Genomic DNA, 72089 nt, shown 5'->3' on the forward strand with positions numbered 1-72089 from the left:
CGACTGCAGCTCTCTAGTAGTGGGCAACTTGGCTACTGAAGAGTATACTGTTACAAGAAAAAAGTTGTCTGATAAGACAACAACAAAGACAAGAAAATCAAAGTCTGTTAAAAGCGTTGCGGGATTCTCAATCGAGGAATCAGAAAAGAGAAAAGAGAAAAGAAGGCTCTATATGAAAAATTATAGAGCCAAGCAATCAAAGGGGGCTAGAGAAGCTCGTTTGCGACAAATGCGTCAGCATGCAGCCGAAGTCAGAGTCTCAGAATCTGATCAAACTAGAGAAGCTCGTTTGCAGCAAGTGCGTCAGCACACAACTAAAACTCGAGCCTCAGAATCTAAACAAGCCAAAGAGACTCGTTTGCAGCAAATGCGTCAACATGCAGCCAAAGTCAGAGCCTCAGAATCTAAACAAGCCAAAGAGACTCGTTTGCAGCGAATGCGTCAACATGCAGCCAAAGTCAGAGCCTCAGAATCTGATCAAACTAGAGAAGCTCGTTTGCAGCAAGTGCGTCAGCACACAACTGAAACTCGAGCCTCAGAATCTAAACAAGCCAAAGCGACTCGTTTGCAGCAAATGCGTCAACATGCAGCCGAAGTCAGAGCCTCAGAATCTGATCAAACTAGAGAAGCTCGTTTGCAGCAAGTGCGTCAGCGCACAACTGAAATCCGAGCCTCAGAATCTGACCAAACTAGAGATGCTCGTTTGCAGCAAATGCAGCACCGAAATGCTGAGTCAAGGAGATTAAGTAGAGCAAGTCTGACGGGCTTTAAGCAATCTATTAATACATTTTGTGATAAGACTTGTGAAATTTGCACTAAACGGTGCTATCAACATCAAATTTCTAAGTGGACTGTAGATACCAAAGTGGCTCGATACCTGCCTGACGAACTAAAACAAAAGAATTGCTTGACAGTTTGTAATCGTTGTAAGGTCCATTTGACTTCAAAGAAAAATTTTGCACCATCTAAAGCTTATTGGAATAATCTGGACCCAGGCTCTATTCCAGAAGTGATTGCTGAGTTATCACAAGCCGAGCAGAGGCTTATTTCACGCATTATACCATTTGTTAAAATTATAAAACTTAGTGGTGTATTTGGTCAATATAGTTTTCGAGGTCAAGCAGTACTGTTCGCTCAGGATGTTTTCGAAGTTACTGAAACTCTTCCAAAGATGTTACCAAGATCTACAAGTGATGCTGGAATAGTTGTCATTACTGAGCATCTTGAAAATATTAACATAACACGACAGTTTTCAGTATCGAGAAATAAAGTATATGATGCCCTCAATTGGTTAATCGCAAATAATCCACTTTATAAAGACGTCACTATTGATCATAACGTTGTGATGAATGACGATGATATCGTAAGAGCAGAAGAAACACCGCCAGAAGTTGCTGTGGAGACTAGAGAAGAACCTCCTGAGGGAGCTAGTGCTTACATAAGCATCAACGAGTCTGCGAGAATTGTACGCGCTTCATGGCATCAAGGAAACGATACCATATTCACATCAGGATATGCAGGTGTACAATGCTGTGCAATGGCATTGTCAAACATCTTAAGGGCTAGTGTTCTTATACCACAATGCTGGTCGACAAACACCCTTAATCTGAACATGTTAACAGGTGATCGAATCTACAGTGAAGTAAGATCTCGAACGGAGTTACGTTTATCTGCATATCCTATTGAAGCTGATGGCTACTTACTTGTGCGAAATTTCAGTGTGATCAAAGACGATTTGATGGTATTTGACAAAAAATTTCAGATTACTTTCTTGGATGAACCAAACATATATGGAAGCTTGTGTGATAAGTATAATAGCGCAGACTTTGGCCGCACCCTTCATCAAGGTCTGGAATACCTGTTTGAGGGACATAGTGCTGGCATACTGATAACAGGTGGGCAATCGTTCGGAGTGATGCACTCCGATGGTAAATATTACTTCACCAACTCACACGCTTGTGGCCCAAAGGGATCTAGAGCGAATGACAATATGGGAAAAGCTTGCATCATCGAATGCGACAATTTAAAAGAGTTGGTAAGGATCTGTAAACGTGCAACAGGTAGCAGAAATGTCCAATACACTCTTGATTATATTGACGTTGAGGTCTTTGATATAGATGATGGTCCTGAGGAATCAGAAACACAACAGAGTATTGCGAAGTTACCGTCAGCATCTGAAACGATCACTTGCCAACCGGATATAACTGATCTAACAATTCCTCTGCAGACATCAGTAATGGCATCGATCGATGTAATGCAACCCAATGTAGAAGATGAACTACACGTTTCACAAAATCTCAACGAGATCACCCGTAAAACAAAAGACAATATCGTCAATGTGGGACATGAACTAAAAGCAGAAGAATTTGCTTGGTTTTTCTTGTTTCCTTATGGAAAGAATGGTTTCAAAGAGCAAAGGCCCGTAAATATTACTGCGTTAGACTACTTTCAATTTAGAATTTTGGGAAGTGATACAAGATTTCAACGCAACGATTATCTATTTTATGCTTTATCCTTCTTTGAATTTTATCGTATCACAAGCACTATATCAGCATGTGCTAAGAAAATTGTTAACAAAGAAGGAGCAGTCGAAGATGTCCATCTGTATGTGAAAAATGTAAGAGGTTCTGCAGCTTATTGGAGGTCAGCTTTAAACGAACTCTTAGCTCAAATTAGATGTCTAGGAGCTCCAACATATTTTGTAACATTTAGCTCAAATGATCTTAATTGGTTAGATCAACGAAAAGCTTTGTTGATAGCTGATGGTAGACCTGATGTTGATCCTAATACGCTTGATATTTATGAGACTCAAAGACTTATCGAAAAGTACCCAGTAATTTTGAGTCGACATTTCATGATTAGAGTAAATGCTCTAATGAAATTTATCAAAAACAATGATGATGTATTTGGTGGCAAAGTAAAAGACCATTGGTGGCGTATCGAATTCCAGAATCGGGGCAGTCCTCACCTTCATATGGTGATCTGGATTGAAAATCATCCAGAGTTTGATTCAGAAGAAGGGAAACTTCTTCTCGATCGTAACTGTTGCTGTAGAATGCCTACAGAAGAAGAAGATCTAGAGCTCCATGATCTAGTTCTGAAATGTCAAATTCATCGGCATACACATACTTGTACAAAAAATAATACTTCCGTAAGATGCCAATTTAACTTTCCACGTCAAGTATGTAACGAAACACGGATTGTGTCTCATTCATCTGAGGATTTTCTTCGTAACGGAGGAAGAATTTGTTTACTTAAGCGTCGAAAGGAAGATGCGTGGGTAAATAACTACCATCCAGATTTATTAAGATTGTGGACCGGCAATATGGATATTCAGCCGTGTGGGTCAAATGAAGCGATAGCGTACTACATAGCAAAGTACCTATCGAAAGCAGAACCTGAAGGTGTAGATTCTGGAATTGCGCAAGCAATACAGCAAATTCGACGTGAAGAGACAGATATTTCCCGTAAACTGTTCAAGATATGTATGAAGATTCTTCATGAACGACAAGTATCGGCTGCAGAATGTGCGTATCGGCTTTGTCATATTCCATTACGAGACAGCTCGCGAAGCTGCATTTTTCTCAACACGAGAAAGCCAGAACAGCGTTACAGGGTGTTGCAATTCGACAAAAGCGGACATGCAACTGGCTATTATAGCAATATCTTTGAAAGATATGAAGAACGTCCGCTACAACATCCTGACTATGATTTTCCGAACATGAGCCTTACAGAATTTGCAATGTTGTTTGAACCATTCTATCCGAAAAAAGTAAGTGAGACTGAAGAAAGTATTGATCATGATGCGTATGAGGAACATCCAAACACACGTCGCCAATTTATCACGTTGTTGGATAAGAGCAAAATGGTTGTGAGGAATGTTCCCGCAGTTGTGAGGGTACCATACTTTATAGCGGCATCAGATCCAGAAAACTTTTTCTACAGTTTACTTATTCAATACATGCCTTACCGTTCGGAAACTGAACTACTGGAAGGTTTTAATAATTCCAAAGAGGCCTTCTTAAACCGAGAGGATCGTTTGAAGGAAATGAGTAGTCATATGCGCCAATTTCGAGAACGAGATCAACAGCTTGAAAACGCATTCAATCAAATACGTGCGTTTGAAATTTTAGAGCAGCCAGAGATTATCGACCCTGAAGCTGAGGAAGAAGAATTACCAGAGATAGAAATGAGCAATGAACAATTCCAGAGAGCACAGCAGGCTATGAATATTGATCAAAAACAATTGTTCGTCGCCATTACAGAGAGTATCAAAAATCAGCTTAACGGTGACACTAGGCGAGAGAAAATTTTTGTAACTGGTGGAGCAGGCACCGGAAAAACTTTTCTTTTTAATCTTTTGAAAAACCAAGTTAACCGATGTTATGGAAAATCGGTTGTAAAAATTGGTGCTCTCACTGGAGTTGCAGCACGGTTGGTCGGTGGAACTACACTACATCGTCTGCTAAAACTACCAGTACAAAAAGATGGAGTTATTGTAAGCATGCCGCTTCTAACTGGTAATTACTTGAGAGGGATGCGCCTATTATGGCAAAATGTTGAGTTCTTGTTCATAGATGAAATTTCTATGGTACCTTATGAGATGCTGTGCATGATCGACTCTCGTTTGCGTCAACTAAAAAGCCGGGACGCTTGTTTTGGAGGCATAAATGTTTTACTCTTTGGTGATCTAATGCAGTTACCACCTGTCCGAGGACATCAAGTATTCCAACAACCAGAGCACATGAAACCTGCTACACATTTATGGCGGCTATTCCGCCTGGTTAAACTCAAACAAAATATGCGCCAACAAGGAGACACAACGTTTATAGATGTGCTTAACGCCCTAAGAGTTGGAGAATTAACATCTAAGCATATGGAAGTTCTTTTAAGTAAAGTGTCAACAGATGCTACTGATGAATTTTCGATCGAGAGAGCTTTGAGAATATATCCAACAAATGACCAAGTTGCTAGACACAACGAAAAAGTTCTCCAGAGTTTTGAGGATAAAGGGACTACGATTTATACAATTAATGCACAAGACCAACTCATCGATGCTACACGAAATTTAGGTAATACAAGTTTAGACTCTGTTATACCTAATGATATCAATAAAACAGGAGGTCTTCCTAAAGTATTGAAAATATTTGTAGGAGCTAAAGTGATGTTAAGGTCGAACATTGATGTGTCAAAGGGTTTAGTGAATGGCAACATGGGCTTCATTACCGAAATTATATGGCCTAATTTTCGCAGGGGACCAAGTATACGCGGAAGACATCCCGTCAGTCCGTATTGATTTCGGTTCAGATGGTGTCCACGTAATTAAGCCAATATCAATACAATTTCCAGCAAAGTACAGCTATGGAACTGCTGAGAGACGAATGTTACCGCTAATCCTGAGTTGGGCATCGACCGTTCATAAGATGCAAGGCTGTACAGTTGATCATACAGTCATTTATCTGGGCTCTCGGCTGTTTGCTGCGGACAAGCATACGTAGCACTCAGCCGATGCAGATCTTTGGACGGATTCGAATTGAGGACCTTGATTGCTCCAAGTTGACGGGTAAAACCCTATGTAACAGCGAAGCATTAGATGAAATGGAACGACTAAGAAATAATTCATAAAAATTGATTCAGAAATCCAGAACCTAAATAATTGCAGATGCCGTAACAAAAGATGAATATAATATACTATGGAATCGAGAATTTACCCGTAGTAATTTTTCCAAACCTACCCAATGGTTTGTAAGTTGACAGAGTCGTGTATAGTGAATTTATAGAAAAAAAAAATTTTTTAAGTCCACAAAGCAATACGTTTGAATTAAGACAATACGTATTGGCGACTAGACTTGAAAAAATTTTTTTCCAAGTCCACAAAGCAATACATTTGAATTATGACAATACGTATTGCGGCTAGAACTTAGAAAAAAAAAATTTTTTTTCCCCTCTCAAGTCCACAAAGCAATACGTTTGAATTAAGACAATACGTATTGCGGCTAGAACTTAGAAAATAAGAAAAGATATAGTTTATTTATGCTACGTATGAGATAAATAGTCAATATTCTGACAGTCGTGCTGTTGCGATATGAGCGTGAGGTTTGGGACATTCATATGAAGACGAGTGTGGTAGATGTCGCACTTGAGAGAAAATATGGAATACAATCGAGTTCATAACGATGAGTCATGCCATATATTGGCCATAGATTACATACGGTGATGTTTCGTCCGAAACGTACATACTGTAGATAGCTAAAGCTACTATTTATTAATAAATATAGTTTAAAAAAACTAAAAAAACACGCTTTTAAAGAATATTTTGAACTAAAAAGTTAAAATAAATATAGTTTAAAAACTAAAGAACACGCTTTATAATAATATCGAACAGTGAGGAAAATAAAAAGTGGAAAATAATTTTAAAAATAAACTCAAAAAGTAGTATATAAAAATACTAGCAGAACTGAGAAAAGCGTGGGGCGCCTTGTGCCATAATTTTCATATATCGAGCGCCCCACGCTTTTCTCTCAGTTCTGCTAGTATTTTTTATATACTACTTTTTTGAGTTTATTTTTAAAATTATTTTCCACTTTTTATTTTCCACTTTTTAGTTCGATATTATTTATAAAAGCGTGTTCTTTAGTTTTTTTAAACTATATTTATTTACCCTAACCTATTACCCTAGCCGCATTACTCTCCAGGCTGAAAAAGTATGTAATACCGCCAAAGTTAATGTACCGATCAGCCTGGAGTCCCCCTCCGGTCTCGGCCGGACCCCTATCGAGACAGAAGTCTGAAAAGCGGGGTTAAATGAAAAAAAATAAGAAAAAAATGATGTGGTGTCGTGGGACACCAGATAGGAACGAAGTTCCTTCGGCTAATGTAGAATCGACACAAATTGCAAAAAAAATCGTGCTCAATTTTATGTAGGTTTTCTTGATTTTTCTCTTAAATTTTGCTGATTAGTTTTTATTTAAGTACAAGAAAGTATTTAGGAAATTCAGTATTTTAGGAAATAATAAATTACTTAAAATAAAAAAACATCGTAATTCAAATTATCAACTAAAATAACAAAATATGTCTCTTTATTTTTGTTTGACAACATAAAATCACATAGAAATAGAAAAATAGAAATAAAAATAATTACAAAAAAAGTTTATTATTATTATTAATATTATTATTATAAGTAATTCTTATTAATCAGTCTCGTCATCAAATTCTATTGCTGAAACTATTGGCTTGTGGTAACTAAAATATGATACATATGTTTGTGATTCTATTTTATGCAAATACCTCGAAAAAACAGCATCAATAGTAGTACCGTATTTTGTTGTCGATTCTTTTGGATTGTTATTTATATGTAATTTAAATTTTTCTAAAAGAAATGTTCTTAGTGGTTCTGATTTTTCATCTGCAAAATTGATATTGAAGTCTCCAGATAAAACCATCGGAAGCTGATGGAAGTTTCCACCAAGTATTTTAGAAACCTCATCAGTATATTCTATCAGCGCTCGATGGATGAAATGTTTCACATCTTCTATTTTTGTATTTGGTAAAATGTAGACTATTACCATGACAATTTCAACTCCGTTGTTCGTTTTACATACAGCTGAACAAATGTCTCCAACTCCTGTACGTAAAACATTCACATCGCCGGTATTTTTTAAGATTATGTCCATATTTGGTGTTAAAATATTAGTAGTGTCATTGCTATTTTGATAGATAGCAACTCCACCTGTACGTACGTAATCTCGTTTGAAATGGGCAATGCAATTGAAATTAGGAATATCAAACAGTTGGTCATTGCTCATTCACGTTTCGGAAAGAAGTAAGAAATTACTTTTTTGAATTACAGAATCCGACAAATCCAATCTATGGCTTTGTAGACTTTGACAATTCAATGTGGTTATGGAAATGCCATTTTAAGTTTGAAGAAAATCCAAAATCGTTTGGGCTTTAGTGTGTAAAGGATTTAACGACAATCTCTGAAATTCTTGCAGCAAACTTTTCGTTGATAATGCTTGCACTCGATTATGGTGGAATCTGAAGTTAGTTGGATTGTTATCGGGTGTTACAATAGACAAACCTTCGATGTTTGTTACATGAGATAGCGCAACATAAACAAGCTCTTGTGGATGTCCCTTATTGTATTCGTAAACAATTTCATCGAATGTTCCACCTTGTGATTTGTGGATGGTCATCGCAGCAGCTGAAACTAAAGGAAAGTGCTTCCGTTTCGCTTTGGTTTTTGGTGGTATTACAGACCTAAAAATGATTTATAATAAAAATAGAATTATCGAAATATATATATATATATATATATATATATATATATATATATATATATATATATATATATATATATATATATATATATATATTTAAATGTTTGGAATTGAAGGGAGAATTTTTTAACTTAAAATTAAAAAAAATAACTTAAAATTAAAAAAAAAAAATATTCAATAAACTTTTTAAATATTTTCATTAGATATTTTTGCTTGATATTGTACCTTTCTTGCTTATTCATTTTTTTTTTTTAGCTTTTTGGCGTTCTCTATACTCCTTTTGATACTCTGCTTTGGTTTTTGGTGGTTTTGCAGAACTAAAAATGATAAGTGAAAAAAAAATAGAATTATATATATTTAAATGTTTGAAATTGAAGGGAGAATTTTTTTTAATTATTTAAAAAAATAATCAATAAACTTTTTAAATATTTTCATTAGTTTAGAGGATATCTTTGCTTTATATTTTACCTTTCTTGCTTATTTTCATTTTTTTTAGCTTTTTCGCGTTCCCTATACGCTTTTTGATACTCTGCTTTGGTTTTTGGTGGTTTTGCAGTACTGAAAATGATTAAATATAAATAGAATTATTACCCGAGTAAAAATGAAATTATTATTTTTTACGGAAAAATAATAAATTTCGTTCGACCGCCGCACCACCGCCGCACCATACCGCCGCACCACCGCTGCACTACCGCCGTTTGGCGGACTATTACGCCACACGCTAAAAATTTACTCCCCCTAGCATCGCCGCACCACCGCTGCACCACCGCCGCACCAATGCTAAGTCTTACCTACAATTTCACAAAAAATGGTATCATAATTAATTTATCACGCAATAATTAATTAATAAATAATGCGACTAGAAATATTAATGTAAGATCTATTGATCAAACTCCTTTTAATCAAATGCCTAATATTAAAAAAAAAAAATTTTTTTAAATCAGGCCAAAGCACCGCGAAATTATTAATTTTTTTAGTCGTATTGTTGATGTAGATTTTTAATTTCGTCCTCGGGTTGCACAGAAGTGGTACGCCTATCGAAATACTCTGAAAAAATTTTAAAAATTGAACTGTGATGGGATTCGAACCTGGATAGTCTGCATGGAAGTCTCGAACATTGCCAACTGCGCTGCAAGCCATAGTTAACTAAAAAAATTTTGTTAAGCTATTTGAATGATCAACAAATATTTTATTTCAATGTATATACCATCAAACAGCGGTATGGTGCGGCGGTGGTGCAGCGCTGGTGCGGCGGTTGAACGAAATTTATTATTTTTTCGTAAAAATTAATAATTTTCTTTTTACCCGGGCGCGTCACAGCTGTGGTGCGGCGGTGGTGCAGCGGTGGTGCGGCGAATAGAAATTTATTTACTTGTCACGGCGGTGGTGCGGCGGTGATGCGGCACTTGTAAAATAATCAAAATTGTCACGGCTGTAGTGCAGCGGTGTTGCGGCGGAATTCTGTTTTTACTCGGGTAATAACATGTATATATATATATATTTAGGACAGAATTAACTTTTAAAAAGAAATATTCATACACACGCACACTCACACACACACACATATATATATATATATATATATATATATATATAAATATATATATATATATATATATTTATATATATATATATATATATATATATATATATATATATATATATATATATATATATATATATATATATATATATATATATATATATATATATATATATATATATATTAGCCGTCCCCGCCCGCTTCGCTGGGCGAATTTTCAAAGGAAATAAATTAAATTTTATTCATCATTTTTATTTTTTTTATTCATATTTTTTTTTTTTGCTTTTTTTGTTAATTTTTATTTTTTTTCTGAAATTTAAAATATTTTTCAAAGAAGAGTTAAATTCACTTAAAATAAAATTTATTGATATAATAAATTATTATTATTATTATTATTATAATTATTATTATAATAAAAATAAATGTTGATGAACAACAAAACAAAGAATAAATGGAGAAATTAGTCAATAGAAATGGTCCGATTCATGGAGAAATGAGTATTAATCTTCCTCCATCTCACATTCGAAGACTCGTCGCTCGTAAGTTCATATAAATGTCCTAATATAAACCATACCATCTTGAGTTCGTTCATGCATATAACGATAGCCTGCCGTAAATGAAGACGGTAGTACTACCAATTTTCCAATTTCATTTATATTTTCGTCATTCCTTAGAGCATCTTGCAAATGAATATAATTTTCAGCGCGTAATTTGGATTGATTATTTCGTATAAACGCTAAGCGCTCTGATTCAATTTTCGCATACATGTCGACTAAAAATTGACTAAATACTGATCTAAAATAATGCAAATGATTGTGGTTATTATGCCGAACCATAATTCTAAAAGCGTAAAATGACATAGCTGATACAGTTTTATTTTGAATTGGCTGTCTAGAAACAGGATTGACTTGTGGAATATCTATTGAATATCCGTCATCTCCGTAACAAAAAATTAAAGGATATTGTAAACAATCATAAGAACGGTGTATTTCATTTATACGTTGAAGAGTATTGTTACGAAGATTAAGGACGATGTCTATTTTATTAAATTCTTGCCCAACCATTAATACGGCAACTTCATTTGAAGTGGGTGCATTATATCTTCGCGTATGTTGATCAACAGGTTTTTTATCTGATCGTATAATAATTCTTAAATCAACACAATCACGTAGGACACATTCAATAGCCGATTTAAAATTTTGTACATAGATATTATTCTGATGAAGCATCAATTGGAGTTTTGTTATTAAATCGTTGTCAATATTATCGATATTGTTACATCTAGTTTGAGCTTGACGATTCAAGTCTTCTATGAAATAAACTTATAAAAACTTTTCTTGATTTACTTCAACAGGATAAATACTACCAATAGTATGATAAACTTGTCCTTGAACTTTAAACGTAGGCATGTATGTATCATTAAAAATTTTAGAAGCTCTAAATGATGTCATTTGAAAAGCAGCATTATATTTCCGTATATTTTCAAGAAAATGTTTGGAGTTGGTGTGTAATTCTTTTATTAAATTGTTAAGTGGTTGAGGAGGTTGTAAAATTGGAGGTAGAGATACTTTTCCACCTGAACAACAAATTAAAGAACATTCATCTTTCCACCGTTACGCAGAACAATATGAGCAAATTAGTGACATCTTTCCAATATGGAAAGTAGAATCACTCTCATAACTAATTCTTATGTCATAATTAAATGCACTATTTTTTTTTGCCTTCCCCATGAAGATTGATTGTATGGTCTAGAATCATTACTATTATTGTTATTGTTGTTTCTGATATTACTTGCATTATTATTATGTTATTAAATGCTCAGGGGGGTTGTCCCCGAAGTCCGACTCTCCGAGGGCCCAGCCTGAGCTCCATCCATTACTGCTGGACCACTCCGCACAACAAGGCGGTTAGCGGCCACAGAAGGCCAAAGTCATTTTCCTAAGTAGACGGAGGGAACCTAATATTACAGCCTTCTGCATCCTGACAGCCAAGAACTCAGATTTTGACGTGCAAGCTGGAACTTTGGCAAGTGAGGATACAAAAGACTGTTTCATCCCTCCAAGGATGCCAACGATTAGGACGACTAGTTTGACACGGTAACCTGGGTAAAGTTTGCCAATTTCAAATAGGAGATCCTGATATATTTTTCTTTTGTGCTCTTCTTTGGCTGAGATGTTGTGTTCAGCCGGGGCCGAGAACTCAATGACATAAATGTCACGAGTGGCCTTGTCGAAGAGCACAATATCAGGTTTGTTGTGATCGATCCGCCGGATTGTTGCAAATGGCATGTTCCAGTAAATTTTGCAACTGTCATTCTCAACAACCTGGGGAATATCTCCTGGTAGATAAGGCAGCACTGGTGTCATATCAATACCGTAGTAATGACGAAGATAGTAGTACAGTACTCTCAGGGCAGCGTTGTGACGCTGGATATATGCACCTCTCGCCAGCACAGGACATGCCGACAAAAGGTGCATGAGCGTCTCCGGGTGTTGTTTACACATCCTACATGACGTGTCCAGAAGCTGCACCTGGAGCACCTTGCTACGGTATTCTAGAGTGTTAATGACACCATCTTGGCAGGCAAATATGAACCCTTCAGTCTCGGATATCAGGCCAGCTGACTTTAAGAAGGAAAAGGTCAGCTGGGTGGACAAGCCATGATCACGCACGTGTTTGAAGTATACACTGTGCATGGACTTGTCCATCAGTTCGCCTAGGAGTTGTTTTTTCTCGGCGTTCCTGATGACGCTCTTAAATTCTTCCTTTCGGAGTTCCATAAGAGCGTTTATCTCTCCAAGACCAAGGGTTATTACTGCATATATAGCTGCCTTATACAAGAACGACCCCTTATGCGCATTTTCATGTTTATGTACGATTTGCATAAGGAAGTCATCCTTGTCTGCAGTGAAATTGACAACCTCGAATGTTAAGCCCAGGACCAAACGATCATGCAGCCGCTCCAAACTCTGCAGACCTCTCCCACCGATGGACCGGGAGAGGTATAATCTGGCGACTGATGAATTGGGGTGCATGCTCCGATTCATATTGATAACCTTACGGGTTTTGATGTCGAGATCTCGTAAATCCTTTCGGGCCCATTTCAGGACACCGAAAGAGTATAGTAAGACTGGGACAGCGAGCATGTTAGTGGCGGAGACTTTATTTTTGCCGGAAAGTTCGGAGGACCAAATTTTCCGGAGTCTCCTAACATACTCACTACGGAGAGTTGCTCGGACTTCTGAGACCGCATGCATGCGGTGCTCTTCCATTCCTAGGTATCTATACAACTCTCCGGCGCCTAATTGTCTTAAGATGCTCCCATCTACTAACTCGACATCATCACCTGTATCAGAGCACTTACCCCTCGCCAGATGTATGACCGCACACTTGTCCAACCCAAAAGATATTCCGACATCTCGTGTGTACTCTGCTACGATGTTCAGGGCTGCCTGTAGATGATATTCATTAGCACTATATAGCTTCAGATCATCCATGTAAAGCAGATGGGTGATCGAGTATTTTCGATCACCCGGAGGCCCCACAGAGTACCCATGGGTTTTACGGAGAGCAACAGATATAGGCAGCAGTGAGATGCAAAACAGCAGAGGGCTCAAGGAATCGCCTTGGAAGACCCCTCGTTTGTACTCTACAACTCCGGTTACGTGCAATGCGTTTCCATTTCCTATATGGAAACGCGTTCGCCAGAGCTGCATTGTACGCCGAATGCATTCCACCGTTTCGGGATTGACCCCCAGGCACTTGAGGAGGTATAAAATCAACTCATGAGTTGAGTCAAATGCCTTGCGATAGTCAATCCAGGCCATTGACAGGTTGCGTTGATAGTAGATCGCATCTTGTATGACACATCGATCAACTATCAGGTTCTCTTTGCAACCTGACAGGCCTCTTTTGTTGCCACGCTGTTCATATATCTGTTGCCATATAGGTCCTATCTCCTGCAGGATACGGTTATTCAAAATTTTTGTAAAAATTTTATAAACCGCATTCAGGCAGGTGATAGGCCTGTAATTCTTTGGGTCAGACAAGTCACCTTTTTTGGGTATCAGTACGGTTCGCCCTTCTACGAGCCAGTCTGGAATCGGTTCGTCAGCTCTAATGTAGGATGTAAATATACGGGCCAAATGGAGGTGGGTAGAAGTAAACTTCTTCCACTAGAAGACATTAATGCCATCTGGTCCCGGGGCAGCCCAATTTCTGCTGCCATCTAGAGCTAAACAAACTTCATTTACACTGACTGCAGTGCTCTCTTCATCAGCATTCTGTCGACGGTGTTTCCGACAAAATGCTTTGAAGTCATGCAGAGCTGGAGTGTTGGCGTTTACGTTTGGTTGATCTCCATACAACTCAGTCCAAAAGGCTTCCACCCGCTCAGGTGCTGGATAATTCCCGGTAACAACAGTCTTTGGTGTCAGAAAGCGTGAAGGGCTAGATCGAAACAACGATTATTATTATTAAAACAACGATCAACGGGAAAGAGTAAACAAATATTATTATTATTATTATTATTATTATTATTATTATTATTATTATTATTATTATTATTATTATTATTATTATTATTATTATTATTATTATCATTATTATTATTATTATTATTATTATTATTATCAATATCATTATTATCTTCATTATTAATATCATCGTTGTCATTGATATTATTTTCTCTAATTTCTTCATTATTTATATCGTTGTCGTTGACAATATTTTCGTCAATTGCTTCATCGACAAATTGTTGTGAACGTACTATTTTTTGTCTCTTCGTTCTACGTGTCGATCGGCCAATTTGAGCTTTTCTTTTTTTCGCCATAATTTTACTATTTTTACACAATTTATAAATATTTAATATTCGATTTATAAATACACTTATTATCACAAATGATAAATTAATATATATCTTATTAAAAGATAAATAAATATTATAACTAAAAATATAATGAATATACGTATCTTCTTTATGAACTGATTATAAACTTCTTCTTCATTCAACTAACCTTAAAATTATATAATGTTATTTTTGTTTTTAAAAATAGACGATCGATTAAATAACAGACTAACATAACCAAAGAAAACAAATGATAAAACAAAAGACTATCTATTAAATGACAGATTGATATAACCTATGAAAGATGAATAACCATGATAACGTCGTAAACTTAATCAGGGACTCATTTATTATTATTCATCCAAATGACGGATACTTTTATAGAAGAAATAACAGGTATAAAAATAATTAAATAGATAACGATAGACACATTACGTAAATTTACATTTATCGATTCAGTTTTCGTGGTTATGTAGAAGAAATATATGGTTTTCAAACTTATGGAGGAAGAAATTACTACGTTTTTATTTTAACGGGAATGCGTTCATATAATTATCTGTTTGCAGTTGAAAATGCTCCACTTCGTCATTGTTTAAGAATAAACAAAAATCAAGTAATGTCTAAGCAAAGTTCTACCGTCATTTAAATTATTTTTTTCTTCTCAATTTAATCGCATCCATTTTGAATTTATATAAAAAAAAATTGATCATTAATATAGATTGTGACGATCTCAAATGCTGCGGATTTTGTTTGTCACTTCCCAACTATCAATGATCAATTTCTATCCGACTCAAAATTTAGAATATTTTTCGATCAAATCACTTTCTCGAACGAATTCATAGTTGAAGAGTTACCAATTCTTGCAATCCATAAGATGATTATTGAAGATGAAGATGAAGATTAAATATTATGTGTTAATATATTAATAAACTTTTTTATAAATTAATTACGGTATTAATTATTTATCAATGACAAACAAAATTTATTTAATTATTTGTATGTATATATATTTTGCGGCTGTGGACCGACATGTGCTTTATTGTACCGTATCTACCCTGTGTCCCATTACTCGGCGGAACACAGTGACATGAGAAAACCACAGAGAAAACTCACGCCAGTACAATCGGTGATAGGCAAATTTTCATTAATCACTAAAATTCTGCATTGTAGTGATCAATGAGCCTTTAACTTATACCTAACAACAATGATGTTCATGCAGGCCAATCGTATTCTTAAGAAGATCACCCATCAAAGTACTAACCACTCTAAAAGCTGCATAGATTGGGTGATCAACCGAATCATACGCCAGCTGCATAGCTATCACTGCCGCACTTATATTAAATAATCTTATTACAATTACAATAATAAACATTAATATTTTTTTAAAAATAGAGAAGGTAGCTTGAAAATGAACCGAAATTTAGAGCTAAATGTACGTCAATGTAGATCAATAATATTATTTTCTGAACATTTTCTAACTTCCTTCTTTATTTTTTTAATCGTTTTTCTTCCTTTATTTTTTCAATCTTCTCCTTTTTTCCCTTGTTCCTTCGTTCTTCTCCTTATCTACTTCTTCACCTACTCTTCCTTCTATGACTTTTTCGTCTTCTATCTCAGTTGATTCCGTCGCGATGTTTTTTTCATCTGATGGGGTTGTATTAAAATTAAATTTATTTATTATGTTTTATATAAGTATCTCAATCAAGAAATAGAAAATTACTTTTTAATTTCCACTCCTGCTGTTGTTTAGCCTGTTTAACCAAACGCAACATTCGTTCTTTTCTCTCAAAGTAAGTTCGTATTTCTTGAAAGTGTAATAAAGCGTTGTAAATTCCGTCAATTAACGATTTCTAGATAAATATAAATAATTTTTATTACATTTATAATTAACTCTTAAACTTTATCATCACTTTATTTTATTTTTTATGGACATTTACCTCTCTAATCTCTGCAAAGGAAAATTCACTTATATTATCGTACTCTTCAAAGCAACCAATCCCTTCATGGAATCTTCTGTCACTTAAAGTGATTCGGACTGTTGTGAAACATCCAATATAAGACTTTTTTGATTCTTTTGATAGTTAATGTCGAATTATTAATAAAAATTTGTAATTTACAATTTAATTATATATCAATATATTTTACAAATCATTACTTACCTAAAGTTTAAGCTTTTATCTCATGAGACCAGTTTTTAGAACCAAACACATAGTCAGCACACGAACATAAACTTTCCATACTTTCTCTGTCTGACATTTTTATTTCACTTCTCAACCGCTTATGAACTGACGTTTTATTATAAGATTAATTAGGTTATACAAAAACAAATGAAATTAATTAAATAAAAAAAAAAAAAATTGACTTCAACCTTCTCTATTTGAACAGTAAAAAAATAATCATTTGGAGTCTGTCGAAGTTACAGTTTGGAAACATAAATTTAACATTCTCACACCCACCCCCGCAATCCCTATTGGAAATAGAATTTCGTAAAATCCTATTTGAGATGATTTCTGCATGACAAATAAAAGATTACTACCAAATTTAGAGTCTATAGAGGTTACAGTTTGGAAATAGAAATTTCACATTTTAACACCCACTACCGCAATCTTTTTCGGCGGTGGGTTGTTGTAAAATCCGCTCTTAAATCATTTCTGCATCACATATAGACGACTCTAGCTAAATTTGGAGTCTGTAGGAGCTACGGCTTAAAAAATAAAAATTTTCATTGTTAAACCACCCCCGCAACCCCCTGTGGGGTGAACTACCGTAAAATTCGTTCATAGACTATTTCTACATCTCTTACAGAAGATTCCTACCAAATTTGGAATTTATAGGAGCTATAGTTTAAAAACGGGAATTGTTCATTGTTAACGCCCCCGCAATCCCCTTTTGGGGATGAATTTCTTAAAATCCGTTTTTAGTTGACCTCTACATAACGAAAGTAATATTCCTAACAAGTTTCACATTTCTAAGTCCTATAGTTCCCGAGATTTCGTGATGAGTAACTATAGAAATTGGAATACTTCGATTATCATCGAAATTTTTAACGTTTTAGCAGACTTTTTTAAAATTTTCTTACATATAAACCTTCTCCTGACAATTCTGAAGACAACAAAAAAAAATTAACCCAATCGGTCCAGCCGTTCTCAAGTGATACTCGATCATAGATACGGCATTTTATTTTTATCAAAAAATGAGAGTGGGTGTGCAGGGGTGCGTGGGAGTTGGTGGGTGGATGCGTGGAAGTTTGTAAGTAGATTCGTAGCTGAATGTAAAAGAACATAATCCGTTTAGTAAACTCCGTTGAAATCCATGAAATCAAAAGTATCAAGAGAAAACGCTTGTCTTTTGTTTTTATTAGCGGGATAAATGTTCATAAAAGTAAAACAGCAATAAAAAAATGAAGGAACGTTAGAATTCGAAAAATAAATAGCCATAAACCATCTAGGAAAAATTTCGCATCGAATGGTGGTAGTTTCATGTCGATACGATCAGTGGTTTAGGCGTGATTGAGCCTCAAACGAAGACCATTTTCATTATATATATATATATATATATATATATATAAATACATACATATATATATATATATATATATATATATATATATATATATATATATATATAATCTCTATGAAGTTTCGTAGTTTTTTTCTCAATTTTTCCGTATGACCCTCAAAACAGCAAGAAAGATAACCGAGAAAACCTTACTTAACCAATGTAAAATATTTTATATTTATAAATATATATTTATTAATAAAGAATTAACTAACACTTACGTATTTAATTCTTTTGCACTGAAAAATTTCCCACTATTATCACTGTCAATTGCATTCAAGTCACTTGTTGGTTCACTTGCCATTGTTACTATATTTATTATTGTTTTGACGATTTGAAATTATATGAAAATAAACGTGGCTACTCACGAGTAAAATGTATCTATAATGTGAGTAATCGCCACGTGCTTGTCCATGAATTCATGAGTATATACTATGCATTGGCGGGGTGGAGTGGTAATAGAAAGAGAAGGGATGAGAGAACGGAAAGAAAGAGGGAGAAAGAGAAAGGTATTATACACTACTCGCTTGTGTATGCGACTGTCGCGCCTGCGCACGTCTCATTTAACGGTTTTATTCCACGCACTTTTTTCCACGGATTTTTTCTTACGGTTTTACTATCACATTTTTTTCAGTTCGGTCGCGCAGCAAAATCCCTATCCCCTCCAAGCCTGCCGTAAGGAACTTCGTTCCAAAAAAAAAAATTTTTTGTTGATAATTAGTTTTTTACCCTAACCTAGCTGCATTTTAATAATTATGTCTTATAAGTAATATAAACAAAAATAAGAAGTAACCAAAAAATTAAATCAGTCTCAAAGATTATATTGGTTGTATGTTTATTAGCAATTTCTTTATAGTCAAGCTTATTTACTTAAATATGTGATGACTCCTGAGATAAGGCAGTTTTACGCACGAACTCTACCTGTTTATTTATCATTTTTTTTTTTCAATGATTAAATTTAAAAATAAAAGAATCAATTTACGAAGAACTTTTATTTACGTACTCCTGCAAAGTTTCATGATTTTTCATTCGGTCAAAAAGCATCCCAGCATCATGTTCAAAATTTAAATATTCACCTGTTCTACCTGTCCTCCATGTTCTTGAATAAAAAAATTAAATTCAGTATACATCCGAAAGTACTAACTTGCTCTTGATTCAGATTCCGTAATGAAATTCAAGTTCAATTTTAAAAAATCACTGCTCATAGGAAAATAATATCCAAATTCTAATGAGAAAAATTATTCATAATTCACGGTCAATACTTCACCAAAAGACATGTGTTAATTATATTAGAAACAGTCTAGTTTGATAAATTTTGAAATAAATACATGCAGTTACCAAAAAAGTTTTCGAAAAATTGCTTTGAAACTATCTTCGTTCAAATTTTCTTTTGTGTGAGTATTTAAAGCTCAATTACTTTCTATTTAATAATATTACGAAGAAACTACCTCAATACTTTTTTGTAAAGAATTAAATTTCCTACAAGAATAATTGATAAAAAATTTAGAAAAAAATTTTTTACGTAGTTTTACCGGATAAAAACGTAAAATAAATTTTTTTACGTATTATTTAAATAGCAAAATAGAAATTCATTGAGCTTTGTGGGGGATTGAGATATCAAGCTGCGCTTTAAAGGGAATTTTTTTAATACCTTAGAGAAGCTTTTAAGATGATAGGCAAAAAACTTTTTTTTTTTTTGGACTACTCTAGTATATATATATGGGTCATTCCACCAAATAAGAACATTTTTACGGGGCGACCCTCGCGGATTATGTTTAAAATTTTTGGAGGTGTTCTCTATCATAAGACAAAAATTCTCTGAGAGTTTTAGCTCTTGATACGCAGCGGTCTTGAAGTTATGATTTTTTGAAATTTTGGAAAAAATTTTTTTTCAACTTTTTCGTCAATTTTTCTGATATGAAAAACATTTTTAAACAAAATCGACAAACATTGTATTTTGTAGGAAAAATTCTCAGCTTTTGAATGAAAATATTTATTTTTTCATGAACTCATCAGAAGACCCTTAAAAATCGAATTAAAGTAGAAAAATTGATTTTTTTCGGTGTGCAGCCCAAAATTCTTCAAATTTGAATTTTTTTTTCTGAAAGCTGAGAGTTTTTTACACAAAATATAGCGTTTTACCGATGTGCATATTTTTTGTTTCGTCACAATTAAATTAAATGTTAGATTCACTATGCAGTAATATAATTCAGAATAGTAATATAATTTTCTCTTTAATACTAAAATCATAGTACTCAGAAATTTTGAACCACCTGCTTAAAAGATGAGTCTATACTTCGTCACTTATCATGCAGATGGCGCTCACAACTTTCTCTATTTACTTTCATTTTGTGATTCTTTCTTGAGCGATTTCTTTTCGGATCGTTTGTTCTTAACAAAAATATAATTGCTCAAGTTTTTAAGTAATAATTATTGCGTTACTTTGATATTTCATCGCCATGAGTAAACGTATACGGTCAGTAAATTGTTGTAATCCATTCAATGAGTCACGTAAGTAACTAATACAGTGCACTTGACCTCTTATGTATAACCTCTACGTAGAACCAATTAAATTAATGGCCTTGTGTTTAATATTGACTTTTGACATCTAATTAAACGAAACTTCTAGATAAAAAAGGAGTTAAAGATTTAAGAAAATTTCCCGACGAAGATCGTTGGAAATTTCCTGACTTAGATGACACTTCAATGTTATGTGTGCGTTGTCGATTCCGTGTCAAAGAATATATTCCGCCGGCATCAGAGGTAGAGGAAATTATTTCAAGTCAAATTAGTGTTGAAAGTCTGAGTATATCAGCTGAAATTTGTACTCAAGGAAGCAGTTTATCTCAAAAACTGTCAGTAATTTTAGCGACAATCTATGTGATTACAATGATCATTCTTTAGAGCGATTTTTGAAAATTCCTCTTATTGAAAAAGACAGGTAAAAATTTTCTATTGATTAAGTTTTTCATTTACTGAGTGAAAACTTACTTAATTATTTTTCTATGCGTTTAATTTAAGATTATATTCTGAAAAAAATTATGGAGTAAAAAAACTTGATGAGAGCTATGCTGCCCTAGAGAATAAGTTCCAATCACAATTTGGAATAGTACCTGAATCTATCTACAGAAAGATTAATCAAGATCATTGTTCCATGATAGCTAAAGTGAAGAAATTATATAACGCTGAAAGTGACAAGTAAATTTTTTTAACAATCGATCATTTTAAAATATCTTCATTTTTTCATATTAATACGATCGATCGTTTGCTTTACAGATCAATAAAAAAGAAGCTGCTTTCAATTTTACCCGACAGTTGGGAAGTCAGTCGTATAGCACCTGAATTTAACTGTTCTCGAAAAATGATACTGAATCTTGAAAATGATATCAGTGAATCTAAGAATGTTGATTTAGACTCTGGTGAAATGACTACTAATACTTTGAATCTCACAAAAGTTCCAGGCAATCAGCCGCTTAAGTTAGATGTAAAAAAACTTGTCATTGATTTTTATGAAAGCGAAGAAAACTCAAAACAATTAGAGGGCATGAAAGATTTTAAATCTGTGAAGGATTGTGATGGAAATCGAACTAGGGTACAAAAAAAGTTGATTCTTTGTAATTTAAAAGAATTGTACCAAAGCTTCAAAGCGCAATATAATTCAGTGGCAATCGGATTTTCTAAATTCGCTAGTTTGAGGCCTACTTATTGTATTCTTGCTGGAAGTAGTGGTACACATGTCGTATGTGTTTGTACTATTCATCAAAATGTAAAATTGATATTAGAAAGTACTTGTGTATTTGACATTCTCTATAATTGTACTAAAACTAGTTATTAATCTTATTACATTTATTCCATTTAGGATGTAATTTTCCAAAATTTGCGAAAAACACCGATTGGGTTGTAGAATCTCAGCCAATTTACAAAAATTTATTAAATAAATTAGTTTGTAACAATCCAAAAGAATCGTGCTTTTCCAGAATGAGCAATAGTTGTCCAAATGATGAAGAAATCGCTGATTATTTTCGTATGTCGTTTAATGAATCTGCTGTTAATGAAATCCAATATAAAATGTGGACATCAACAGACCGTTGTACTATTGTGAATGTTACTTCAGATTCCGGAGAATTCATCGAGACTTTAGTGACGCAACTTGATAAGCTGTTGAAACATGATTTTATTGCAAAAACACAAAAACGATTTTTTTCTGATACAAAACTAAATTTAAAGAGCGGGGAATTCGCCGTAGTATTTGACTTTGCGGAAAATTATGCATTCGTTGTGCAGGAAGCAGCTCAAGGCTTTCATTAGAATAATGATCAAGCTACTATATTTCCAATGGTGATTTATTATAACGAAAATGATACTATTAAGCATTTGAGCTTTGTTGGTATTTCAGATTGTCTTAAGCACGACACAGTTTTAATTTATTTATTTCAAGAGCAATTGATTGCCTTTCTTAAAAAGAAGTTTGCTATCATCAATACGATTTTTTACTTCTCTGATGGAGCTCCACAACAATTCAAAAACAAGAAAGCATTTACAAACTTATGTTATCATTATGCTGACTTCGAAATCAACGCTGAGTGGCATTTTTTTGCAACTGCTCATGGCAAAGGACCATGCGATGGTCTTGCGGGTTCATTAAAACGATATGCTGCTAGAGTTTCATTACAAATGAACAATAAAGAGCATATACTGAAACCACAAGATTTGTTTTCCTGGGGAACGAAAAATTATACAAGCGTTGACTTTACTCTTATAGCTAATGACGATTATTTAATAAAAAAAAAATGTGTTAGACGTACGATATTCTCAATCGAAAACGGTGAAAGGTACACAGTCATTACACACTTTTGTGCCTTTAAAAGATGAAATTGGTTATGCTTTCATTAAAACTGTGTCCACATCTCGAAAAAGTTCAAAAATAGAAGTATTTTAATTATAATGAATTTGCGTTTAATTTAATTGTGACGAAACAAAAAATATGCACATCGGCAAAACGCTATATTTTGTGTAAAAAACTCTCAGCTGTCAGAAAAAAAAATCAAATTTGAAGAATTTTGGGCTGCACACCGAAAAAAATCAATTTTTCCACTTTAATTCGATTTTTAAGGGTCTTCTGATGAGTTTATAAAAAAAAAAATATTTTCATTCAAAAGCTGAGAATTTTTCCGACAAAATACAATGTTTGTCGATTTTCTTTAAAAATGTTTTTCATATCAGAAAAATTGACGAAAAAGTTGAAAAAAAATTTTTTCCAAAATTTCAAAAAATCATAACTTCAAGACCGCTGCGTATTAAGAGCTAAAACTCTCAGAGAATTTTTGCTTTATGATAGAGAACACCTCCATAAATTTTAAACATAATCCGCGAGGGTCACTCCGTAAAAATGTTCTTATTTGGTGGAATGACCGATATATATATATATATATATATATATATATATATATATATATATATATATATATATATATACTATCTGAACCGGCAAACGTTGTTTTGCCATATAAATAATTTCCTAGTAATTTCTAGTGTAGACAAAAAATAGCTTACTTATTGTAAGTATGTATGTATGTTAGAATGTGTATATTGTATGTATGTAAGAATGTGGTATATGCGTGAAATAAGCATGGAGCGCTGTGAACGATGAGGGAATATAAAAATAACAAAAGGCAAACATTATTTTTAAGTTATTATAATTTATTCCTTAAAATTATATATCATTAATTAAACAATTACGACAGTAACACTATTAAACAATATCAATCTCTTAATGCTATAGCGTGAACAGTATTTTTCGTTAGTCCATCTTTAGCTAACACAAACAAACTGGATGGTTTACCCACTCGAGAGCATGCCACGTATAATTGTCCGTGTGAAAAACATGGTGTTCTCAAATCTAATCCACAAACAGACATCGTTTGACCTTGGGATTTGTTGATAGTCATTGCAAATGCCAATCTAATCGGAAACTGAATACGTTTGAATTGAATTGGCACATCTGTAGGTATAATAGGAATCCGTGGTATGAGTATATTTTCACCTCTGAACTTGCCATTTAAAATCCTGGCTTCGATCACGTTTTTCATTAATTTTTGAATGACTAATCGCATACCGTTGCACAGCCAGGGCGGGTTCAAATTACGAAGCAAGATAATTGGAGATCCAACCTTTAATTGTAAATTATGCGGTGGCATGCCTGGCAAATCCAGTGAGTTCAAAAACTCTGTGGGAAAATTTACTGCTTCGCTGTCGTCGCAAACTGTATCAATAGATTTATATGATACCAAGTTCCCTGGCAACAACATTTGTATCTTCAGATTTAAATTGTCAACGTCTACATTTTTTGCCGCTAAAATCGCTATATATATATATATTAGGGTGATTTTTTTTTTTACTTTATTTTTTTTTTTTCGGTCCCATCGTGAATTCTTGTTGGAAATACCCAAAAAAAAATTCCCTGAAAGTTTGAGCTCTTAATATTAATTAACGTCCTCGACCAAAGCATATGAATATTTCCCATTGAAAATACACAAAAACTTTGATTTTTAATTTTTGAATTTCTAAAGCTCAGCGGCATTTCATGGGATCACTTTGATCGAAGATGGTTTTTTCTTAGAATTGAACGCTCTACAAAAGTGCCCATTGCCGCAAAGTCGTAACTCACACTGGCGAGGCAGTACGGGCCACTGAACCTGATTTTTTCATAAAATTGGCGTTTTTTCGCATTTATCTCGTAAATATCAAGAGCTACGGAAAAAATGTTAATGACAAACTCGTAGAGAATTCAATTTTCAACAAAAAAAATCCTATAGACCAAATCGCTAAGATCAATATTAAGCGAGATATTGAGCCTTGAATATATTTTTTCGTGAAATTTTGGCCGATCATTGATTTAAACTTATTTATATCTTGTTTACTTTCTCTGTTTTTTATATTTATTCTTCAGTATATTTTTTTAAGGCTAGAAAAACAGGATATGATAAGTATCTTACATTATAAAAGCTTATATCTTAAGAATCTTTAATAAATAATGGATTTACGAGTTTCTGCATAAAACTTATGAATTCAATTACACTTAAATAATTTATATATTATTAACAGTTTATTAAATTATAATAGTTCGAATTATATTAACAACAATAAGTATTTAATAAAAATAAAAACAACAATACCAATTAATTATTATTGAAAGCAGAAAAATGAATTGTTAGATTAATTCATTGTCAATATATTGTGATTTTTTACACGATATGTATTGAGATCGATGGTGCTGAACAGTTTGAAAAATTCTTTGTCTTTCATCTTCGTTATAAGTCAATACTTCATTAAAACTTTCGGCTAGCGCTACTCCTCTTTCCGCAGTATCGTTTACTACTTTTAACTTTTTGAATGTATCATAACATCGTTTATACTCAAAATTTGATTCCCACAAACTTGGATCTGTATGCAAAAATTCATAGGGGAGCTCAAATTGCTCAAAAATAAACAACGAGTTTGGATTAACAAAATCGCTTATGTTTTTCTCAGATAACGACGTTATTTCTTCATAAGCGACTGATAAACGTTTATTAGAATTTTTGACCGCTACCTGGGAATTTATTTTTTGTACGATTTTTACTTTTTCTTCTACTGACACAGTTTCATCAAAAAGAGCTAAACAAGCAAGATTTTCGTCTAAGTACCACAAATGCCGAGACAATTTATCGAGTGCTGCATTTGCAATTTCTGGATGTATTTTTCTGTAGTCAATAAGATCTTTTACTAATTGCAAATTCGAGTTTGGAGCATTTATTACAGTAGGAGCAGTAAACCATATTTTTACATAAAATATTACGATGAAAACACATATTTTCTGCAAAATTTTTTTTTCGTTTGCTCCCATTTTAAACTGGTTTCTAAACATATATATTTTCAAGCGATAGAGAGCTTTCGATAACCACCGTGCGTGATGAAAAGCACCAGGTGCTTTGAATTCGGCTCTATGACTTTTGATACCACCCAAAAAGATACAGCTCAGCTCCAAAAACTCCTTGTAATCATTTCTCGGATGATGATTCTAACAAAAAATAAGAAAAATTTAATAATTGCGGCCATAAAAGAAGATATTTTCAGAATTTTAAAGTAAAAAATATTATTTAAAAAGGCAAAATTTATAAAACTAAATCACTTAAAAATTCGAGTTATATCGAAGTATGCAAAATAACTACACTGATAAAAGGATTTATTTACTATTAATAATTTGATTTATTTGAAGATAATAATTTAATTTAATAAATATTTTTTAACATTAAATAAATATTTATTAGGGAGAAAAGTACATTCAATAATATTTAATAAATATTTATTAATAGATAACAAATATTTATTAACAGTTAATAAATACTTGGTTGAGTGAATTTGTTTGGCTTGCAATGTCATATGATATGAAGGTTGCTTATAAACAAAAATCATCCTTATAAATTATTTGCATTAATTATATTACATTATAATAACATTTATTGTAAACTACCAAATTCTATCACAGCTCATAATTATTTTTTATATTTTTACATATTAAAAACGTTAATTTATTAAGTGAATTGAATTATTACACCGGCACACAAAAAAAAAAAAGTTGTCTGTACTTGGGACGCGCCACATATATTCCCATGTAATTTGACCCGCTGAACCCGAATTTGAGGTCCGTTTGGCCCCTACACCCTAGGATTTTGAGAAAACTGTAAAAAACCGAAAAAAAACGGGAAAATTGGGGGTTTTGGTGATTGAAAAATTTTTTTAGATTCTAACTATGCATGATTTTCATGTATTTCGATCTGCTTTATACTTATCTGAAGTGTACTCAGACCAGCAGCCATTAAAAGTCTAAGTAAATCCCGAAAAACCCATGAAAATTGCGAAAAAACACAAAAAATTCCCAATATTGTGATAAAAAAAAATGTATTGAGCTAAATATATGATGATTTTCATGTAGGTTTATCGACGACATATAAATCTCCAACTTTTATAACTCAGACGTCTCGAAAACATCAAACAAATGTGCAAAAAACCCCGAAAATTGGAAAAAAATCAAATGTAATATAATAAAAATCGAGTTATTATTCAAAATAAATAAAAAATCATATCATTCGATCTGTGGTGCATAAAAAAGTATTTCGTCTTAAGACTTAAAAAATTAATTTCTTCGGAAAATATCATCAAAACCCTTTGGATTTGAATTTTAATTCGTTCTCCGCTTATATCTCACCCTTTTATCTTCAAACGTCCTGCATAAAGGGTTTCTCTTTCGTTTCCTCTCTTCTTCGGGTAAATCTCTCTTCAGAGTCCAACAATGATCTACCATCATATTGACATCCACTCATGTTTTGATGGAATGTTTCTTCTCTTTCTTCACTGAAATTACCAAGATTTTCAGGAAAGTGTGAAAGATGAGATTGTAAATAGTGCAATTTTGTATTCACATTCCCTAAAAAATTTCGAGATACTTCCTTAAAACTTCCCCAAGCTGCTCTCTCAATCTTGTGCATCTCATACTCAAGATTAGCATCCTGGAATTGAGTCCGAATTTGGGGTACATAACAAATTCCTTCTTTCAATTTATTGTCACTTATAGCTGGAAATTTTTCGTCCAAGTACTTAACACAGTTGCCATTTTTATCGAGAGCTTTGACAAAATGCTTCATAAGGTCAAGCTTGATATAAAGTGGTGGCAGCAAGTACTTGTAAGGATTAATGAGAGATTCTCGCATAACGTTGTGAGAACCATGATTCAAATTCTTTCTTGTTGGCCGTTCTTTTCTACTGTAGGGAATTTTCCGATCGTGACTATCCTACAAACATACAAGAAGGGATATATTGTGAACCAGATTGTTGGCTTAACTAGTGTAGCAATTTTCAGATCACCACAAACTTTTCAATGATTTTTGGTCAAATGAGCTACTGGAGTCGGTGCTTTGAGACTTCGCTTAGACAAAGCAATGAAAAACTTTCACTCCTCGTCCTGAAAGTGTTCGGCTTTAACTCATCAATCAAACTTCTTACATCTGAACAGTCCACTAATGAATTTTCGCCGTTTTAAAAATGTTATCAGATTTTTTTTCCCTAGCACGATAAAAATAAGCTGTTGTATTTTTAGTTAATAAATTTTTTTTCTTTAAGCTGATGTTTCAGGGTTTTCACTTCTAGGAACTTTTTGGGCTCAGAATCGATTTCTTGCTTAAATGCTTGTGCCTGTAACCAGGGCACCTCCACGTGGTGACGGCGGGCAACAGGACCGTCTGGCATAGTCCCTGGGTTAACGGCTTGAATGCCGTCATGGCAGGCACAAGTAATAAGTGTTTTACGATGCAGGGACCCGGAATCCCAGTATCGGCGTCTGGTCAGAGTGAGAAAGCAGGCTCGCAGGCGTCGTCATCAAGTGACTGCAGCTCTTCATTAGTGGGTGACTTGGCTTCTGAAGCGTTTAATATGACAAGAAGTGTCTCTCACATATGTAACAAAAACTCCAATTGCTTCTGTTACATATGTGAGGAATTAGAAGTAACGAAAGTCGTAGATCTTTTTCAAACAAATTGAAAAATGTCTACGAAACCTGCTTCGGTATCCAGATTACGAACTGGGAAGCAACTTGGGTACCACATTCACTTTGCAATCGGTGTCACACGATGCTTACTCGTTGGGGAGCAGACGAAAAGTAAACAGTGCTTGAAATTTTCAAAACCTGTGATTTGGTCTGCACCAACGAGTCAAAAACTGCTATTTTTGCACGACGGAAGTTTCAGGTTTTCTTCGACAACCAAACATAAAATTCAATATGCCAACGTAACATCAGTTGTGCCAGCAGAAAAAGTTTTGAATGTCGAAGAACCTGCAGCTCCTGAACCAGTGAATGAACATGAAGAGATGGAAGTTGAAGATAACTTTGAAGAAATCGATCCTGAACCCGAAGAGATCCATTCTGAGGATGAAGAATACATCCCGAGTGGTGTTCCTAGAAGTAAAGACCCTGAAGTCTTCGATCAACTTGAATTGAATGACCTTGTACGAGACTTAGGACTATCTAAGGTAAAAGCTGAACATTTAGCCTCAGCTTTAAGGAAAAAAAATTATTAGCTAAAAATACAACAGCTTATTTTTATCGTGATAGGGAAAAAGAGTTCCGGAAGTATTTTACAAAAGACAGCGAAAATTCATTTGTGTACTGTTCAGATGTAAAAGGACTGATCGATGAGTTGAAGCCAAACACTTACAAAGACGAAGAATGGAGGCTTTTATTGACTCCTCTAGGCGAAGTCTTAAAGCTGTGCTTCTTCATAATGGAAACTTATTGGCACCGATTCCAGTAGCTCATTCGACTAAACTAAAGGGAGACTTATGACAATTTACAGGTTGTATTAGATAAAATAAACTATTCAGAACATCAATGGAAGGTTTGTGGTGATCTGAAAATTGCAACAATATTGCTAGGCCAACAATCAGGGTTCACAAAGTACCCCTGCTTCTTATGTTTGTGGGATAGCCGAGACCGAAAGAATCATTACATTCACACAGAATGGCCAACAAGAACAAATTTGAATCCTGGTTCTCACAATGTTACGCGACAATCTCTAATTGATCCTTCCAAGTACTTGCTGCCCCCACTTCATATCAAGCTTGGCCTTATGAAGCAATTTGTCAAAGCTCTGGATAAAGATGGAAACTGTTTTAAGTACTTGGGCGAAAAATTTCCAGCTATAAGTGACGCTAAATTAAAAGAAGGAATTTTTGATGGACCCCAAATTCGGACTCTATTCCAGGATGCTAATCTTGAATATGAGATGAACGAGATTGAGAGAGCAGCTTGGGGAAGTTTTAAGGAAGTATCACAGCAATTTTTAGGGAATACGAAAAGTGATAACTACGCAACTTTAGTTGACGAGTTGTTATACAACTATAATACTTTAGGTTGCTTAATGAATACAAAATTGCACTATTTACATTCTCATCTTTCACACTTTCCTGAAAATCTTGGTGATTTTAGTGAAGAGCAAGGTGAGAGATTCCATCAAGACATTAGTGTGATGGAAAAACGATATCAAGGAACGTGGGATGTAAATATGATGGCAGATCATTGTTGGACTCTGAAGAGAGATTTACCCGAAGAAGAGAGGAAACGAAAGAGAAACCCTTTATGCAGGACGTTTGAAGATAAAAGGGTGAGATATAAGCGGAGAACGAATTAAAATTCAAATCCAAAGGGTTTTGATGATATTTTCCGAAAAAATTAATTTTTAAGTCTTAGGACGAAATACTTTTTTTATGCACCACAGATCGAATGATATGATTTTTTATTTATTTTGAATAATAACTCGATTTTTATTATATTACATTTGATTTTTTCCAATTTTCGGGGTTTTTGCACATTTGTTTGATGTTTTCGAGACGTCTGAGTTATAAAAGTTGGAGATTTATATGTCGTCGATAAACCTACATGAAAATCATCATATATTTAGCTCAATACATTTTTTATCACAATATTGGGAATTTTTGTTTTTTTCGCAATTTTCATGGGTTTTTCGGGATTTACTTAGACTTTTAATGGCTGCTGGTCTGAGTACACTTCAGATAAGTATAAAGCAGATCGAAATACATGAAAATCATGCATAGTTAGAATCTAAAAAAATTTTTCAATCACCAAAACCCCCAATTTTCCCGTTTTTTTTCGGTTTTTTACAGTTTTCTCAAAATCCTAGGGTGTAGGGGCCAAACGGACCTCAAATTCGGGTTCAGCGGGTCAAATTACATGGGAATATATGTGGCGCGTCCCAAGTACAGACAACTTTTTTTTTTTTGTGTGCCGGTGTTATCAATGTATTCCAGTTATAGGGTTATAAAAAGTGTCAAAAGAAAATTGCTATTTTTGCTTTTTATCCTAAATAAATATTTGTTAACAGTTAACAAATATTTATTAACTATTAATAAATTAATAAATATTTATTAACAGTTAATAAATTCTACGTAATGAATACTAATTAACTGTTAATAAATATTTATCAAATCCCATGATGTTAAAAAATCATTTATTAACAGTTAATAAAGCTTATTAAATATTAACAAGTCCTTCTATCAGTGTATCAGAAAGATCTAATGACTGTAAAAGAAATTAACTTTATAAATAATAATTCTTTCAATGGTAAAACTATTTATGAATTAATTAATACCTTCAGTTGATTTTCTATGAAGTCAAGAATATCGTCTTTTCTTTGATTTAAAAAAAGTGCAATATCTTTATCCTCTGTGCCGATTTCATACGCAGATTTATCAATTTTTTCCCAATTATCTCTGAGTCTTTTGAAAATTGGTACATTTGGACTATTCGTCACTGGCCAAGCAACTTCTGCAACATTTCGTAACATCAATTCAGAAGTATGATGGCGACAAGCAAGATATAATAAGTCACGGCCAATTTTATCTTCTAATAATGCACATGCGCCATTAAAACAACCTAAAACAAAGAATTAGTTATTGATAAACTGTTATTTAATTATCAGTTATTTAAATTTTTGACTCAGCTTATATTTTAACTCAATATTCGTAAAAATAATTTAAAAAATTAATCAAATTCTTATTTGAAAATTTCTTCCCAAGTCAAAAAACAAATACTGTGATATAAATTCATTCAACCACAACATTAACTTACCGGTATTTGAACTAGTTGTATCAAAGCACATTGCTTTAACATTATCGCAAAGATCCCACTCTATCAGCGTTTCAAAAATGGCTGAAGCTTGGCTTTCACCTGTGACATCAGAGAGAATCGGAGTTTTTAAATTTTTATCAGTATTTATTCTGGTGACGTGTATTGATAATCGTTCTGCTTTTGGTTGACCATTTCCCGCAGGAAGCATCTTTCCATCCCAGTGCACTACGAGAGAGTCATCAAAAATTTCTTCTTCTTTGATCGTATCGACAATTTCTTCTCTTTTTGAAATACGCGCATTGCGAATAGTGGAGTAACTTAAATTATATTTATCAATCTCAAGTCCTAAACTTTGAATAACAGCAGAAATGATGTACATCGCATTTCTGTTACTAGTTTTAGTTCTATCTAGTGCTAATACTAATTCCGAAGTCAGAATATCAATTTTATTTTTCTTAGGCGCTGGCACTGTATCTTCAAAGTCTGAACAAGTTCGCTTCAATTCACTGGAATTTGATATGGAACTACAGAAACTATTTAAGCACGACTGTTAGAATAATTTCATTCCTGAAATGAAAAATGTTAACAGTGAATTAGTAAACATATTAGCTGAATGTTAAACAAATCAAATATAATTAAACAAAACTATTATAATATTAGAACTAACCAATTTCCTCATTATTGGGAGTTTCTACTTCCATCGCAGACAGATTTCCAGAAGTTTCTTCTGGTATAACGTCAATTGCTGGTAGATGGATATTTCTATTTCCTTTACGACAATCTGTCAAAAATTGCTGCAAATTTTTCGGTAAATTTTTTAGTGCAGCACAATTTGCAATGTCAAATAATTTATCAAGATGTTTGCTAAACTGTTCCACATTTGTTCGTAGTCTTTTCGATGTCTTTGCACGACTTCGATGATTCTTCAGTTTCATGTAGTCACTGTGAATTTTTTCCAATTTTTTAATACTGTGCTGAGGTCGAGAAGTTGGAATCAAAAGATTAGCCCAAATAGCATTCGTATCACTGATCACACTACTAGCACTTGCTCGTATACTTAATTTTAAGGATTGATGTTTGTACATAAAGAGATTCAATACATCCCTACACGAAGGTAACTTAATATTATTAATATTATGAATTTCAAATCCAATTAAATAATTATAAACTCTATTTCCGATTTGTTCAGACATCTTTGACAAGAATAAAAATGATAGAAAAATGTAACGCAACGTAAAGCATACAAATGCGACGCGAGTACATTCAGTGTTCACTGAGCTTTGTTCTCGATATTTGCGGCATTAGTATCACACAATAAAGAACAAAGAAAGCGCTGCAATTAGGCGGGCGATTTATTAAACTAATTCAAGGTTACGTAAAAGAGGGGATTTTTGGAGAGGAGAGAGGCTGTCGATTTGCGGACAATGACTGAGCTTTCGCTGGTCGCGTACTTTTTGTCAAACGTTGTTGATCAACTGGTGGGAGAATCACCACGATGTTAGTAACATCGCAACGTTGCCATTAGATTATTAAGTACCTACTGACGGAGAAGAAACAAAGAGAAAAGAGTTTGATTAAATGTTTATTATCATTAAAGGTTAAATATTGTAGATTATTAATTTTGCTTTAGTTTTCTAGCCTTAAAAAAATATATTAAAAAAAAAATATAAAACACAGAGAAAGTAAACAAGATATTAATAAGTTTAAATCAATGATCGGCCAAAATTTCACGAAAAAATATATTCAAGGCTCAATATCTCGCTTAATATTGATCTTAGCGATTTGGTCTATAGGACTTTTTTTGTTGGAAATTGAATTTTCTACGAGTTTGTCATTTACATTTTTCCGTAGCTCTTGATATTTACGAGATAAATGCGAAAAAACGCCAATTTTATGAAAAAATCAGGTTCAGTGGCCCGTACTGTCTCGCCAGTGTGAGTTACGACTTTGCGGCAATGAGCACTTTTGTAGAGCGTTTAATTCTAAGAAAAAACCATCTTCGATCAAAGTGATCCCATGAAATGCCGCTGAGCTTCAGAAATTCAAAAATTAAAAATCAAAGTTTTTGTGTATTTTCAATGGGAAATATTCACATGCCTTGGTCGAGGACGTTAATTAATATTAAGAGCTCAAACTTTCAGGGAATTTTTTTTTGGGTATTTCCAACAAGAATTCACGATGGGACCAAAAAAAAAATCACCCTAATATATATATATATATATATATATATATATATACATATATATATATATATATATATATATATATATATATATATATATATATATATATAATATATAAAATTCTCGTGTCACAGTTTTCGTTGCCATACTCCTCCGAAACGGCTTGACCGATTTTGATGAAATTTTTTGTGCTTATCCGGTATCTATGACAATCGGCTAACATCTATTTTACATCCCCCTAAATGTTAGAGGTAGTCCACCCCTAAATTTTTTTTTTTATTTTTTAGACAAAATTTTTAATTTCTATTTTTTTATGATACAACATACAAAAATACATACAATCCTCAATTTTCACCCTTCTACGTTCAACCCTTATTTTTTAATAGCAACTTTAGTAATTTAATCATTTTTCCTCTCCGGTCAAAAACTGATAAATCGTCATTTAATTAGTTATCCCCACCAAATGTCTACAGGTGTCACTTCTGACCCAGTAAACAGCACGGAGTAGGGATGAGAACGAAGCCGGTCTCCTTTCTTTCTCACTCCCTACACAGTTGTCGGCCATTATTATTGTTTATGCATCAAGTGTAGTAGTAACGTTGAAAATTATTATTTTGCTATCTCAGTGTAACTCTTATATTAACTTTTAATCATTCCTATTTTATCAATAATAATGAAATTATCAATTTTGAGTGTATTTTGCACGATCAGTTAATCAAGTGATTTTATAACCTCAAAAGTACTCAACACGTGACACGAGCTTCCAATAACAACGGATTTTGTGTTGTAAGTATACTTTTTTTTATTTATATCGAAAATGTTGTTGATCTTATAAAAATGTAATTTTAATTTAATTTTATTAAAAAAATGTAATTGAACAATTAAGATTTTCATAGTTTCCAAAAAATCAATCATTACGAATCTTTATTTTAAAATGTCAATGGAAATATTGGTTGTATGAAAAAATTATAAGAGACAATGTTTTCATAAAATTTAATTTTTTACTTTTGTTTGAAAAATTTTTCCATAAAACTTATATTTTTGTAATAATTTCATAAATTAAAACTAATCATTTCAAAACTACGGCAAAAATCCTGGCCCTAATTATAATTTTAACATTTTTCATCATTAAATAATTTCATTAATTCTATTTATGTATGTTTTGTACAGTGAGCAATGCCAAGAAAACGCCAAGGGGCTGATTTGAGCCGCAGTACAAGTAAAGCTCGAAACTTGCGAAATAGCAGATCCGAAAGAACAGAAGAACAAATCCAGCAACAAAATACTGATGCACGTGTCAGAATGGCGCAATTGCATCAAGAAGAGCCAGAAGATACACGAGCTGAACGCAATGAAGTCAGAAGATTAGAACAACGACAATCACGCCGTTTCACAGTCAATAAACGAAGAACAAATGACCAACAACGACAACAGGTACATCGAGCATTTATATCTGATTTATTCCTGCGTCTAGCATTCCAGTATGAGCCCGATATTGAATATTATGCTCATTCAAAAGTGGTAATTGGTGCTATGGACAAGGAATGTCCGCATTGTCATGCTCTGAAATTCAAAAATGAGCCAGCTGGTTGCGCGTCAGGAAAAGTGTAACTACCTGAAATTGAAACACCACCTGAACCATTGAACGGCTTACTTATCGGCACGGATCCAGATTCTAACGTGTTCCTGAAGTCAATTCGAAGATTCAATTCATGCTTTCAAATGACATCTTTCGGAGCAACAGAAATAGTTCGAAATACTAATGCAAATGGTCAACAATTTAATTCTACATTCAAAATCAGAGGCCAAGTTTATCATAAAATGGGCTCACTGCTGCCAATGCCAAACGAACCACATAAATTCTTACAAATCTACTTTATGGGCGACGAGGATTCCGGAAGCGCACTTGCCAATCGCGTGAATGCACGTTGTGATTATAATAACCTTGATTCACTTTATGCCAGGCGCATCGTCAGCGAGCTAGATGCTCTTTTGAACGAGCACAACGAGTTGTTGAAAATATTCAAATCACATATGCACCAATTACAAAGCGATAATCACGCTATCGTCATTAATCCTGATAATACACCAGCTGGAGAGCATATTCGTAGATTGAATGCATCCATTGTTGATGATGTTGCTGGAATCATGGTTGGCGATTGTACAGCTGCACGAGAAATTGTGATTCGTAGAAGAAATAATAATCTTCAGTTCATTGCTGACACACATCGTTCATATGACGCTCTCCAATATCCGCTAATATTCTGGAAGGGACAAGACGGATATTGCATAAACATAAAACAACGAGATCCCGTATCAGGTACTTCATTGATTATTAATTTGATCATTAATCATTTAACAAAACAATTAAATTATTGAACGTAATAAATTTAAATTAATTTTTATGAACAAATATTACAGGAGCTGAAACAAACAAGAAAGTTAGCTCAAAGGATTATTATGCGTACCGATTAATGATTAGACGTGGCCTGGACAACGTCATTTTACGATGTCGTGAGCTTTGTCAACAATTCATGGTCGACATGTACGCGAAGATAGAAGGCGAACGACTACGATACTTACGATATAATCAACAAAAGCTGCGCGCGGAAGAGTACATTCATTTGCGAGACGCTATAAACAACAACGCCGACGTCGCCGAAATTGGTAACCATGTCATTTTACCATCATCGTACGTAGGCAGTCCACGTCATATGCAAGAATATATACAGGATGCTCTGACTTTCGTGCGCGAATATGGACGACCATGTTTATTTATCACGTTCACATGTAATCCAAAATGGCCAGAGATTACATCTTTGCTACTGCCTGGCCAAAATGCAATACATCGCCATGACATTACAGCACGTGTTCAGACAAAAGTTGAAGTCTTTAATAAGTTTCATTACTAAATCACATGTATTTGGTCCCACACGTTGCTGGATGTATTCGGTTGAGTGGCAAAAGCGAGGATTACCTCATGCACACATTTTGGTTTGGTTCATCGACAAAATCCGTCCTGAAGAAATCGATAGTATCATTTCTGCGGAAATTTCAGATCCATCCACTGACCAACTGCTGTTTGATATTGTTACAACAAACATGATTCATGGTCCATGTGGTACTCTTAATAGTTCATCGCCTTGCATGGCTGATAGAAAATGTACTAAAAATTTCCCTAATGATTTTACCAATGATACGGTCACAAATGTCGACGGATACCCAATATATCGTCGAAGAAATCCTGAAAATGGCGGACAATCATTTATTAAAAATATCATCAACACAGACATTGATATTGACAATCGTTGGGTGGTGCCATATTCGCCTCTGCTGAGCAAGACATATAATGCTCATATTAATATTGAGTTCTGCAGTTCTGTGAAAAGCATCAAATACATTTGCAAGTATGTCCATAAAGGCAGTGATATGGCTGTGTTTAGAGTGGAAAATACTAATGTGAATGCTCCTCCAGTGAATAAAAACGATGAAATAACGCTCTACCAAATTGGTCGGTACATCAGCTCCAATGAAGCTGCTTGGCGTATCTTTGGTTTTCCAATTCATGAACGGGATCCAGCAGTTGTTCAGTTAGCCATCCATCTTGAAAACGATCAGCGTGTATTTTTCACAAACGAGACAGCGATTGATCGTGCAATAAATCCACCTAAAACTACACTCACTGCATTTTTTGAATTGTGTAATCGTGCGGATGATTTTGGTGCCTTTGCACGAACATTACTCTATTCACAAGTACCACGCTATTTCACATGGACTCAAACAAAAACATGGATGCCCCGCAAGCAAGGCTCACCAGTTGCTGCATGTTTCAATTTATTTAAATCAAACGTCTTGGGGCGATTATTTACAGTCAATCCAAGACACACGGAGTGCTTTTATCTTCGACTGTTGTTGGTTAATGTTACTGGCCCATTATCATTTCAAGATATACGTAAAGTGAATGGGCAACAATATCCAACGTATAAAGATGCATACCTTGCACTCGGCTTGCTGGAAGACGACAACCAGTGGGAATGCATGCTTGCTGAAGGTGCATTGAACTGTACAGCAATACAAATTCGTCTACTATTCGCTATAGTGTTGACTACATGTTTCCCAGCCCGAGCACAGATATTATGGGAAAATCACAAAGATTCAATGACTGATGATATATTGCATCAACATCGTATACGGTGCCACGATCTAACCATAACATTCAGCGACGAAATGTACAATTAAGCATTGATTGCTATTGAGGATCCTTGCATTGTCATTGCCAACTTACCACTTAGTAATTTCGGTATGAATTCGCCAAATCGAACTGCATCTGATTTAATGAATACTGAAATGAATCGTGAACTGCAGTACAGTACTGTAGAAATGGCAGCGATTGTTGCCCGCAATGTCCCACTAATGAATGAGGAACAAAGAACCATTTATGATCGCATTATGCTCGCAGTTTCAGCTGTACAAGGTGGGTTCTTCTTTTGGATGCACCAGGTGGAACTGGCAAAACATTCGTTATTTCGCTAATTCTTGCTGAAATACGATCAAATAATGGCATCGCATTGGCTGTTGCATCATCGGGCATTGCAGCAACTTTATTGGATGGAGGTAGAACAGCTCATTCAGTATTTAAGCTGCCACTAAATATTCAGAATAACCCCGACGCAGTATGCAACATTAAGAAACAATCGTCCATGGCCACTGTGCTGAAACGGTGTAAAATTATTATTTGGGATGAATGTACTATGGCACACAAACATTCACTTGAGGCGTTGAACAGGACATTGAAAGATATTAAAAACAGTGACAAACTATTTGGCGGAACTCTGTTGGTCCTTTCAGGTGATTTCAGACAAACACTTCCAGTCATTCCACGTTCAACATATGCTGATGAGATCAACGCTTGCTTAAAATCATCTCCATTGTGGCGTAATGTTGAAAAATTACAGCTAAAAATAAACATGCGCGTTCAAATGCTTCAAGATCCATCCGCTGAAACATTTTCAAAACAACTCTTAGATATCGGTGATGGAAAAGTTGCTATAGATGAAACTGGATACGTAAAATTACCGACCGATTTCTGCACAATCGCTGATTCGCAAGATACTCTCATTGAACAAATATTTCCCGATGTACACACACAGTACATAAATCATGAGTGGCTTGCAGAAAGAGCGATTTTAGCGGCAAAAATGTAGACGTTGACAATTTAAATCTGAAGATACAAATGTTGTTGCCAGGGAACTTGGTATCATATAAATCTATTGATACAGTTTGCGACGACAGCGAAGCAGTAAATTTTCCCACAGAGTTTTTGAACTCACTGGATTTGCCAGGCATGCCACCGCATAATTTACAATTAAAGGTTGGATCTCCAATTATCTTGCTTCGTAATTTGAACCCGCCCTGGCTGTGCAACGGTATGCGATTAGTCATTCAAAAATTAATGAAAAACGTGATCGAAGCCAGGATTTTAAATGGCAAGTTCAGAGGTGAAAATATACTCATACCACGGATTCCTATTATACCTACAGATGTGCCAATTCAATTCAAACGTATTCAGTTTCCGATTAGATTGGCATTTGCAATGACTATCAACAAATCCCAAGGTCAAACGATGTCTGTTTGTGGATTAGATTTGAGAACACCATGTTTTTCACACGGACAATTATACGTGGCATGCTCTCGAGTGGGTAAACCATCCAGTTTGTTTGTGTTAGCTAAAGATGGACTAACAAAAAATACTGTTCACGCTATAGCATTAAGAGATTGATATTGTTTAATAGTGTTACTGTCGTAATTGTTTAATTAATGATATATAATTTTAAGGAATAAATTATAATAACTTAAAAATAATGTTTGCATTTTGTTATTTTTATATTCCCTCATCGTTCACAGCGCTCCATGCTTATTTCACGCATATACCACATTCTTACATACATACAATATACACATTCTAACATACATACATACTTACAATAAGTAAGCTATTTTTGTCTACACTAGAAATTACTAGGAAAGTATTTTTATTGCAAAACAACTTTTGCCGTTTTAGCTAGTATATATATATATATATATATATATATATATATATATATATATATATATATATATATATATATATATATATATATATATTAGGGTGTGCCAAAATGTAACTTTCGTGAAGAACCTTTTAAAATTGGAATTTTGAGTTCCGCTTTTAACAGCAGCTGTGTTTAGTCTTTTTCTCAGATATTTTGGGGTGAGTCGATAAATTCGATTTTCATAGAATTTTTAACAGGCGCTTAGTTTGGGCACTTCGTGAGTAGTGCTTTCTCACTCTTACTCTTACTCTCTCAAGGTCAAGCAATTATCTCACTTTAAATTACTTTTATTTGAACTTTTTTGCACTTAAGGTATCGACAAATATCAACAATAACACTTTTTTACGACAGTAAATACTTTGAAAAACATATTTTTTTCTAGATAGTATGAAAAAAACGTTTTGAAAAAATATTTCGGTAGACGTCGAGTTGTCTGTTTGTACGGATGATGTATATGGTCACGATAACGCCCAAAAAACTTCACTTTTTAAGCCCATTTTTAACTTCCCACTAAGAAAATCGAAGATTTTCGAAAATCGGGAAGTTATTATTTTCACCCCGTTTTACAAAAATCGAGTTTTCATCAGATCTCGACGTTTGAAGGTCACAGGAAACTTCCCTGACTATCCCCGCGAGGTTGTCACTATGTTTGTATGTATGTGTTTTTTTTTTTTTTTTTTTTTTTTTATAGAGGAGGTCAAATACATTCACGTATACCAGGACGAGATGCTTGTTCTGGGTATGTCGGACTCGGAAGTCAATATCATTGACAACAATACCGACTAAACATTCTCCTCTCTCTTTCCCCATAGATGTTACGGGGAAGACTGGATCGGGAACGCGTTAGCATTACTTCAATCCAGTCCGTGTTGCGTCTCACGACGGTTGCTCCTAGTTACTAGTCTCTTTCTGCGATTTTTTCGTTTAAAAGACGCTGCGCATAAGCTGCGACAGCTGACCAGTTATCTTCTTTTTTGATTATGCAGGTTACTAAGCTCTCAGGGGAGAGCGTGGCGCCAATAGTTTCATTAGTACTACTTTTGTCGTCCTTCCACCGGTCACACTCAAAGAACGTGTGCTCGACGTTGTCAATTTTGTCTGGGCAGTATTTGCACCTTGGTGTGCTGTTCAGTCCCATCTCAAAAACACAGGCATTGAACTGCCCATGTCCCGTCAATAGCTGGTTCAAGAAAAAGTCCGTTTCTCCGTATTCCCGAGAAAGCCAGACGTTGTTGTTTGGGATCAGGCGTGTCGTCCATCTGCCCATCTCTCCCGATGTCCATCGGTCCTGCCACTCTTGTTGCGTTTCCGCCTTTATCCTCATTCTTGCGTCCTTCATGTTTTCGTCACTGTTTTTAGCTTCATAGAGTTTCGCTCTCTCAAACGCGAGTAGGTCAATGGGTGCGGCTCCCGCAATGACCAATATAGCCGCCTCGGAAACCGTTCGATAGGCGCCGGCAACCCTGAGAGCGCCTCGCCGCTGCATTGCCGCTATTTTTTGTTGGTAGGTCTTCTGTTTCAATATGCCTGCCCATATTTCTGCTCCATAAAGCAGTACCAGTAGTGGACTACTTCTAGAAGAACTCTTCTCTTTTTGATTCTTGGTCCCATAGTGTTGGTCATGATTCTTGCTAGGCTAGACACCTCCTTGCTGGCTTTCTAGCATACACTGTCAAGGTGTTCGCGGAAAGATAGTTTCTCCTCTATCATTACCCCTAGATAGCGCAGGGCCCTTGTTGACGTCAGTGTTGTTCCTTCCTTGTCCACAGCGAATGGTTTTGGGAACCATTTTTGACGTGTCAGAACAACCATCTCGGTTTTATGCTTGGCGAGTTTCAGGTGGTGTTTATCAAGCCAGGTCTCGACGGCGTCAATGGTTTTCCGAACCAGTAATTCGGCCTCTTCTACACTGTCTACTACTATCGTGGCCGCAGCGAAGGGTGTTCCTTCGCTGTTTTTAGCGTAGTGTTTCTTCTCCCGCGGCGGGTGTTTGGGGAAAAACTCCGCTACAATGCTGTCCATTAAGGCAGGAGACTTCGGCGCTTCTAGTGAAGCCTTTTCAAGTCGTTTGGTGACAAATTGGTAGGCTTTGCCCCAGATGTCCTTGTCGAGATCATTACAGATCTGTTTCCACAATATCGCTTTTCTTGCTTTAATGGCTCGGTTTAGCGTCTTTTTGGTCTGCTTGTATTCTTTTGAATACAAGTCCTCGCTTGAGGAGCGTTTTGCGGCTCTCGTTGCGCGGCGACGTAGCTGATGACATCTTTTGCGAAGTTCTGCTATGTCTGTTGACCACCAGTACGCCGGCCTGTGGAAACTCCTATTTTTCAGTCGCAGCATAGAGGCGTCACATGCGGCAGCAATCTCCTTCATCATGTTTAGCACTGCCTTTTCCGGCTCGCTGCAGGTATCCGGAATCGGGTTATTATGAAGGATAGACCAGCTTCGTGCAAGTGAAGCTCGCAATGCCTCTGGATCAAGCCTTTTGGCATTCCACTTCCGCTTAGAAAGGTCGCGTTGTGAAACCGGAGTAGATGACAATCCAACGTTGAATGTCACAAACTGGTGGTCACTGCCACTGTATTCTTCGGATACTGTCCAGTCTTCAATCATGTTGGCAGTCCTTGGAGTCGCCAACGAAATGTCGAGGATGGACTCTTGGTACCCTGGTCTTCTAAAGGTCGTGGTGTTCCCGGTGTTCAGCACTATGAGGTCGAGTCTTTCCGCGACGTCAGCGACCTCGTTACCTCTGGTGTCGGAGAAAGCAGCGCCCCACTCAGCCGATTTAGCGTTGAAGTCTCCGGCTACGGTGACTTCGCCGTTGAACTTAGTGACCGCATTTTCTATATTTGCCAGTTTCTGTCGGAACACACTAACCCCTTCTTTAGGTGAGAGATAGATGCTGATGAAGTAGGTTGTGGAGATTTGAATCCAGACAAAACTTGCTCCACTTCCACTGTTGTTGACGGTAACGTTCTTTGTGTTCACAATCCAAATTACTGCCATGCCAGTTTCGTCTGCGAACCATGTTTTACCTTCGATGTTTAGATATTGCTCGCAGATAAAGCAGACGTCGATTTTATCTTCAAAGACACGCTGGCGCAGCAGGTTTTGCGCAAAGGCGTACCTATTCAGGTTGCCTTGTAGTATGCGTGTCATTTCTGCCCTCTCGTGGCTTCTACAAATGCTGTGCGGAATGCCTTGCAAGCTCAAGTGCCAAAAATATGGCATAGACAATCCTGGGCATTTTTGTCCGGAGCACAAAGGAAGCATTTTGGCTTCTCCGTGCAGTTTACGGCCTTGTGGTTCTCTCCGCCACATTTGTAGCAGCACCTGCTTCTGTTTCGTCCCGTGCGTGTAGGTGTATGTGTGTGTGTGTGTGTGTTTGTGTATGTGTGTGTATGTGTGTGTGTGTGTGTTGTTTTTTTTTTTTTTTTTTTTTAGGGGGGGTAATCCTTTTTACGGATTCTAGGCATAGTTGTTTGGCCTGGATATGTGGCGACTCGACGCAGTGTCATACTAAAACTCGACGCTAGCGCCCCTACCCACTAAACCCTAAACCCCTTTCTCTCTTTCCCCTAATCCCTCATCGAAACCGCCGTTAGGCATTACTTCGTGAGGGGAGGATCTAGCTACTGCTCTTTCTTCTGGTAGCTAAGGTGTTATTTTACCTTTCTTCTAGTTGTTGTCATTTGCTCTTCTTCTTTCGATGGAATGCAAGTCTATAAGGACTTCTGTTGCAAATGTGCTGATGGCGTTCCAGGAGGCTCTTAATGACAACATTGCTTCTACTATTGTCTCTGGTTGGATTTTCTTCTTTAGGATCATCTCCAGCTCATCTCGCTGTGGGTAAAATCGTGGGCACTCAAAGAAAACGTGCTCCGCGTCTTCATTGATTCCTGGGCAGGACGGGCACTCCGGTGAATCATCATGCTTGAAGCGGTGAAGATACGTCCGAAAACATCCATGTCCTGACAACAACTGCGTCAGATAGTAATTGACCTCGCCATGACTTCGGTTTAGCCAAACGTCGATCTTCGGTATAAGACGGTGTGTCCATCTCCCTGTTGTCGCAGCGTCCCACTGCGATTGCCATCGTGCGATGCTGTTCTGCCGTTCTTCAGCTCTGAGTTCCTCGGCACTCTGTGTGGTTGTCCTCTTTCGTTGGTAAAGGTTCCGTCTTTCCTCAGCTAAGACTCTGAGCGGCAAAGTTCCGGAAATGACACACACTGCTTCCTCTGATATTGTTCGAAAGGCGCTTGCAACTCGTAGGGCACTCATACGATATATTGGTCCAGCTTTTCTCCATGAATCTTGTACCTCTAGTGCGTCAGCCCAAATGGATATTCCGTAGGTGAGTACCGATGTGACTACTGATGACAATAGTAGCCTCCTGCTCTGCTTTGGGCCTCCGACGTTCGGCATCAATCGTGCGAGACTAGCTCTCACTACTGACGCTTTCGTACAGAGGTGTTCCACTTGCTGCTTGAAGTTGAGTCGGGCATCAAGCATCACTCCCAGATATCGTATATGAGGTTGTGATGTGTTTTCCCGGTCACCGACTTTTAGCTTAATTGTTTCAACTTCTTTTCGGCTGGTAATAAGCACTGCTTCGGTCTTCTGCTTGGCCAGTTGTAGGTTCACTGTATCGATCCACTGGTTGATCTGCTCAAAAGTGATGTCAAACAGATGTTGAATCTCGTCGAGGTATTTGGCGACGATCACTGCGGCAACATCATCCGCATACGCTACCAGTTTGACACATCTTGGAAGCTTCAGTCTCAGGAGCCCGTCATACATGATATTCCACAGAAGTGGACCAAGAACAGAGCCCTGTGGCACACCACCGGTTATATCATACTCTTTCGGAGCATTCTTTGTATCGTATTTCAGCACTCTATCTGTAAAATAGCTAATCACTAGTCTGCGAAGATATGTTGGCACGTTTTTCTCGTCGAGAGCTTGCATGATGCAGTCCCAATCAGCGGAATTGAAAGCATTTTTGATGTCCAAGGCAGCCACCAGGCAGTACTTCTTCGTTCCACCCTTCCATCTAGTTCCTGCGATTGCCTCTTTGGCCGTATTAACAACCAGGTTGATCGCGTCCAGGGTTGATCGTCCTTTCCGGAATCCATACTGGTTGTCTGCCAAGAGTGGGTCGACTACTGCATCTATTCGCTGATGGATGATACGCTCAAATATCTTACCCGCCGTATCTAGCATGCAGAGTGGTCGGTAAGATGACGGTTCTTCTGGCGGTTTCTTTCCTTTAGGTAAAAGTACTAACCGTTGCTGTTTCCACTTACGAGGAAAAGTCCCCTCCTTGAGGCATGCGTTGTAAGCGTCTAGAAATAATGTTGGTGCTGCCTTTATGATGGTTTTCAAGGCTATATTAGGGATTCCGTCCAATCCCGGCGCTTTATTATTTCCTACCCGATTACAGGCCTCCAACAATTCTTCTTCAGTGACAGGTGGAATGTCGTCCAGTTCATCTTGCGTTGACTGATAATTGAGACTGTGTTGCTGTGGAAACAGCGCAGTGACGATTTTCTGAAGGAGTTGGGGACACGTAGGTGACGGCATTTGTTGTTTCTTCAGGTGCGTCATGACCACCTTATACGGCCGACCCCACACGTCTTTGTCGACCTCGTATATGAGCTCTTTCCAGCATCTTCCTTTGCTCTCTTTCATGGCCTTATTAAGTTCACGACGAGCTTTTTTGTACTCTACGATCAGCACTGCAGAGTTAGGTCGTTGATAGCCACGCTGTGATATTCTTCTCTTTCGATGACACTCTTTACGGAGGTTGCTGATATGATCATTCCACCAGTGTACCGCAGGTCTTGAATTCATAACACGTTTGCGAGGCATACTGGCATCACAAGCTTGTGTTACTCGCATCATCAGGGCCTTAGTATGTTCTTCTGCACATCCAGTCTCTATCGGATCACTATCGAGGGCTGTTAGCAATACTTCTGGGTCAAGAGATTTCACCTTCCAACCGACGGTGTTAAATTGCTTGATAGGCCCCCTGAGGTTCTGGTCGTTTGACGTTTCCCAGAGTATCGCATGATGGTCACTGGCAGTGTAGATGTCCAGTACCTTCCAGTTAGTGTTACCTTTAGCAAGGCTGGTACTGACAAAAGTGACGTCTACAATCGAGCTTGCGTCACCTTTGGTGTAGGTCGGCGTGTCACCACTGTTGAGCAAGACTACATCTAGTGTAGAAAGAGCTTCTAGCAGCTCTCTTCCTCGTGCATTAGTCTGCTTACTGCCCCAGTCCACTGCCCAGGCGTTAAAGTCCCCGGCTATCGCCACTGGATGATGTTGCTTCGCGTCCTCGGTCAGTCGATCCAAGAAGTCAGTAAACTCAGCAATTGAGAGGCTAGGTGGTGCGTAGCAGCTGTAAAAACGGATGCCATCTACTGATGCTGCTACAAAGCCAGCGCTGCCATTGGTAGCTACACTCTGGAAAGGGAGCTTACCACAAGCCCAGATCACAGCTTTCGTGGTGATATCCGTCTCCCAAGGTTGTCCAGCTAAATGTTTATATGGCTCCGATAAAAGCACAACGTCGAGCTTTAATTCCCGTACTGTCTGCATAAGCAGGTCATGCGCAGCTTCGCAGTGATTGATGTTAAGCTGCAGTATCCTCATGTTCGTTTATTTGTCAGCTTCTGGAGTGCTTCTTGGAAGACTGGGCATCGGCCAGAACCAGACCGGTGAGCAGTGTCCTGAGAGCCAGGTTTTTCCGCACATAACGCACATTTCACTTTATTTGGGCATTGAGCAGCTTGATGACCTGTTTGCCCACATTTGATGCAAAGCCCAGATCGGTCGACTTCGCTTTTACATTGGGCAGTAGTGTGCCCAAAGTGCCAGCACTTATAGCATCGTAGTGGTGTCTTAACTGCTCTGACACGGCAATTTACCCAGCCAATCCTTATTTTGCCTGTCTTTCCGAGTATCTTCTGCACTATTGCTGCTGGCAATCGTACCGAAGCAGTTTGAGTACCTCTGTAGGCCGGACGAATTTTAATGACATCTTCAGGTATTTCGTAGTCATTTCCAGCTGCCTCTTGTAAGGCCTTCCGGACATCGTCTTTAGTTGTTTCGTCGTCAATGTCCCGGATTTCAAGCTGTTCCTCTGGGCCTTTACAGATGACTTGCGCTTCTTCTTTAAGGATGCTCTTGATGGTCTTCAGCAAAGCTTGTCCTTTGTCTGCGGTCTTTCTGGAAAGCGTAATGAGCATATTCCCATCATTCGTCTTTTGAACCTTGTCAACGACGTCACGGGTCTGATCTGGTGAGTATCTCGGCATATTTTGCCTTCTCAACGGGTCGAATAATTAAGGCATCTGGTTTGGTGAATTTTCGCGGTTTTTCCCGCTTAGGCTCCGGCCGAGATTTGTTCACCGGTTGTTTTGGTAACCGCTCTCTCGCTTGCTCCTTCTTCTCCTTCTTGGATTGGACCTTCTGCCATTCAGTCACCTCTTTTTTTCCGGCGTTCTGCACTGCCGTGTTTTTCGGAGGGCTTGGTTTCAGGTCCTTTTTCTTCACAACTTGGCTGATCGTTGGGTCGGGAGAAGATCGATCTTTTCTCTTAGTTGACTTGCTGCTAGTTCTGCTTCTGTCTTCCGCGACTGATTCACCGTCACCTTCGGCTCCAGTGTCCATTGCTTCTTCATTCACGACAGTTGCTTGAATGCTTCTCTCCGGTGTAGTGCGAGAAGTGCGTCGTACTGTTAAACGCCATTCTTCATCAAGTTTCTTGAATCTCTGGAGGGCATTGGCTACGCTGGTCGTCTTGGTCTTAATCTCCTTGTGGATATTGACCTTAGATTGGATGAAGTCATTTAGCTCACTGGTCAGCTTTTCAAGGCGTTCCAACGCTTGCGACCGCTTCATTTCAGCGCTTGCTTCAATCGCTGCTTGTTGGGCATGAGGCCCGTTTTCACTATTGTTGTTTTCCTGAATTTTACTCATACTTTTAAATTCACCAGCGCATCGTACGGAGTGGAGCGGGTTGTCATAACTAGGAACGGGTGTACCCTCGGAGATAGTACTCCTACCCCAGTTCCCTGAGGCCTAGCCGACACTTAGCCAGTCCCGGAATACACGGACGGACTAGACTCGCTCGGAGCGGTGAAGATTCCGATCTCTAACACTCACTGCGTACTTCCTGATCAAGGCCCGAAGTGGCTGGCTCCTGATCCACTGCTGCAACTTACACCTCGGCAGAGCAAGCTCACATCAGCCGTGGCCTGCATCGTCGGAAACTACGACACGAGGTTCCGGTCACTCCCAGTGGGTCACAGCAGGGAACGATCGTCTTGTTAGGTCAGTTAGTGTGACCAACCCATTAAAGGGGAGTTTTGTCCACGGGAACGTATTTTATTTGGCTCCTACCCTCTGTACCAGGTACAGCGAGCGTTCTCCCATCCGCTACGGGGAGACGCGCCTGGTAGCAGTTTCTCCTCTGCCCCAAGTGTGTGTGTGTGTGTGTGTGTGTGTGTGTGTGTGTGTGTGTGTGTGTGTGTGTGTGTGTGTGTGTGTGTGTGTGTGTGTGTGTAAGTATGTGAATCGCTTATAACTTTTGAACGACTTAACCGATCGGAACCAACCAAACGGTGTTCTAAAGAGTTCCCTCAAACTTAGATTTCCTGAGAATTTGAACCGATTCGGATCGATAGATTTTGAGAAATTTTGAAAAATCTCAAAAAAATAAGAAAAAAATCATTTTTGAAAGTGTTTTTTTGGAATAACTTTTAAACGGCTTGATCGATCAACTCCAAAAATTAATCTGCTCTTAACCTTGCAAAACCACGTCGATCACTGGTAATCCGGTCAAAATCGGTTGATTCGTTCAAGAGATAACTTAATCTGTGAGTCTTTTTCTATAAAAGTATAAAGGCCGGAGGTCGTGTGTAGTGGATGTGGCAGTACACTGTCATGTTCTTGCACAATTCCTGTGTTTATATGACCACGTGAGGAGACGATGGAGTTTTGTGCGCTCAGAAAACTAGTCGTGTGTGGGTGCGCGTGTGCTTCAGCATGCGTTCCCCATGCATTACTTTTTTCTCGTTAAGGAGATTTTCTTTCTTTCATTATACTTTTCGAAAGCAATACGAATGAATTTCTGGCGGTTACCCTGCCCACACCGAAAGAAAATATATTTTTAAATATATTTATAAATATATATGAAAATATATGCAAAAATATATGCGAAAATATATGTGGTATATAAAAAGATTATATGAAAACGATATGAAAATTTGCCCAGAAATATATGCCAAAATATATGCACAAATATATACGAAAATATATGCAAAAATATATTCGAAAATATATGCAAAAAAATATACGAAAATATATGCAAAAATATATTTGAAAATATATGCAAAAATATATAGAATTAGATGGAAAATAAATTTGTAAATTTATGGAGGAATCCATTGACAAATTTACGCAAAAATATTTTTAATATACGTGAAACTATGTGTCAAAAAATATTTTAGTAAAAGTATGGGTAATTAAAATTAGGATATTTTTGTACCTACTACCCTAAATAAAAAAGCAATTAATTCAGTTTCAAAACTTCAAGTTGAGTAATATATTCAAAAAAGATGAGATGAACTTATAATAATAAGCATAAATGTTAATATCTATCAATATAAAGTAAAAAAAAAATATCAATGTGCTTAAAGTGTGCCGTGCTTCATTGATTATAGTTCAAAATTATTGAGATGTCCCTGAAGCATCATTCTCTTTGTCTTTATCATGTTTTTTCTGCAAAATAAATTAAGTAAAATTTAGACCTATTGATATACAAAAATGCTCACGTACTACTCATAATAATCAATTATTGATTGTTAAATTACATTATGCTTCCGAGCTTCTCTTCTCATCCCAGCCAATTTGTTGTTTATTGCAGTTCCAAATTTTACTTCATCGAAGGTATTTTTAAATTTGCGCCTCACAGTTTCTGGAAAATATTAATTATAATATGGGTCATTCCAGGTCAAATCGACCAATAGTTGGAATCGACCCCTTTCGATTTGGATGAATTTTGGTCAGAAGTTTTCTTTTATTATAAAACGAAGTTCTGCCAAAGGAAAAAAAATAAAAAAATTTTTTTCGAAAGATATGCAAATTCAAAATTTCGCGATTTTTCCAGTTTTTCAATTTTGTTTTTGCAATATCTCGAATGCTATTATAGATACAGGAATGGTCTTTCGTTTGTTTAAAAGGAGACACTTAGTGCTATTGAAAAAAATATTTTGGAAAAATTTAAAAAATGCAAAATTTGTCAAATTTTGAATTTTTGAAAGTCGTCGAAAATGAAGACCGCCATTAAAATTTTGGCTCAATTTTTGTATGATACCTTGTAATGATCTTAAAAGATCCTGAAATTTTGGATAGGGGTTTTTCAAAAATATGATTTTTGAATCTCAAAAAAAATTTTTTTGTTTTTGCAACTTCTATACAAGTTAAAGTTATGCAGATATATAATATTGTAATTTTGAGTATTTCGAAATCAAATGCACGACGTGAAAATATTAAATAATAAATTAATTTCAACTTTTATTCATTTTTTAGACATAATCTAAAAGTCAGGCTTTACGCATGATATAATTATTTATTTTCTCAACGCATGATATATTTTGTCCATTTCTTCACTTCAATTACAGTTTTTAACCTCAAATAACTCAAACGGATATTAATTTTCTATACAAATTAGAAATGATTTCATAAAAATATCAATTTTTTTCGTTCTTTCGAATACTTATTTACTTACGAATTTCTGCACATTCATAGTTCTCAATCTTAAATTACAAATTATTCCCATGTTAATAAGACGACAAGTGGCATCAACAACTTTAAATAAAGTAAAAAAAGGACAATTAAAAAATTCTATCATTCGTTAAGGATGACTTATTTTAAGGATGCAAGATTATGTCTAAAAAATAAAAAAAAGTTGAAATTAATTTATTATTTAATATTTTCACGTCGTGCATTTTATTTCGAAATACTAAAAATTACAATATTATGTATCTGCATAACTTTAACTTGTACAGAAGTTGCAAAAAACAAAAAAAAATTTTTTTCTGAAATTCAAAAATTTTTTTTTGAAATTCAAAAATTCATATTTTTGAAAAAAAAAAACCCTATCCAAAAATTTCAAGATCTTTTAAGATCATTACAAGGTATCATACAAAAAAAATTGAGCCAAAATTTTAATGGCGGTCTTCATTTTTGACGATTTTCAAAAATTCAAAATTTGACAAATTTGGCATTTTTAAAAATTTTTTTCCAAAATAAATTTTTTTAAATATTCTCAAGTGCCCCCTTTTAAACAAACAAAAGACTATTCCTGTATCTATAATTGCATTCGAGATATTGCAAAAACAAAATTGAAAAACTGGAAAAATCGCGAAATTTTGAATTTGCATATCTTTCGAAAAAATTTTTTTATTTTTTTTCCTTTGGCAGAACTTCGTTTTATGATAAAAGAAAACTTCTGACCAAAATTCATCCAAATCGAAAGGGTTCAATTCCAACTATTGGTCGATTTGACATGGAATGACCCACTCATCAAGAGCTTTCATTTGAGTACCCACTCATCAAGAGCTTTCATTTGAGTACCCACTCATCAAGAGCTTTCATTTGAGTACCCACATGCATTTGGGTCATTCCATGTCAAATCAACCAATAGTTGGAATCGACCCCTTTCGATTAGGATGAATTTTGGTCAGAAGTTTTCTTTTATCATAAAACGAAGTTCTGCCAAAGGAAAAAAAATAAAAAAATTTTTTCGAAAGATATGCAAATTCAAAATTTCGCGATTTTTCCAGTTTTTCAATTTTGTTTTTGCAATATCTCGAATGCAATTATAGATACAGGAATGGTCTTTCGTTTGTTTAAAAGGAGACACTTGGGGCTATTGAAAAAAAAATATTTTGGAAAAAAATTTAAAAAAATGCAAAATTTGTCAAATTTTGACGCAGTAATTAACAAATCCGCTTTTATCTTAACAATCCGCTATTAAAAATATTAAATATTGAGTGTAATTAATGTAAATAAATTACTAGTGTTATTTTTGATAATAAATTACGCGTTTTAATTGAGATATCCAACCCTAAACCTGATCCCCGCTTTTCCGCTCTTTCTGTAATTATTCATTGGTCCCTCGAGCCGGATCAGGCTGGCTCTATCTCAATTGAATTAATTTATTATTCCGCTTAAAAATTGTGCTGTGTTAAGTGAAGTGTAATACCGCTAGGAAAGGTCGAGCGTCAGGAGCATCGCAGAGCACATCGGGTGCTGCTCCTGATAGTCATTCGTACACCGGTACGCTGAACTTTCCGTTTATTAAGACTGAAAACTCGACTTCGGGCCTTAAATAACTTCGCTATGGAGAATTACACAAGATAGTTGAAAAATGCAATTTGTGCTTCAACTTTCGTGTTCCGCACCGCGCCGCAGATTGCAAGACCGCTCAAGATTGCCGAAAATGTGTTCAACGTCACCACATGTCCATCCATTTTGGATGCACCAACGAAACCAGCTTCATCGCAGTCTACATCTTCCGCACAGGCAACTAATCGTTCCTTTTAGACCGTTTACAACTTGAAATTAACTGTTGATTATTTCAGATCCGCTTTCCGCTCAAGTATTGCTAGCTACCGCCTTAGTCCAGGTACGCCCGCATCATGGTAATCCAATCACCGCCAGAGTGTTGATTGATCAAGGTTCAGAGCTCTCATTTATGAGACAGTCGCTCTTCAAGAAGCTTGGACAACCGCTACAGCGTGACATGGTCATGCTCAAGGGCATTGGCAATGTCTCCGCAGGAAGCTCACTAGGTGTGAGCACAATTGAGCTTCGTTCGCTGTGTACAACCGCATCAATGCATGTCAGCATGCATATTCTACCAACACTGACGGTAGATCTTCCATCGTTCGTGATCGCTGATCCGAAATGGCCGCATCTTGAGAATCTCAAGCTCGCTGACCCGCAGTATCTACAGCCACGCCCTGTAGATATTATTCTAGGTGCATCACCAGCCGCACAGATCATGAACGCAGAGATTCAACGAGGACCTCGCAATGCTCCTATTGCACAATCCACCACGCTTGGTTGGATTGTCTATGGGGCTGTCACCGCTAAACACGCTTCAACATCACACGCAGCACTACATGCGTCAGTAGATACTGAATTACAAGACGCTATCGCTAAGTTTTGGGAACAGGAAGAAGTTCCATCAGGAAATTCACCGCTCAACACCGCTGAAGAAGACGAATGTGAAATTCACTTTCGTCAAACGCATTATCGACAGCCTGATGGACGCTACGTAGTGAGATTACCGCTTAAGGCCCTTGAGAGTCAACTTGGCGACTCTATCAACGCAGCTATGGGGTCACTCCGCAGATTAATAACTCGCTTGTCGCGAGAAAGAGAATATTCTGACATGTATCGTGCATTCATGGCAGAATACATTCAGCTAGGACACATGGTACGAGTACCAGTCAACGAATTGCCCGCAAACGCTTATTTCTTGCCTCACCATGGGGTATTGAAGCTTGATAGTGCCACTACGAAGCTCCGCACAGTGTTCAATGGTTCCTGTGCAACATCTACAGGAATTTCATTGAACGACATTCTCCACGCAGGACCCAAAACGCAAATTGACATTTTTGATGTGATGTTGAGAATCCGTTGCAGCAGGATTCTATTCGCTACTGACATCACCAAGATGTTCAGACAGATTGAGGTCGACTCGCTTGATTGGCCGCTTCAGTGCATTATCTGGATAGATGAGAATGACTTAATAGACGCTTACTGTCTCAAGACAGTCACATACGGAACCGCTAGTGCACCTTTTGACGCTGTACGTGTGCTTATCCAACTAGTAAAGGATGAAGGACACCGCTTTCCGCTAGCTGTTGCTCCAATGTTGAAAACACGCTACGTAGATGATATCTACGGTGGAGCAGACAACGAAGAAGACGCTATCAAGGCTGCAGTACAAACAAAAGCTCTGTGTGCAGCAGGCTGCTTCCCGCTTGCCAAATGGGCTAGCAATAGCCCACGGTTACTCGCTGAAGTCGCTCCAGAAAAGCAGCTGGATACACCGCTTAAAGAAATCAGTGATGCACCAGTAAAAGTCCTGGGCATGTACTGGAATTCACGCACTGACGCTCTCCAGTTCAAGTACACGCTACCGCCAGAGACGCCCAAGACAAAAAGAGCTATTTTGTCTGAAATCGCTAAGCTGTATGATCCGCTAGGACTTCTCGCACCAATAGTCGTCAAAGCCAAGATCTTTATGCAAGATCTGTGGCTAGATAGAGTGTCATGGGATGAACAATTGTCACCATCACTCATTCATAAATGGACTGGATACCGCGAGGATCTTTGAAACATCGAATCCATCCGCATTCCACGCTGGAATAATATAGCACCTGGAGCAACTATGGAATTGCACGGGTTCTCAGACGCTTCGCAAAACGCTATGGCTGCCGCTGTTTATTTGAGAGTCACTGACGCTGATGGGAACACAAAGGTCTCACTTCTGTGTTCAAAAACGCAAGTAGCACCGCTGAAGACCATGACAATCCCACGCTTGGAATTATCTGCCGCATGGTTGCTAACACAACTGATACTTCATGTCAAAGAAGTTCAGTCGCTTGAAAATGTCAGGATCAATCTCTGGACTGACTCCGCTGTGACTCTCGCATGGATTAAAAGTCCAGCAATCCGCTGGAAGACATTCGTCCGCAATAGAGTGGGAAAAATCCAAGAAACGCTTCGAGATGTCTCCTGGAAATTTATTCCAGGAAAACAAAACCCCGCTGACTGCGCTTCAAGAGGTATACCTACGCTAAAACTGAAACAACACGCTCTCTGGTGGCATAGACCAACTTGGCTTCATGAACCAGAATCCTCTTGGCCCACTCTGGAGCCTCCAACCGACAACGCAACGCATCGAGAAGAACGCCAAGGTCTGACACTAGTAACTTGGAAAGCAGAAAATTGCCTGCTCCAACAATTACTGTCGCATTACACGCAGCTGTTTCCACTGCTACGGAAGCTTAGCATCTGGCATCGTGCCATCGACCGCTTTAAAAGAGTTCCACAATCTTCGCTGGCCTACCCGCTTACTCCATCAGACCTGGAGCGCGCTAAATTGACCTTGATTAAGTTCACTCAAGGACAATACTTCGCTAGAGAGATTCACACGCTACAAGATGGTGATGGTCTGCCTAAAAATAACAGCATCACTAAGCTGACTCCGTTCATCGACCATCAAATGGGTCCTGAGGGTCGGGGGCCGCTTGAAAAACGCATTGCTGGACCCAGAAGAGAGGCATCCAGCGATTCTACCGCGACAATCACCGCTTACATCAATTTTGATTGATGATTCGCACCGCAAAACGCTTCACGGAGGTACTCAGCTTACGCTCGCTGACTTACGCAAGAGTGTCTGGATCATTGGAGGCCGTGTTCCAGTCAGATCATTTATTTTACGCTGCGTTATCTGCACGAGACATCGTGGTGAACGCGCTCAACAGTTGATGGGTCAACTACCCGCTGCACGAGTAAATCCAACTCGAGCCTTCTTGCATACAGAACTCGACTACGCTGGACCTATCACGCTGAAAACGTTTCAAGGACGTGGAGCAAAAACATACAAAGGCTGGATTGCAGTCTTTGTATGCATGTTCAGTTCAGCTGTACATTTAGAGCTAGTAACTGACTACACCGCTGCCGCTTTCATCGCCGCTTATCGCCGCTTCACTAGTCGCCGAGGTATCTGCCACACGCTATATTCAGACTGTGGAACCAATTTTGTAGGAGCAGATAAAGAGCTGAAACGACTATTCGCTGCAGGATCCCGCGCATTACGAGAATTATCAACCTTGATCGCTCAAGATGGCACGAACTGGAAATTCAATCCGCCTGGAGCTCCACATTTTGGAGGAAAATGGGAAGCCGCTGTGAAAGCTATCAAATTCCACCTTCGAAGAACAATCGGAGACTCGCTGCTGACGCTTGAGCAATATTCAACGTTACTGGCTCAAATTGAAGCCATATTGAAGTCCAGACCGCTCACACCGCTGAATGAAGATCCTGCTGACCTGGCTGTACTGACTCCAGGTCACTTCTTAATCGGACAGTCACTGACCGCTATCCCAGAGCCATCGCTGACAGATTTACAACCTGCTCGGCTCTCGCACTGGGAACAAGTCCAGCAAATGGTTCAACATTTCTGGAAACGCTACTACCAGGACTGCATCCACCGCTACCAGGCCATTTCAAAGTGGCATCATCGACGCAACCAGATCAAGGTGGGTTCAGTAGTACTGATCACCACTGAGGATCTCCCGCCAACCAAGTGGCCATTAGCCAAAGTAATTGCTGTCCATCCAGGTGAAGATGGACAAATCCGCGTAGTAACTGTTAAAACAGTTAACACAGAGCTGGTACGTCCAATTACAAAGCTCTGTGTCCTGCTGCTAACGCATGAAGAAGATGATCTTGTCGACGCAGCCGCCAACCCGGGGGAGAATGTTCGGTGAACAAGGCCCAGTAGCGATTAACTCGCTCCTGGGGGACTCCCAAATTCAAGAGACGCACCTGTCCACCGCTAGTTCCCGCAAAAATCGAACCGCCAATAGAAAATCAGCCTCTCGATCACGTCATGAATCGACCGCTTTATTGGCTGATCGCTCTCACTAGACATGCGCAATAGCCTTCTTTTCCCAACTCAACGAGGAAGAAGACGGACTATTGTTATTATCTTTCGCTTCTACGCTTTCGCTGCATCAAGTCGCCATTAGTATTTCTTTACTTTCGCTTTTTGTTAATAAACCGCATTTCGCTAGTTTTATAATTTAAACTGCTTAAATTAACCGCTAATAATTCGCTTTAATTTGTTATAGGTAAATTGTGTTAACAGTGCATTTATTTCACCGCTTTTTCAGTGCCGGCAAAGTGTTCAACCACGTGTCAACCGGCTTCGCTTTTGCAAACCACGCAGTAATTAACAAATCCGCTTTTATCTTAACAATCCGCTATTAAAAATATTAAATATTGAGTGTAATTAATGTAAATAAATTACTAGTGTTATTTTTGATAATAAATTACGCGTTTTAATTGAGATATCCAACCCTAAACCTGATCCCCGCTTTTCCGCTCTTTCTGTAATTATTCAAATATAGATTTTAATTTTTATATTTAATAAATATAAATATTCATATATAAAATATACTGATCGTGAAAATATATCATTTATATCAACAGTATGAACTGTCTTTATTATAACTGATTATTTTACACGTCTCATCTACGAATAAAATTATATTGCTGACATTATTATATTAATTACGACTTACATTAATATTTAATTACTATTGACAATAATAATTAAATAATTTCAACTAACAAAGATGCTTGCTGCTGCTGCTACTGGACTTGGATAAAGAACACAGAAAAATAATACTATTTGATCTTACTCTCTCTGAGCGTCTGCATTGTTACCAACACAACTCTATATCGTATTATGGCGGGATGAGTAGAGCTGTTATGTAATATGTTCATTAAAAATTATAAAATTTTTTATAAAATAATACACATTTATTTATTATTATTTAATTAAAAATTATTTTTATTATAATTCTTAAATTTATTTTCAATGATAAAATTATGTTTTAGCATCGTTGCTCTGCTGGTAACTGTTATCTACACTACGATGTTTATTGAAACAGAAAATGTGGGTTATTTTGTAGATTTAAATTCTATTTCATACGAATATAATCCAATTGGTCTATTCACTACAATTCAAGTTATGAAATGTTCTTGGTATTACTGTTGGTCTGTTTTGCATGTTGATATTCTTCTAGCTGGGCTGAGTTCAAGTTATTATTTGATTATATTTTCGATAATTTAAATCATAATTTTATAAATTAATTTTTGAGACTGTTCTATTTATGTTAATAACTCGTAACGGTTAGGGTGTATACATCCTACGTATAATTCTTTCTTAGGCATCGGAACAACGGTAATTTTTTCTTTTATCATATGAATGTCAATTGCAGCATAGTTAGTAATTGGTGTGGTATTTTTGATAAAAAGTAAATGTTTCAATTATCTCTCTGAAAATAAATTGGGATTACATTTTTTAAAATATCGTCCAATTGCGAAACATTTCAATTCATTGTGTATTCCCGAGTAAAAACAGAATTCCGCCGCACCACCGCCGCAACACCGCTGCACGGCTTTTTAAGCGCCGCACCACCGCTGCACTACAGCCGTGAAAATTTTGGTTATTTTACAAGTGCCGTATCACCGCCGCACCACCGCCGTGACAAGTAAAGAATTTATCTATTCGCCGCACTACCGCCGCACCAGCGCCGTGACAAGTAAATAAATTTCTATTCGCCGCACCACCGCTGCACTACCGCCGCACCACAGCTGTGACGCGCCCGGGTAAAAATAAAATTATTAATTTTTACGAAAAAATAATAAATTTCGTTCGACCGCCGCACCACCGCTGCACCACCGCCGCACCATACCACTGTTTGATGGTATATACATTAAAATAATATATTCGTTGATCATTCAAATAGCTTAACTAAATTTTTTAAGTTAAGTATGGCTTGCAGTGCAGTTGGCAATGTTCGAGACTTCCATGCAGACGATCCAGGTTCGAATCCCATCACAGTTCAATTTTTAAAATTCTTTCAGAGTATTTCGATAGGCGTACCGCTTCTGTGCAACCCGAGGACGAAATTAAAAATCTACATCAACAATACGACTAAAAAAATCAATAATTTCGCGGTGCTTTGGCCTGATTTAAAAAAAATTTTTTTTTTAATATTAGGCATTCGATTAAAAGGAGGTTGATCAATAGGTCTTACATAAAGATTTCTAGTCGCATTATTTATTAATTAATTATTGCGTGATAAATTAATTATGATACCATTTTTTGTGAAATTGTAGGTATGATTTAGCATTGGTGCGGCGGTGGTGCAGCGGTAGTGCGGCGATGCTAAGGGGAGTAAATTTTTAGCGTGCGGCGTAATAGTCCGCCAAACGGCGGTCGTGCAGCGGTGGTGCGGCGGTATGGTGCGGCAGTGGTGCAGCGGTGGTGCGGCGGTCGAACGAAATTTATTATTTTTCCGTAAAAAATAATAATTTCATTTTTACACGGGTTTGCACCACTATAAAAATCTTAATTTCAAAAACATGACCGTTAATTAATAAGACCGTATAACTATTCCGTTTCGTTACACGTGTATAAGCCATAGTTTGTATAACTTCTCTATTTATTACAATACGACTATAAGCTCGCATCACACTATTTTGATCAACCGTTACATTTATTCGCTGCAAAGCTAAATTATACTCTGTTGGCAAATCTTCTAGTATTGTTGCCTTGCCTAAAAAGCCAACTCCATCGATTATAAGCGATGGTTTGGCCATTTTATTAGGATTCAAAATATCCTCTAAATATTTTAGTTGTTCTGCTGATAATTTACTTTCTATCGAAGCAAATAATTTTTCAAAAGCCATTTTTGATCGAAAACATTCAAGAATTTGTAAATTTGTAGCATTAGAACTCTTAACAAAATTTAGTAGTGTTTGATAATAATCTTCATAAATGAACGCGTTATGGGTCCAAAGAGGGCCCCAATTTAGAATACTTTGTGCTTAATGTGTCAGTAGATGGACATTAAATGAAATGTGTTCTATCCCGTACAGCGCTTCGATATCTTTAACAAATCGAAACAGACACTGTCGTGCATAATATATGTCAGGTTGTAGGATAGATGATTTAAACAAAATAAATATTGCATCAACTAACAGACTCTAATGATTAACAAATTTCATTGGAAGTAAAGATCTTAAAATAGGCAAACTGTAGTATAATAGCCAAGCAACCCATTCATACGCTTTCCAATGTGCTCTTTCAGACATTTTCTGTGGCGTTCTTGAAATATCTTTTGATGGTTTTATAGTCATTAGGTAATCGTCAATTTCCGGTAAGAATGCGTTAAAATAAAATTGTTTATCATGATTTTTTGAATCAAACCATAAATTTGCGAACTGTCGACATACCCCAAGTGCAACGCAGTGCATCCAATCGACGTCCAAATGGTGAATAATATCGAAATTTGGAATATCGCACAAATTCGAACGTCGTTTTATTCCTTTGTCACCTGTCAGGGCATGTTGTAGGGTTTCAGCATGACTTAGAGAACCTTCTCCAAAAGCGTTACCATCATTATCAATTGGGTAAACCTGCACATGCCCTCTGCCTTTGGGTTTTATTTCGCCTTCATGTTTGCATAGTCCACAGCCATATGCACCACGAAATAACGAAGAACATCGAAGTTCTGGTCGTTCCACTGAATCACATATCCCTAATAATATACGACATTTTCGGCGATAAGTTGATCCTTCATAAACATATTCAAATCCTTCATTGCTCAAGACTGATGCTTCTGCCACGAAGGGCTTAATATATTCATTCATGTCGGGTTTTTTGGATCCAATCCAAACAATAGTATTATTGGGGTTTATTGGATCCAAAGTAAAAACAATAGGTATTATTGAAGTATTGGAACTTTTAAATAGAGGAGCCCCATCAACGCTAAAATTGAGACTTATACTACTTTCGTAATTTTCTTCTAGAAGGGGAGCTTTAAACAGCTTTCCATCAAAAATATCCTCCACTGCGTATGAGCACAACTTTTTACGTGGAGTTTCACATAATAAACTATCAGAATAACGTCCAAAAAATTCTTTTAATTGCTCAGTATGTGATAAATACATGAATATATTCCTCAAATTATGATTTTCCTTAATGTTCACATCTACTTCACAATTAGAACACTTGATTGTTTTTTCAACTCCATCATTAGAATCAGCAGATATCTTGAGAACCGATTCTTCGCCGATATAAGAACAACAGTTCGGACATAGGTGGTGAATTTGAATTGGTATCGAATGGTAGTTGATAACTTTTTTTAAATGATACAACGATGTGAATCCAGAATGTTCACCATTCAATGCTTCTGTAAGTTTGATAACATTTTCAGCAGCTTCATTAGTAACATTAAACTTGAATTTGAAGGCTAATACAAGTAATGTCCGTATCAAAACTTGAATTGGGTACTTATCACACACATAAGTTTCAGACGACAATCTTTCATAATTTGCTTCTTCTGCAATATCTGTTTCTTCTTCTTCATCTTCATCCGAAACATATCTATAAAATTCATTGCATATGAATTTGAATCGCTGTTTTCATCACTAGATCCAGCAGATTCATCACTGGATTCATCGTAACTCGAAAAACAAATTTCTTCGTCATTACTATCCTCATAGTTGTTATCCTAAAATGGAATAAATAAAAACTACAATTCTCGTCATAATTGAATATAAAATTAGATATTATACATATATTAGGTTGGGTTAAAAAATCAACTATTTTTTTTACAACTGACACGGAAAAATGGATTGCTAGACATCTTAAAAAATGCTCACCAAATATGAGCTCTTAATTTTAATAAGAAGATCCTCCACATCGCAGTTTTTTTTTCTCAGTCAAATAGAAAAAAATGCATACCTCATCATTAATTGATTATACAGAAAAATGTTTTTAAAGAATTTTGTAGGAAATTCAACGCTCGACGAAAAAGGTATCTTATACTTTTTACGTAAACTTCACCATTTGAATGATATTAAAGAAATAAGTTTGATTATTTGAAGTCAAATGTCATTTTTGTTCATGAATTTTATAACTCGACAAGAAATGGCTATTAAAAAGTGCGCAAATTTTGGTAGGAAATTAATTGCTCTATAAAAATGGTATATTATGTTTTGGTGATTAAATTAAGCGTTCAAAAGATATTCTATCATCAAACTTTCATGTGTACTTTAAAAACTTTTTTCTGTACAATCAATTGATGATGAGGTATGAATTTTTTTCTATTGGACTGAGAAAAAAATAAAAAACTGCGATGCGAAGGTCTTCTTATTAAAATTAAGAGCTCATATTTGGTGAGAATTTTTTTAAGGAGTCTAGGAACCCATTTTTCCGTGTCAGTTGTAAAAAAAAAATAGTTGATGTTTTTGATCCACCCTAATATATATAAATATATATAAAATTTATATATATATATATATATATATATATATATATATATATATATATATATATATATATATATATATAGCTGAATATATCTTACGAGGTTAATAGCTGGCTGGTCCGGGTCTAATTCTATTTCATTAGATGTGTTATCTACAACTATTGTTGAATTTCTGTCTGTGTCGCTGATTTCGTCCTAATAATATTAAAAGAGCCATATCATCTACTGAATTAAATTAGGATTCAATTAAAAAAAAATAGGCATACCTCTGATGATACTTCATTGACGGCAGTAACTGGTTCATCAGAATCGGAAAATCTGTCAGATAAAATTATTTATAATAGAATTGTATAAAATTAATCATTACTTGAGTTAAGAATGAAAAGAACATACGTATGAAGTAGACGGGCAGTTTTTTGAGCTTTCCAATAATTTAAAGTACGTTTGGGAATTTTTTCAGTACTACCATAATAGAAATATCTTTTATACGGTCCTCTTTTTCGTTTTACTGATTGATTATCCATTTATTATGAAAACAAGACTAATCAATAAGGATGGTTATAAAACAGCTACGATAAATAAAAAAACAAATTAAAAATCTTCAGGACTACGACGTATTAAACCTTATTAAAGAAATAGAGCCACTACAGATAACAGTTACCAGCAAAGCAACGATGCTTGAATAATTACTGAAAGAGCGGAAAAGCAGGGATCAGGTTTAGGTCTGGATATCTCAATTAAAACGCGTAAATTATTATCAAAAATAACACTAGGAATTTATTTACATTAAATACACTCAATATTTAATATGTTTAATAGCGGATTGTTAAGATAAAAGCGGATTTATAAATTACAGCGTGGTTAGCAAAAGCGAAGCCGGTTGACACGTGGTTGAACACTTTGTCGGCACTAAAAAAGCGGTGAAAAAAGTGCACAAATAACACAACTTATCTGAAACAAACTAAACCGAATTATTAACAATTAATTTAAGCAAATTAAATTATTAAATAAGCGAAATGCGGTTTATTAACGAAAAGCGAAAGTAAAGAAAAACTAATGGTGACTTGATGCAGCGAAAGCGTAGAAGCGAAAGATAATAACAATAGTCCGTCTTCTTCCTCGTTGAGTTGGGGAAGAAGGCTATTGCGCATGTCTAGCGGGAGCGATCAGCCAATAAAGCGGTCGATTCATGGCGTGATCGAGAGGCTGATTTTCTATTGGCGGTTCGATTTTTGCGGGAACTAGCGGTGGACAGGTGCGTCTCTTAAATTTGGGAATCCCCCAGGAGCGAGTTAATCGCTACTGGGCCTTGTTCACCGAACATTCTCCCCCGGGTTGGCGGCTGCGTCGACAAGATCATCTTCTTCATGCGTTAGCGGCAGGACACAGAGCTTTGTAATTGGACGTACCAGCTCTGTGTTAACTGTCTTAACAGTTACTACGCGGATTTGTCCATCTTCACCTGGATGGACAGCAATTACTTTGGCTAATGGCCACTTGGTTGGCGGGAGATCCTCAGTAGTGATCAGTACAACTGAACCCACCTTGATCTGGTTGCGTCGATGATGCCACTATGAAATGGCCTGGTAGCGGTGGATGCAGTCCTGGTAGTAGCGTTTCCAGAAATGTTGAACCGTTTGCTGGACTTGTTCCCAGTGCGAGAGCCGAGCAGGTTGTAAATCTGTCAGCGATGGCTCTGGGATAGCGGTCAGTGACTGTCCGATTAAGAAGTGACCTGGAGTCAGTACAGCCAGGTCAGCAGGATCTTCATTCAGCGGTGTGAGCGGTCTGGAATTCAATATGGCTTCAATTTGAGCCAGTAGCGTTGAATATTGCTCAAGCGTCAACAGCGAGTCTCCGATTGTTCTTCGAAGGTGAAATTTGATAGATTTCACAGCGGCTTTTCATTCTCCTCCAAAATGTGGAGCTCCAGGCGGATTGAATTTCCAGTTCGTGCCATCTTGAGCGATCAAGGTTGATAATTCTCGTAATGTGCGGGATCCTGCAGCGAATAGTCGTTTCAGCTCTTTATCTGCTCCTACAAAATTGGTTCCACAGTCTGAATATAGCGTGTGGCAGATACCTCGGCGACTGGTGAAGCGGCGATGAAAGCGGCAGCGGTGTAGTCAGTTACTAGCTCTAAATGTACAGCTGAACTGAACATGCATACAAAGACTGTAATCCAGCCTTTGTATGTTTTTGCTCCACGTCCTTGAAACGTTTTCAGCGTGATAGGTCCAGCGTAGTCGAGTCCTGTATGCAAGAAGGCTCGAGTTGGCTGTACTCGTGCGGCGGGTAGTTGACCCATCAACTGTTGAGCGCGTTCTCCACGGTGTCTCGTGCAGATAACGCAGCGTAAAATAAATGATCTGACTGGAACACGGCCTCCAATGATCCAGACACTCTTGCGTAAGTCAGCGAGCGTAAGCTGAGTACCTCCGTGAAGCGTTTTGCGGTGCGAATCATCAATCAAAATTGATGTAAGCGGTGATTGTCGCGGTAGAATCGCTGGATGCCTCTCTTCTGGGTCCAGCAATGCGTTTTTCAAGCGGCCACCGACTCTCAGGACCCCTGATGGTCGATGAACGGAGTCAGCTTAGTGATGCTGTTATTTTTAGGCAGACCATCACTATCTTGTAGCGTGTGAATCTCTCTAGCGAAGTATTGTCCTTGAGTGAACTTAATCAAGGTCAATTTAGCGCGCTCCAGGTCTGATGGAGTAAGCGGGTAGGCCAGCGAAGATTGTGGAACTCTTTTAAAGCGGTCGATGGCACGATGCCAGATGCTAAGCTTCCGTAGCAGTGGAAACAGCTGCGTGTAATGCGACAGTAATTGTTGGAGCAGGCAATTTTCTGCTTTCCAAGTTACTAGTGTCAGACCTTGGCGTTCTTCTCGATGCGTTGCGTTGTCGGTTGGAGGCTCCAGAGTGGGCCAAGAGGATTCTGGTTCATGAAGCCAAGTTGGTCCATGCCACCAGAGAGCGTGTTGTTTCAGTTTTAGCGTAGGTATACCTCTTGAAGCGCAGTCAGCGGGGTTTTGTTTTCCTGGAATAAATTTCCAGGGGACATCTCGAAGCGTTTCTTGGATTTTTCCCACTCTATTGCGGACGAATGTCTTCCAGCGGATTGCTGGACTTTTAATCCATGCGAGAGTCACGGCGGAGTCAGTCCAGAGATTGATCCTGACATTTTCAAGCGACTGAACTTCTTTAACATGAAGTATCAGTTGTGTTAGCAACCATGCGGCAGATAATTCCAAGCGTGGGATCGTCATGGTCTTCAGCGGTGCTACTTGCGTTTTTGAACACAGAAGTGAGACCTTTGTGTTCCCATCAGCGTCAGTGACTCTCAAATAAACAGCGGCAGCCATAGCGTTTTGCGAAGCGTCTGAGAACCCGTGCAATTCCATAGTTGCTCCAGGTGCTATATTATTCCAGCGTGGAATGCGGATGGATTCGATGTTTCGAAGATCCTCGCGGTATCCAGTCCATTTGTGAATGAGTGATGGTGACAATTGTTCATCCCATGACACTCTATCTAGCCACAGATTTTGCATAAAGATCTTGGCTTTGACGACTATTGGTGCGAGAAGTCCTAGCGGACCATACAGCTTAGCGATTTCAGACAAAATAGCTCTTTTTGTCTTGGGCGTCTCTGGTGGTAGCGTGTACTTGAACTGGAGAGCGTCAGTGCGTGAATTCCAGTACATGCCCAGGACTTTTACTGGTGCATCACTGATTTCTTTAAGCGGTGTATCCAGCTGCTTTTCTGGAGCGACTTCAGCGAGTAACCGTGGGCTATTGCTAGCCCATTTGGCAAGCGGGAAGCAGCCTGCTGCATACAGAGCTTTTGTTTGTACTGCAGCCTTGATAGCGTCTTCTTCGTTGTCTGCTCCACCGTAGATGTCATCTACGTAGCGTGTTTTCAACATTAGAGCAACAGCTAGCGGAAAGCGGTGTCCTTCATCCTTTACTAGTTGGATAAGCACACGTACTGCGTCAAAAGGTGCACTAGCGGTTCCGTATGTGACTGTCTTGAGACAGTAAGCGTCTATTAAGTCATTCTCATCTATCCAGAGAATGCACTGAAGCGGCCAATCAAGCGAGTCGACCTCAATCTGTCTGAACATCTTGGTGATGTCAGTAGCGAATAGAATCCTGCTGCAACGGATTCTCAACATCACATCAAAAATGTCAATTTGCGTTTTGGGTCCTGCGTGGAAAATGTCGTTCAATGAAATTCCTGTAGATGTTGCACAGGAACCATTGAACACTGTGCGGAGCTTCGTAGTGGCACTATCAAGCTTCCATACCCCATGGTGAGGCAAGAAGTAAGCGTTTGCGGGCAATTCGTTGACTGGTACTCGTACCATGTGTCCTAGTTGAATGTATTCTGCCATGAATGCACGATACATGTCAGAATATTCTCTTTCTCGCGATAAGCGAGTTATTAATCTGCGGAGTGACCCCATAGCTGCGTTGATAGAGTCGCCAAGTTGACTCTCAAGGGCCTTAAGCGGTAATCTCACTACGTAGCGTCCATCAGGCTGTCGATAATGCGTTTGACGAAAGTGAATTTCACATTCGTCTTCTTCAGCGGTGTTGAGCGGTGAATTTCCTGATGGAACTTCTTCCTGTTCCCAAAACTTAGCGATAGCGTCTTGTAATTCAGTATCTACTGACGCATGTAGTGCTGCGTGTGATGTTGAAGCGTGTTTAGCGGTGACAGCTCCATAGACAATCCAACCAAGCGTGGTGGATTGTGCAATAGGAGCATTGCGAGGTCCTCGTTGAATCTCTGCGTTCATGATCTGTGCGGCTGGTGATGCACCTAGAATAATATCTACAGGGCGTGGCTGTAGATACTGTGGGTCAGCGAGCTTGAGATTCTCAAGATGCGGCCATTTCGGATCAGCGATCACGAACGATGGAAGATCTACCGTCAGTGTTGGTAGAATATGCATGCTGACATGCATTGATGCGGTCGTACACAGTGAACGAAGCTCAATTGTGCTCACACCTAGTGAGCTTCTTGCGGAGACATTGCCAATGCCCTTGAGCATGACCATGTCACGCTGTAGCGGTTGTCCAAGCTTCTTGAAGAGCGACTGTCTCATAAATGAGAGCTCTGAACCTTGATCAATCAACACTCTGGCGGTGATTGGATTACCATGATGCGGGCGTACCTGGACTAAGGCGGTAGCTAGCAATACTTGAGCGGAAAGCGGATCTGAAATAATCAACAGTTAATTTCAAGTTGTAAACGGTCTAAAGGGAACGATTAGTTGCCTGTGCGGAAGATGTAGACTGCGGTGAAGCTGGTTTCGTTGGTGCATCCAAAATGGATGGACATGTGGTGACGTTGACCACATTTTCGGCAATCTTGAGCGGTCTTGCAACCTGCGGCGCGGTGCGGAACACGAAAGTTGAAGCACAAATTGCATTTTTCAACTATCTTGTGTAATTCTCCATAGCGAGGTTATTTAAGGCCCGAAGTCAAGTTTTCAGTCTCAATAAACGGAAAGTTCAGCGTACCGGTGTAGGAATGACTATCAGGAGCAGCACCCGATGTGCTCTGCGATGCTCCTGACACTCGACCTTTCCTAGCGGTATTACACTTCACTTAACACAGCACAATTTTTAAGCGGAATAATAAATCAATTTAATTGAGATAGAGCCAGCCTGATCCGGCTCGAGGGACCAATGACACTAGGAATTTATTTACATTAAATATACTCAATATTTAATATGTTTAATAGCGGATTGTTAAGATAAAAGCGTATTTATAAATTACAGCGTGGTTAGCAAAAGCGAAGCCGGTTGACACGTGGTTGAACACTTTGTCGGCACTAAAAAAGCGGTGAAAAAAGTGCACAAATAACACAACTTATCTGAAACAAACTAAACCGAATTATTAACAATTAATTTAAGCAAATTAAATTATTAAATAAGCGAAATGCGGTTTATTAACGAAAAGCGAAAGTAAAGAAAAACTAATGGCGACTTGATGCAGCGAAAGCGTAGAAGCGAAAGATAATAACAATAGTCCGTCTTCTTCCTCGTTGAGTTGGGGAAGAAGGCTATTGCGCATGTCTAGCGGGAGCGATCAGCCAATAAAGCGGTCGATTCATGGCGTGATCGAGAGGCTGATTTTCTATTGGTGGTTCGATTTTTGCGGGAACTAGCGGTGGACAGGTGCGTCTCTTGAATTTGGGAATCCCCCAGGAGCGAGTTAATCGCTACTGGGCCTTGTTCACCGAACAATGCTAAAACATAATTTTCTGTGTTCTTTATCCAAGTCCAGTAGCAGCAGCAGCAAGCATCTTTGTTAGTTGAAATTATTTAATTATTATTGTCAATAGTAATTAAATATTAATGTAAGTCGTAATTAATATAATAATGTCAGCAATATAATTTTATTCGTAGATAAGATGTGTAAAATAATCAGTTATAATAAAGACAGTTCATACTGTTGATATAAATGATATATTTTCACGATCAGTATATTTTATATATGAATATTTATATTTTATTAAATATAAAAATTAAAATCTATATTATAAAATCAATGTCTAAAAATAAATAAAACGAGATGAAATTTTAGATAAATATGTCAAAATAACCTTAAATAATTTTTTAGAACTTTGTGCTGTTAATTAATATATTTATATATAATATATAATATATATAATTATATATATATAATATATAATTAATATATACATATTATTTATTTAATAGATAATTAAAATGCCAATAACAATGTACGCATTGATAAAATGGGTCGGAGGACATAATGATGGCCAACACAGCGTTGGCATCGATACTTCACGGATAAAAGATTTTGATTACGACAAATTTAAAGATGATGCCGAGAATCTTGATAAAGTTTTTGTCATTGAGTGGCATGAGACGAGAAATGAACCGCTTGGTGGATGGCCATGCTTTAATGGTATAATTGTAGCAGTATCAGGTAAAATAATTAATTTCATGCCAATTAATTTATTATTTTTTAAAAAATGACGAAGCATCCTTTATTATTTTTCAATTAAATTTGATAGTAAAAATGTCTAAATTTTTTTTTTTTCATTTGATATGAAAACGAAAAAAAAATTTACATGCATGACATTTTTCAATAAATTTACAATTATTTTTTTTTTCTTATTTAGATTCCATTCGAGTTTTGAATAAGAAACTAGATATTTTTAGTGGAATCAAATCGCCATTAAAAATTATTTCTCATGACAATGGTAACGTTAGAACTGATGAAAAGCGTTCAGAAAATCAGGTATAATTGATAGCTTATAAATAATATAAAATAAGGTTTTTAATTAATGAGATGTCGTAAAAAAATAGTTGACATTAAAAATTTCATCGAATTCTATTGTAAATGGTTAAAATTTAAAGGTTATAAGTTTTAACTCTTTCATTAAATAATAATAGGCTACACAATATTTATTCTTTTAATTAATAGGATTACCAAGCAAATAATGGATCTGTGGCCAAAAAAATTTGTTTTGACAACTCTTCTGTAGAGATTATTGATGGCAAGGAAGTAAATAAACACTCAGTTATTATTCTAGTTTTTTTTTTTTTTTTTTTTTAATAATATTTGATCCTAATAAACTTTATCATTTCAGGAAGTTGAGATAATAAATGATGCTGAGAAAAAGCTTCAGGAACCTGAGATAATTATTGATGCTGAAAAAAAAAAAAAAGAAAAAGAACCGATAGAAACTGTTGAACTTGATAATGATGGTGTTCCTGGAGCCTTATTACAAACTTTTGTGACAAAATCAGATTTAAAACAAAGTATACATAATTTTATTTTTTTATTTCTGTATTACAAGTACACATCAATGTATTTATAATTTTTTAATTTAAGTTATGTCAGAGATTTTATCAAAGCAGTCAGGATTTCAAGGTCACTCGAGTCAAGATACTGGATCACAATGTAACAATAATGAAATAAAAAAATCGAATTCTCATGACGTTGGCAATCAAGATGATGAAACTGATGATCGAGTAATTAACTTAAAAATATTTGATGGAAATTTATATATATGCTGTTATGCTCAATATTGTTTGTATTTTTTAGCAAGAACTTGGAACTAAGGGAAGTGGAGTTTTTATTACCTTGGAACAGTGGAATGCTGTCAAAAAGAAAGCTACTTACACATCAATGGCATTAGGACTATTGGTGGCTGTATTTGATTCAAATACTTTACTTAAAAGTAATTATAAAGGAGGGAAAAGTAAAATTAAAAGCGAAGAAAATGTTCAGTACACTGCATTGGATTCTAAAAAAATAGATGCAATTAAAGGTTTGTTGAAAAATTACTACGGTTTATTTTTGTTGACTTATTATTAAATTATAAACTTACGTTAATATATATTATAATTAATATTTTCCAGAAACTGTGAGGCGCAAATTTAAAAATACCTTCGATGAAGTAAAATTTGGAACTGCAATAAACAACAAATTGGCTGGGATGAGAAGAGAAGCTCGGAAGCATAATGTAATTTAACAATCAATAATTAATTATTATGAGTAGTACGTGAGCATTTTTGTATATTAATAGGTCTAAATTTTACTTAATTTATTTTGGAGAAAAAACATGATAAAGACAAAGAGAATGATGCTTCAGGGACATCTCAATAATTTTGAACTATAATCAATGAAGCACGGCACACTTTAAGCACATTGATATTTTTTTTTACTTTATATTGATAGATATTAACATTTATGCTTATTATTATAAGTTCATGTCATCTTTTTTGAATATATTACTCAACTTGAAGTTTTGAGACTGAATTAATTGCTTTTTTATTTAGGGTAGTAGGTACAAAAATATCCTAATTTTAATTACCCATACTTTTACTAAAATATTTTTTGACACATAGTTTCACGTATATTAAAAATATTTTTGCGTAAATTTGTCAATGGATTCCTCCATAAATTTACAAATTTATTTTCCATTTAATTCTATATATTTTTGCATATATTTTTAAATATATTTTTGCATATATTTTTAAATATATTTTTGCATATATTTTCGTATATTTTTTTGTATATATTTTCGAATATATTTTTGCATATATTTTCGTATATATTTGTGCATATATTTTGGCATATATTTCTGGGCAAATTTTCATATCGTTTTCATATAATCTTTTTATATACCACATATATTTTCGCATATATTTTTGCATATATTTTCATATATATTTTCTTTCGGTGTGGGTGGAGAATTTGTTCGCTTCTTTATTTTATTATATTTTTGAAAGCAATACGAATGGATTTCTGACAGGAACCGCTACAAAACCCTGCTCCGCTACGCCGGTGACAAGCCCGGGGCCCTGTCTATGACGGGGAAGGAGAAGTCGGAGGAGTAAAACCTCGTGAAAAAACCAGGTCCATCTGGCTCCGGATGGTAGCAACCTGTAAGGGCCCCAGACTTGGGTGACGGTCCTACTTTGTTTACTTTCGTGCTCTGCGTGTTACGGGTCGATAGTTTTGCACCAGTGGGAATACCTACTGCGCTTGCTTGCTTGAAGGACTCTCATGTGGCAGATCGCAATCACAGTAAATGCGACTACGAACACCATAGTGGACATATGTCCCGTTCGTTGTGAGTCGGCCCTGTCACTCTTGCCGAGGGTTTTATGCAGCACTTAATCTGTGAGTCTTTTTCTTCAAAGAGAAAGACCGGAGGTCGTGTGCGGTGGACGTGGTATGCGCAAGCTGC

General features: G+C 36.7%; 6 protein-coding genes across 6 annotated transcripts; 5 read left to right on the plus strand and 1 right to left on the minus strand.

The window, feature by feature from the left end:
- Positions 1-35908: 35908 nt before the first annotated feature.
- Positions 35909-36999, plus strand: LOC123269654. The gene is made up of 2 exons (XM_044735488.1): positions 35909-36407; positions 36509-36999. Exons 1-2 carry the CDS (start codon positions 35909-35911, stop codon positions 36997-36999), a joined length of 990 nt encoding a protein of 329 aa, XP_044591423.1.
- A 31-nt stretch (positions 37000-37030) lies between these two features.
- On the plus strand, positions 37031-38326 carry LOC123269655. Its single transcript, XM_044735489.1, has one exon. It carries the CDS (start codon positions 37031-37033, stop codon positions 38324-38326), a length of 1296 nt encoding a protein of 431 aa, XP_044591424.1.
- Positions 38327-49704: 11378 nt separating this feature from the next.
- Positions 49705-54601, plus strand: LOC123269656. Its single transcript, XM_044735491.1, has 2 exons — positions 49705-49708; positions 52836-54601. Exons 1-2 carry the CDS (start codon positions 49705-49707, stop codon positions 54599-54601), a joined length of 1770 nt encoding a protein of 589 aa, XP_044591426.1.
- Positions 54602-55757: 1156 nt separating this feature from the next.
- LOC123269657 lies at positions 55758-56762 on the plus strand. Its single transcript, XM_044735492.1, has one exon. It carries the CDS (start codon positions 55758-55760, stop codon positions 56760-56762), a length of 1005 nt encoding a protein of 334 aa, XP_044591427.1.
- Positions 56763-64380: 7618 nt separating this feature from the next.
- On the minus strand, positions 64381-67693 carry LOC123269658. Its single transcript, XM_044735493.1, has 3 exons — positions 67630-67693; positions 64967-67570; positions 64381-64913 (listed from the first exon to the last, which is right to left on the minus strand). Exons 1-3 carry the CDS (start codon positions 67691-67693, stop codon positions 64381-64383), a joined length of 3201 nt encoding a protein of 1066 aa, XP_044591428.1.
- A 1394-nt stretch (positions 67694-69087) lies between these two features.
- On the plus strand, positions 69088-71089 carry LOC123268278. Its single transcript, XM_044733226.1, has 7 exons — positions 69088-69313; positions 69510-69628; positions 69815-69895; positions 69981-70152; positions 70226-70365; positions 70439-70664; positions 70756-71089. Exons 1-7 carry the CDS (start codon positions 69091-69093, stop codon positions 70866-70868), a joined length of 1074 nt encoding a protein of 357 aa, XP_044589161.1. The 5' UTR covers positions 69088-69090; the 3' UTR covers positions 70869-71089.
- The last annotated feature ends 1000 nt before the right edge of the window (positions 71090-72089 follow it).

The sequence above is a fragment of the Cotesia glomerata genome, linkage group LG7 (genome assembly GCF_020080835.1).
Source record: "Cotesia glomerata isolate CgM1 linkage group LG7, MPM_Cglom_v2.3, whole genome shotgun sequence".
Classification (NCBI taxonomy): Eukaryota; Metazoa; Arthropoda; class Insecta; order Hymenoptera; family Braconidae; genus Cotesia; species Cotesia glomerata.

Bases quoted from the DNA above. Each gene is read 5' to 3' on its own strand.
- LOC123269654 (XM_044735488.1), top strand. From the start codon at position 35,909: ATGGGCTCACTGCTGCCAATGCCAAACGAACCACATAAATTCTTACAA. The intron at 36,408-36,508 runs GTACTTCATTGA...CAAATATTACAG, and splicing joins ACAACGAGATCCCGTATCAG to GAGCTGAAACAAACAAGAAA.
- LOC123269655 (XM_044735489.1), top strand. From the start codon at position 37,031: ATGTATTCGGTTGAGTGGCAAAAGCGAGGATTACCTCATGCACACATT.
- LOC123269657 (XM_044735492.1), top strand. From the start codon at position 55,758: ATGGGTCAACTACCCGCTGCACGAGTAAATCCAACTCGAGCCTTCTTG.
- LOC123269658 (XM_044735493.1), bottom strand. From the start codon at position 67,693: ATGTCCATCCATTTTGGATGCACCAACGAAACCAGCTTCACCGCAGTC. The intron at 67,571-67,629 runs GCAACTAATCGT...TGATTATTTCAG, and splicing joins AGTCTACATCTTCCGCACAG to ATCCGCTTTCCGCTCAAGTA. The intron at 64,914-64,966 runs GTCTGCCTAAAA...ATCGACCATCAG, and splicing joins CACGCTACAAGATAGTGATG to GGGTCCTGAGAGTCGGTGGC.
- LOC123268278 (XM_044733226.1), top strand. From the start codon at position 69,091: ATGCCAATAACAATGTACGCATTGATAAAATGGGTCGGAGGACATAAT. The intron at 70,366-70,438 runs GTAATTAACTTA...TGTATTTTTTAG, and splicing joins ATGATGAAACTGATGATCGA to CAAGAACTTGGAACTAAGGG. The intron at 70,665-70,755 runs GTTTGTTGAAAA...AATATTTTCCAG, and splicing joins AAAAATAGATGCAATTAAAG to AAACTGTGAGGCGCAAATTT.